Source organism: Priapulus caudatus, unplaced genomic scaffold (genome assembly GCF_000485595.1).
Source record: "Priapulus caudatus unplaced genomic scaffold, Priapulus_caudatus-5.0.1 Scaffold524, whole genome shotgun sequence".
NCBI classification, from domain to species: domain Eukaryota; kingdom Metazoa; phylum Priapulida; class Priapulimorpha; order Priapulimorphida; family Priapulidae; genus Priapulus; species Priapulus caudatus.
The window spans coordinates 1-58,574 of NW_014577585.1; the positions used below are offsets into that span (position 1 = coordinate 1).

Sequence of the window (58,574 nt, forward strand, 5' to 3'; positions counted from 1 at the left end):
TATATTCGTTACGCGGAGAAACCGCCCGGGGCCGCGCGGCGAGACCACCGGGTCGTATGGGACAGATTTCGTATACGAACGATCAAAGGTGATTGGTCCAAGCGCAAGTCATAGTTGGGGCGAGGGAGTGTAGGCTCAGGGGTGACGATGCGTGTACCCCGCGCATGCACGTGCGTGACCCTGTACGTGCTGTCCGTGCGTGACGTGCGTGATGCGTGTACGCCGGTACGTGCGTGTACGCCACGTCAACGTCGTGGTACGCCGGTGTACATCGTGACCCACACACAAAAATTCAACACACAACACACACGACCACACACACACACACAAGGAAACGCTACGTGCGGCACACACGCACGCGTCCATCACACATGCCGGGCCCACCGGGCGCGACACACGCAACCAGACACAGCCACGCAGAGGAGCGGCCACGTGCGCAATCAGCGCACGGCACGCACGATAACAAACACAACACATGACACGCACGTACATAGAAAACACATGCGCGCCGAAAACAACGACACACGCACACACAATTACGCACGCTGCGCAGCGAGCAGGACGCAGCCACCCCACGAAGCGCACACACACACACAACACAGCGGCCAACGTACACGGAGCCAGACACGACACACACACCGACGCACGCAGCGCCACAACACAAGCAACAAGACACCGGTTGCAGCGACGCACCACAACACAACCAACGGAAAAAGCACACGCAGCAGATACACACATGACCATGGCACACGCCGCACCCCCAAACAGCCGACATCACCCCGACGGCAAGAAAGGCCAAACCGACGTGGCGGGCGACGGGCACGCGTCGCGGGCATGGTGACACACAACACAACTCACGTACGCAGCACAGACACACAGAAGCGCGGGCGCTCATCAGCGGATGCAGCACCCGTCACGTTAGACGCAACAAACGCACACACCACACACAATGACACCAGCATCCACCAGCCACAACGTGCACCACGACACATCCACCACGAGCACGAGCACAACACACGACCACACAGAGCCCGCAAAAAACGCAAGCTCGCGCACAGATAGCATCAATATGATGTTCGTACGAAAGCACCGTCTAGAAAAAAGCTAAAGTCCATTTCGTTAGAAATCAAAATCAGTGGAACTTGGCGCCCCTGGGCGCGCCGGGGAGGGCCGGCCGGCGCCGCCGCGGGGGTGGGGGGAGGTATTTCCTGCTATTTTATATTGTGAAATATCATAATGTCATGAATCTGTATTCTATATCTGTCCAATATGAGGTTGAATCCAAACTATCAGGTGGTTGGTGAGATCGCAGGAGTCATAGACAGGCTGTTGTCGGTACTGTTCATTTATAACGAAAGAGTCACAAGACTAAACTAACTAGTAGAGGAGAGTGTAAAGTGGCCCACTCGTCGGTATACGTAGTCTGCTGGCCTGTGTGTTATTATAACTTATTAAATTATGTGTCACTCTAAACTGGGTGCTGTAATATGAGTGTACACCACCCGTATCACTCACACTGTATTGCTCTCACCGAGTAACTCACATGTATTCACGCTCACCGATGTACACTCACTGTATTCAATCATCTGTTACACTATCGACTGTATTCGTCACTTGTTTATATTTAGCCTCATCTGACATATTCAGAGCGCTGTAGAACGCATGAGGTGCGTTCGTGCGGTGGTCCGTCTTCCGTCCGTCAACAGTTGGGACATTGTAAATTAAAACGGCTCGAATACGAATTCGAATTTTGGGACGGTGGGGGGGTAATATCGAAAAGAGTTGATATCGAAGCTGGTAAAAGCTCAAAGGTCAAGAGGTGTAAAAAGGGAACATTTCATCCTTAATTTAAGGTCATAGGGAGGAAATCAGAATTGCGGCACAATGCTAAACGCTTGACCTAGGCTCGTGATAGGTCCGTGGTATAGCATCATGGTTAGAAAAATGCCATCACTGTGCCAAATTGCAGTCACCGGCCAAAGGTCATGGGGCACAGGGCAGATTTTAGACAATTCTGAAGTACATGGTCTACGAGCGATGAAAACTTTATGTTTCAGCATGGACCTAAATTTTTTTTCTTTATTGGAAAGACATAAATGTACTTTCGCATGACATGCAAGAGTAAGTGATCGATAACATTTTTGAACTCAAGAGAGGGTTAAAACATGGATTTGTTGACTGTTAACAAAGATGAACTGCTTATGCTATGTGATGTGAGGCTACAGTTGACGTTCAATTGCAAATAGACAGGGACCCAGGGGTCTAGCCTAGCTGGAAAAGAAACCAATTTCATGCATATCGCAATGATTCGTGTACATACCATCTAAGGAATGTAAATCTGGCGGCAGCCGCTGTGGGTGTGGATCCAAAGTGGGTCATGTTGAAAGCACCCAAAATGAGCTAGAATTACTGGAGAGAAAACCCCATAACCCTATTGAAAATTTATGCTATGGTCCCAGGGTAGGTATCGTGAAGGACTGCAAATAATTCAGTGTGGTGTATCCCACGCCCGCCAAGCCCAAAGAGGTAGATTAGCTGAGAGAACCCATGAAAACTATTGAAAATGTCGGCATGTCCATGTATAGGAATGGACACTGCAGAATTAGTGGATGGTGGCTGCCGCAGAGCTAAAAAGAAAGCGTTACTGCCAAAATGAGCTAGATTACTGGAAAGGACCTTTGGACCCATTAGAAATGTCCGGCATAGCTCAGTATCGTGAATGCCACTGCATAATAATTCAGTGTGGTGTATCGCAGACGCCCCAATTGCTCCCACCCCAAAATTGAGGCTAGATGCTTGAAAGACCTTTGGAAATCTCCCCGACCCCCCCACTGGAAAAATGTTCGCTTAGTCGCAGTATCGGAATGGCCACTGCCAGAATAATATCAGTTGTTGGTGTGCCACAGAGCCCTAACGCCCACCCGGGCTCATATATAGATAGATTCAGGCTGCAGAAGTAATATATCTATTATACTTGCTGATTACTAGGATAGGAAACACTGAATCATGTCAGCCTTGCTTCTCTACTTCTTCTTTTCATGTTGTTACATCTGCAGACTAAGAATCTTTCAACAAATCTCGAACTGACACAACAATTGATATTGATGACAAACCAAAATTAAAATTTCCATCAATAAAGCACTTCTTACTAACACTTTCATTCTCATAATACAGTGTAATATAGTGGCTATATAACGTATACGATGTATAGTCGCACTGCAGCGACCCCACTTGATGGGGACTAATAATCGAGAAGGAAAAACAGAGAAGTGTCTTCAAAATCTCATGCGGACAAGGAAAATCAACCTGAACAGTTTCTTCTCAATGGAAGCCATACAGCAAAATAAATAAAAATAAAAAATTATCACCGGTCATTATAACAAGTATTAACACAAAAGGTATATTCATTTACTATAAATGAAACATCATATGGCATACATTTACGAGACATTCCAAATCAACATTATAGCACGTCCCGATAGCAAATCCAAGTATTAAACATTTTTTATTCCTTCATTTCCAGTTCAGTACTCAAGTATATCAAAATCCTAAATTTATAATAATCAGCTATCAAATTTTAGTTCAAGCCATCAGTCTTATGTCATTTATATATTTGCTTTCTTAATTTACCACTTGCAGACCACCAGAAAATGAAAGTACAATTGGCTAATTAAAGGTTCTCACCATGTAATATAGAGCTGTCTCTTTACTTCTCTATTCTTAATCTCTCTCTCTCTTATCTCTCTCTCATCATCTCTCTCTATCTCTCTTTCTCTCTCTCTCATCTGTCTCTCGCTCTCTATCTCTCTCTCGCTCTGTTGTGTGTGTGGTGCGTGCGTGACGTGCGTGCGTGGGTGCGTGCGTCGCGTGCTGCTTGCGTGCGTGGTTGGGTAGCGTTGTGTGTGTACCGCGGGCGCGTGTGTGTATCCTCTGCTTCCTCTCTATGCATCTCTCTATCTCTGCTCTCTCTCTCTCTTCTCTCTCTCTTCGTCTCCTCTCTTCTTCTCTCCTGCTCGCGTCGTCGCGTGCGTGCGTGCGTGCGTGATTATTGATAAACTTGCACGCGACCATCAGAGGGCAACTGGCTTTTTGCTATTAGAGCCCCCTGCCACGCCGCCCCCTCTCCGCACTTTCCCCGACACCACCACCCTACTACGCTCGAACTCGACGCATATCCATGATAAGCATGCTTTAATATTGCGAAGTCATTAAAGTCTACAACAGCTGTTCATCTTTATTACTGTACCTACGGTATAAGCACCAAGCCTAGCTTCATTGATATTAGACTGTAATTAGTAGTAATAAGGGTTTCTGGTCTAATAGCCGTACCGGTTTATTTTACCGCCTAGCGCGCAATTTGTTACCGGCTATCAATTTGAAGAAACTCGCACAAGGCGGTAGAATCTAACTAACGAAAAATTCGTATGAAGCCATTACCATCAAACCTAGGCTATTGTGGTCACATTCAGAATTTTTTTTCCGGGGTGCGATGCCCGGACCTTCATAGCAGGGACTCGCGCCTTCGCCGCTCGCCTACGTCCGTGCCGAAAAACAGTATTACCTGGTCTATTCATTGTCAACTTACCGCTTTTGTCAAAGTTACAAGATAGAGCAGTTGATAATCTCTCATATTAAACAATTTGCAATTTTAATGAGAAAAGCATGAATTTTCATAGACATAAGTTTATAATTACCATGAGGTTTCTATTTTCAAGAATAGTGGAGGAAGTAAAGATTTGACGGGTCAGAAGGCGGGCGAAGAGGGTAAATCAAATTCCGCTAAGGTCCACGGGTCTTAATAGTTCAACGTTGCTTATTTTGAGAACAGAACAGCGTAGAAAAAACATTTAAGGTGTCGATCCACTAAATTGGGGATGACCATATTATTTGTGATCTTTGAGATCGCCAGAGATCTCCAAGACATGCATTTCGGCCTAAGGTAAGTTAAAATTGACCAAAAAATAAGAAATCAGTTGAATTGAAATAACACACAGAGTGTCATTCAAATGATTTAAGATTCCCATATATTTGAATGATCATTTCAAGTTGCCAGCACTTGTACCGCTGGCCAGATTGTCCTGTCTTGTGCTGACCAACCACTGGTATGCTCTTGGCTAAGGAGTGCCATAAGATCTGGCAGCCACTCACGAGAGGACAAATTGTGATCAGGTCGGCCGTGGGTCTACACACCGAGATGGCACGATTTAAGTAGCTGGGAGACTGGCTGGAAGACATCGGATCTGACGAACGCCTGGTAGCCAAAGCGACATTGGCGAATTCCGGAAACAGAGAAATTTGTGATACATGCCAGGGCATGTCATGCCAAGACACCATGTACACCAGTCATCAGCTGAAGCCTATTTACAGTCTCAACAGCTTACAATGAAGACTGCACATCCGATAATACTAATGCCATTACGTAGATAGTCATTCTTTAGGAAGTGGTGCCTACACCAGTGTCCACTATTAGACTACTGGCTAAGGCCATGTCATTGTGCTCCTTGCTGCGGGTCATCAGGTCATGTGTGGGAAGTAATGTGCTATCTGTACGTGGAATCCGTGACGCAGGTCAATGGCCCTGTTGTTGCCGCTAGATCGACACGGCATACTGCCAGGGGTTCCCGTACACATCGTCAGGTAACGACGTCTGCTGGAAAAACACCCAGATGTCCTAAGGCAGAATTCAAGTCGGGAATTGTGTGGTGCGCAAAACCCAGCACAAGTTCTGCTATGAGCAGCTTGACCAGCTCCATGAGTAAAACAATGCAATGATGATAGGATTCTGGTGGGCTATAGTCGCTGACAGGCAATCCAGAAGCACCAGAACGCTGGATGTAGCAGGGCCAGGAAATTGCGCAGGCATTACTACAGGAAGTTTTGAGGAACATGCTTATAAAGCAACAGGGTGAGAACTGTTGAACTGGACACACCTCACCATGACCAGCAACCTGAGAGCTGCAGCCAGCATTCCTGAAAGGAGGTTAAGGCACCTTTAGATGAAACAGTGCTGCAAAGGAGATGGGATATCACATTTTAGAACACAGCAAACCTACTAGCCATTGAACAAGGGACATCATGGACACCCCAAGTGGCTAAAATGGTGAGAAGGATTGAGACGGTTTGTGGAGAGATACGACACTACGGCTCGGAGACAGAAAAGGTGTAAGAACAGTGATCCACAGACGACACAGTCTTGCCACTTTGCAGTAGCGACCGGCATAGATTGGAAGTGCAAAACAGAGGCACAGCCTCGCAGCACGGAGAGAGTGACTGCTGCGTCTCTTTCGTAGCTGTAAAATCTCCTTGTGAAACTCGAGAGGAGACATCGACATTGATCTTGCTCGCCATGGAAGACATTGCAGCCCGCAGCTGTGGGCGAGACGTGACGAAAATGCGGGTGGTGTGGCGGGGGTTGAAAGGCGAGGTCACTCGCTGCCTGGAATGCAGATCGGCTCGAAATATATTAGTGTGACGCTGTGTGCAACAAGTTTTGATAGTGAGCTGTGGTTCAAATACACTAAATCTGGGACATCGAAAGGACATTTAAAGAGTATACAGAAGAGGTGTTATGCAACCATACATCTCGGAGTGCACTCGAGATAAGGCAGCCGACATAGACCTTGATTGGGATGTATACCTACTGCAGCCGAAAGCCTACTCAGGAACGAATAGGGAAAAGGGCATCAGAAAACAGAGTGTGCTCCTTCTACTGTGATGCCAAAGACGGAAGGACAAGCTTCGAGAAACAAAACGAATTGTTGCTTTCCTGTCACGAGGGGGGGGCTGGGTCGACATTTCATGCTAGCAATCCACGTAAGGACACGTATGCAACAGTTGGAAGTGTGGGTCCGTGTCTCCTCTGCCGAGACATCGATACCCTCCGCCCACTGTCGCCGGGGCGGGCGAGTGTGGAGAGCACGGGTGACACTTGTCTACTCTGCGCAGAATGCTGTGCAAAAAGGGGTGTAAGAAGGATGACATAGCGCGTACCGAGTTGATACTGATAGTGGTGAACTGGCTGTGGGTTAAGTTCAGCAAGATAGCTCTTGATGAGCTGTGGGTTGCCCTTTGGTGTTGGTCAGTTTTTCGGACTAGTAGCTTTCTACGTAAATGTTGCCAATCCAATAAATTAAACACAGTGTCCTACTCGTCGCCAGTCTGCTTAGGCGTGTACTAGTCGGACTGTGAAACTTGTATCTGCAATTCGCTGGAAGGAAAGAAGAATGACTGGAAGACATTGAAGACTTTTCAGAGGTGAATGAACGCTTAAGTGAACTCCTTATGGCATGCGCGAGTGAGGTCAGTGGAAGGATAATGATTTATTGGGCTAAGAAGCGTTTGTGGTGCTGCTGTATGACCGAAACCATGAGACAACGGAAGTGAATGATGCCAAGAACAGCTCTTCACACAGAAGTGCTAGACTCTATAGACATTCCATCAAGGGACACGCGGGCCACCCAGTGCAACATCCAGCGCTGGTATTGTAGCAGGCAAGCCATTAGAGACCAGGCATTGGTCATGATTGGCAGAGAATTCCAGAACCATCTGACTGTGGGCTGGACAAAGAGAAACTGGTGGACAGCTCTTTGACCACTCTCCTAAAAGCAGCAAAATCGTGCTGAATTGATCCATTGTCGGTACGAGAAAGCGTGCATGGAGCTGCATGTTCCAAAGCGCTATGTGCTGTGCTGTTGTGCTGTGTGCGTGCTTGTGTGTGACTGTGTGTGTGTGTTCTGAGTTCTGTTTTGACCATTACATAAATATTATAAAAATTAGGATATTCGACTTTTGACGTAATTCGAACCTTGGACCTTAACCACTCAATGCATGATCCTTGAGTTCTGAATCTCAAAACGCATACCAAATGAAATGGATGCCATCCCAATGTTAGTTGAATTGGGACAGCCGTTAAACCTTTTTGTCTATACTGTTTGGTTTCAAAATTAAGAGTTTTGCAAACATTAGACCCCGGGTGGACTGGCGGCACTCTTGGATTTTGACTGTCTCTCACGGTCCTCATGAGGTCAAATCTGATTTCCCTCACAATCTTGAAAATAAACATCATGGGATATATGATCTAGGGAGTGGTAGAGAATTTTACATGCTTGTTCTCATATAAGCACAATTGTTAGTGGTCTAATGCTGCGCTAAGAACGTGCTCCTAGATATATGCCTGAGCGCGAATGCGTGATGGAAGGGTGGCTCTTCATTCGTATATGCAGTGAGTTTTAGCATCAGGGAGAGGACCTGACGTCACGGGTGAGCGCGTGTCGGCTCTGCGGACTTGTTTATTATGTACGCGTTTTGCTGTATTTTTCTAGTTCATTAATCGCATTTACTATTTGCTATTCGCCGGGGGGGCTAATTAAGGCAAATATTTCCATGCATGTTATTTTAACAGTACAAATTTCATAACAACAAATAGTTTTTACAACAATAAAAAAATTTTTTTAATAGGGTTAGGGTAACAATGCACCATAAAACAGGAGTTTCAGGCACGCGATTTGTATCACCAATGGGATTTGGGAGGTATGCAGAATGCAGAAGGTTGCTGAAATGATGTGTACGCAACTGCGTATCTGCATATCTGCGCCTAACAAATGTGTCACTACGCACGACTGAAATTTTACGTTCATAACCGTAGCAACACACCTCAGATGAGCCCAGTCGCTCTGCTGCTCTTGTTTTACTTATGTTATGTCTCATCTATATTTTGTCTCATCAGCTGTTAGGCTACTTTCACCTATATTTTGTCTCATTACCTGTGTGTTTACTTTCGCCTATATTTTTTCTCATTACCTGTTTGTCTACTCACACCTGGATTTTGTCTCATCACCTGTTTGTGTATACTCTCACCTATATTTAGCCTTACAACCTGTTTGTCTACTCGCACCTGTGTCTTATCTCAGCACTAGTGTGTATACTCTCACCCATGTTTTACTCTCGCCTGTATGGCATCTCAATATGCGTGTGCGTTCACCTCTATGCGCTCTCCCCTGTGCTCTGTACTTACCGCTGTCGTCTGCTGCAGGGTGATGTACTTGCTTGGTTACATTCCCAACGACAACCGGCTCTACCTGGGAGACAAGGAGTTGAATGTGAGCAGCTTCTCTCTGCTGCTCTCCGTGCTCGAGTACCAGACGGCTGTCATGCGGCGCGACTTTGAGACGGCCGACAAGGTCCTGCCCACCATTCCCAAGGAGCAGCGTACGCGGGTCGCACACTTCCTGGAGAAGCAGGTGGGTTGCCGACAGAGCGCGTCTATCCCTGGATGGCCGGCGCATGTCGTCGTGAACGTGCACCAACGGCTAGATGAGGGAGAACGCTAGTGCCAGGTTGCCGGAGCGAAAAACCACGCGAAAAACGCCTCGATGATCGTATTCATGTCGTACATGACAAAATGATATCCATGGATGTTTTGTTAGCTCATCTGACGTAGTCAGATGCAGCTTGTAGAATCGCATGATCGTCCGTCCGTCCGGCCGTGCGTGCGTCAACAGTTGGGCACAAATCTTAACCGCTTGACGTACGGTCACGATATTCGGGACGTTGGGGGGATCGTTAAAACGAGTTGGGATGTCGAAGCTGGGGGGTCAAAGGTCAAAGGTCAAGAGGTGTAAAAGAAGGGGGAACATTGACTCCTTAACTTAAGGTATAGGGAGGAAATGCAGAATTGCGGCACAAATCTAAACGGCTCGACCTAGGCTCGTGATAGTCGGTGTATAGCATCATGGTAGGACAAAGAACTATCACTGTGCGAAATTGAGTTCAGCAGGTCAAAGGTCAAATGGGCACAGGCAGATTTAGACATTTCTGAGGACATGGTCTGACGAGCGATTGAAAAATACTTTTTGTTTCAGGCGTGACCTAGCATTTTTATGGCTTTGTTGAAAGGACATGATATGTACTTTCCGCGCTGACTGCAACAGTAAGGTCGGATAACCTTTTGACCCTCATGAGGAGGGTTAAACATGGATTTGTTTTCTCACTGCGTTGTGCGAGGTACCTGTGGCGCCTGCTGGCAAAGCTCGCCATTTTACAGTGAATCCACACATAACTCTTACTTGCAACACGCTTACTATAGGAGAAATGACATACTTATAATATAAGATTCTGTGTGTACATTGATGAAAGTAGTTTGGATTACAGTCAACTAGGCACTCAAAATAATACGCCAGGAAGTGAGGCTGCCGGATTTCCAGACTTAATTTTCTCACTCAAAATTTCTGGACGGCCAATATAGACGCAAGGTTGTACGTTCTTTAAGGCTTATTCGGTTGGCACGCTAATCACTGGCCTAGCCTGTACTGAAATTAGTTTAGAGATATTTGCTATCGTATTGCTGTAAATTGTAATCTTGCACGAGCTGCTCTGCCTCTGGTTGTATCAACCATGAAGCTATTTTTAACGAACCAGATGTGCCTCGCAAGGGGTTTAATGTACCTTATTACCTGACACCATAGAACGCACGTTATGTATAGTAATAATATAGTAATTATTCGCTCCTGCTTTTTGCAATCCGTCGTCACACTGACAGCTGCTATTGCTGCAATGCTTTTGCTGACCGATGCAATGATGCCTTTGATAGCGGCCCGCCATCTATCGGAATTTTATTACACTAGTTTGAAGTGTTGTTTTTTTGGGTTAGAAATGAACGTATGTATAGGACGTCTTGCTATGCACAAATGAATTTATCAGCAGAACACCAGACACCAGATGAGCCCTGTCGCTCTGCGGCACTTGTTTAGTTTAACACAATCGCGCGTGTGTGCAAATGTGCAGATGCACAATCTATGCTTGCATGTGCATGCTATGGTGGTTGGCAGGCATATAGGAATATTAAGAGTACGATAACAACAACTGTGTTATCATCTTCCTCTTGGTATTTATATAATCTGCCTGAACTTAACTGCTAGTGGCGTTATTGCAGCGGCTGCTACTATTGTTGCTGTAGGGTTTCAGGTCTCAGGCTCTGGCAGTGTCGTGTGATCCGGAACATCGATTCGAACTCTCACTGCAGCTTGGCGAGCTCAAGATAGCATACACCCTCGCACAGGAGGCCCAGGTATGTAATGATGACCTGACGAGCCATTAGGACATAATGACATAATTGATATGTCATTGATAACCCTAACCCTAACCTGTATTATAACGGTCAAGGCAAATACCAAGTTTTCTTACCAGACAGGTGCCCCTTCTGTGGAGGTTGTTTCATTGTATGACTGCCACTCAATGGAAATGCCAAGTGTCCTTTGTAGACAGAACTCTTGCAGGGCGCGACAAACCCGCTTGCCTCCGTGCCCGGGGCAACCAAAATTCGCCCCCAGGCAAGTAGCTTGAAATTGCACTTGCCGGTTTGGGCAAGCAAGTTTTTTTTTATTGAATGTCTAGAAATAATGATATTTTTCTGTTTCCACCCGTCCCTTGCATTGTTTTGCACAGACATAAGCTGCGTTGCTGCGACGAGATTTGAATGAAAAAAACAATGCGAATGAAACAATCGGTGCATACAGTCATATACACAACATGCACACAGCAACATGTAAACCCGGCCCCCAAGCCAGGCATGGTCGTTACGTGATCAGCTACCTCAAATGCAAACTCCACGACAGATGGCGCTCTTGCTCTGGCTCAATTCACCACTGCCACAAGTAGATTTCCATTACAATTTGTAACGCTTTTTTACTACAAGTTTTACAGCAGCCACGTTACTCGTATCCTATGTAATAAGATTTGTACTAATAAAAGTTGCAAATATATTAAATCCAATCATTATTTTATGAAAAATTTGATAAAATAGTGATACGAAATAGTGCGCGTATTGTGCGCCCATTTACTACTTTCAAATCATTACGCTGTTTACTAAACTAAGTTCACGTGTTTATTTTATATTTATCATGAATTTTTCGGATGCTTGCCAATATACCTAATTCTCGAATATTGTCTTTGATAAATTTTTGCGTATTCAGCTTAAAACATCTAAATTTGTCCACCAACAAACATGCAAAACATAGAAATTTCTTATTTTTTGTTCGGCGGCGACTTCGCGGCCATTGGATTGCCATTCGCTGGATTTTCCCAGAGCTCCGCCCACTTTAAAAATAGTACCAGCCTTGTGGCAGTGGTATCCTGAGTTGTACGAAGGGGGCACTGCATGCAGTTTGCCTCAAATGTTTGCCCCTCTATTGCAGCCTGTGAACGAGGATTATCTTTGCTGAAGTACACAAAAACAGATACACTGTATCAGGTGTAGAAATTAACTTTTGAACAAGGGAGTCCAACAGACTCCCTGCCCTCAACAGGAGGGAGTCTGCAGTCTGAAGTTCAAAACTAAAGCATAACAACAATAACGCATGTGCTTATTTTGAAGATTTATGCGATGCACGCGTGCCACATTTTCTTTGGATATTTGCTGCAAAAATACCGTAATTCCGCGAGGCTGTGCTCTGGAACGAACTAGTTAGTATAGCAGAATTTTCACACGGACTCCTGCATATGTCAAATCAGGGAGTCCGACAGTAAATCAGGGAGTATTTGACTCCGGACTCCCGTTAATTTTGCACTGCGCTGTCAGTCTATTATATCTGCATGCATGCACTGCTATATTCTCTGCGCATACGATCCAGCCCCAAATAGATTTGAACATATTTTATTAATTTATTGTGAGAGTGTGGTGGGTTTTTAGCTCATCTGACATAGTCAGATGCAGCTTGTAGAATCGCTTGATCGTCCGTCCGTCCGTGCGTCCGTCCGGTCGTCCGTCCGTCCGTCAACAGTTGGGCACAAATCTTAACCGCTCGACGTACGGTCACGATATTCGGCACATTGGGGGGGGATCGTCGAAACAGGCGAGTTGTGGCTGTCTTGAGCTGGGGGGAGCGCGAGAGGTCAAAGGTCAGACGGTGTCTGTAGAAGACAGGGGAACAGTTCACCACTTAACTTAAAGGGTTGGGAGGAGGGAATCAGAAATTTGCGGGCACAAATTACACGGCTCGACCGTAGGCTCGATGATGAGTCTGGTGTATAGCAGTCAGATGGTAGGAAAAGCCAGTCACTTGTTGCGCGAAAGTTGGAGGTCAGCAGGTCAAGGTCCAACTGGGAACAGGGCACGATTTTAGACATTTTCCTTGAGGGACATGGGTCTGACGGAGCGGATGAAAAACTTTTTTGTGGTTCAGCGGTGACCCAGCGCATTTTTATGCTTTATTGAAATGGACCATGAAGGTGTCCGCTTCCGTGCATGATTTTGCCATGCGAAGAAGTAAGGTGTCGGGATAACCTTTTGACCGCTCAAGAGGAGGGTTCAAACGCTGCGTTTGTATGACTTGTGTTCGAACTAAAAGGAGGAGGGTGGTGCTTGCCTAATTAGAGCCCCTCCCCCACCCTCCGCCCTTCGCGCCTCCCCTATCACGACCCCTCGTCACCCCCTCCCCACCGCCTTCCCCTCCCTGCCCTCTCCCCCACCCTATCCCCCCACCCCGTTTTATTTTAGCACCCTGCGATTGCTAAAACAGGTTTGACTGTGTATAAATCTGGAAGATTCCATAAAAAAGTCCATGTCACTCCGAAGAATTTCTGATTTCGTAAAATGTTTTTAGACTCGGCAAATAAGTCAATGGTTTTCAGTCTGAACAGAAGTGGAAGCAGCTGGCAGAGTTGGCCACCTCCAAGTGCCAGTTCCAGCTGGCACAGGAGTGTCTCCACCACGCTGAGGACTACGGCGGGCTGCTTCTGCTAGCAACCTCTGCTGGCAACGCGGACATGGTCGAGAAGCTGGGGCAGACCTCGCAGGCTACCGGCAAAAACAACGTTGCCTTCCTGTCTTACTTCCTGCTTGGAGAGTGAGTAGTAAGAACAATGTCGAAAGTGATGTGCGAGAACACTGTAGGAACGTTGTGGGAATGTGGTAGTTTTGTTGTGTACTTAGTAAGCAATAAGAACACTGGTGTGCGATAAAAGGAACACACAGAGTCCATAAATGGTTGTTAGTCATTCTGCGCATTATAGGCAAAACGACGACTGAAGTAATTTTTAAGGTAGGCCTATTTTTAAGAAATACCTTCTGAGTAAAAAATTCAATTTTAATAGAAATTTAAATTAACCTTATTAAAAAATACTAGCCTTCATTGTATGCTATTGTGTTGTGCATTTGAATCACATTACGTTGCACAGTTTTAATTGCAATCTCTGCTTGCAGAAAGGAAAAATGTCTGGAGGTGCTTATCAACACTGATAGACTTCCAGAGGCTGCCTTCTTTGCGAGATCATATCTGCCAAGCCAGGTGTCACGGTATGTAGATGCTCACATAAGCCGCGTTCACACGTAGCAAGAAATTCGGTATTTAGCGTTCATACGAGGCAACATGGGCGGTCCAAGAAATAGGAATCTAAATAGATTCGGTATTTGTTGAAATACGCGGCTTCCCAGATGTCGAAGTATTTGCCGTGCTTGAGAGATTCCGAATCTCTTGGACCGCGTATTTCTCTCGTGTGAATGCTAAATACTGAATTTCTGAAGCCGCGTATTTTATAGAATGTCCGCGCTCGACAGTTCCAGTGTAACGCGAGTGGAACTGTTGAGCGCGGACCAGTCTAAATATTAAATCGGCAGTTGGTGCACATTGCATTGTTTAATTCGCATTGTTCGCTTGATTGTTTGCTTGGACGCATGGTTTTTTTTCAGTGTACTAAAGCAGCTCGCAGCTCGCAAATACGGCATTTTTGGAGCCGCGAATCAGCGTGTGAATGCTCGGTCGCGAATTTGTCTCAGATTCGGTATCTCGCAAATACCGTATTTCATAAATACGGAGTCTCGTGTGAACGCAGCTATACTCTCCTCCTACATGCACGGTGCCCTGCTTTTTACTGCACACCGATAGATGACGTGATTAGTTTAGTTGGATACATGAGTAAAATGTTGCTAGAGCAACTACTGTATTATTGCCTTTAAATATAGTAAAAATGTACAGTTATTCTTGTAAGTTTACGAATGCACCCATGCTGGATGGAAGTGATCACTAACAACCCTGTAATCATTTAGCCATGATAAATCGCACGTGTTAATGTATATCAATATTGGATTCATATCTCTTATTACTGGGCGGGAGTTGATGTGTAGAGAAAGTTAATGCATTGATACTTGATACTGAAACATCCTAGTATGTGCCTGACCGCCTAGATGCGTCGGTATCACTTGCAGGGTGCTGCAACAGTGGAAGGAATCGCTGAGCAAGACTAACAAGAAGTCGGCAGAGTCGTTGGCTGACCCCGCCGAATACGAGAACCTCTTTCTAGGTCTGCGAGAAGCCGTCCTGACGGAGCAGTTCTTGGAGCGGGAGCAGCAGGGCAGTCGGCCGGCGTGTGCCTACCCACTTGTGACCGTACGTGTGCGAATTCATTCCGCCGACTTGTCATGCTGGAAGAACTTGATGTCAATGTTGATGTCCCGATTTTGCCACCATATTGAGTTGACCATTTTCTTATCTCTGTTGTTTACCGGCCAGGTCCCACCTCTCTATGATCTGTCCTCGGCTTGCATTTGGTGTGTGCTTCTTCCATCTTATACACGCACGCTCGCACACATATACGATACAGATAGCTCACAATGTGATCTGTATCATTCACTATACATACACCTTTCACCATATGATACGCATTGCGAACTGCGATATTTTCAAGAGAAACTTCCTAGCAAACTATACTCTCAACCGGGACTGTACCGATCATGTGAACGCTTGTAAATCAGCCTCGTGGAGTGCTAAGTAAACAACTGCTATTTAATTGTGAATTTGCTTTTTTTTAATTTTTAGCTCAGCTGACGAAGTCAGATGCAGCTTGTAGAATCTCATGATTGTCCGTCCGTCCGTGCGTCCGTCAACAGTTGAGCACAAATCTTAACCGCTCGACGTACGGTCTTGATATTTGGGACGTCGGGGGGGATCGCGAAAAGGACTCGGGATGTCGAATTTGGGGGGTCAAGGGTCAAAGGTCAAGATGTGTCAATGGAGGGGGAATATTTCTTCCTTAACTTAAGGTATAGGAGGAAATACGGAATTGCGGCACAAATCTCAACGGCTTGACCTACGCTCTTAATATTCGATGTATAGTCAGGGATGAGATTCTTCCGCGGATCCGCGGAAATCCGCGGATTTGACAGTCCCAGGGGTCGATTTTGTGAAACGTCTAAATTCGTTGAGAAAATTGGGAGGGGGGTAACAATGTAACAATTTAAATTATATACCCTCAACAGCACCTGACTGTAGACTGTAGAGTGTAGACAGTAGGCTGACAGCGAAGTATACAGTGTATCTGTTTTTGCGTACCAGAAAGGAAAATCCTCGTCACAGGAGCTGCAGTTAGAGGGGCAAACTTTGAGGTGCTGATCACGTAACGACCATGCCTGCGCCTGGGGGCTCTTTACATCGTTGCTGTGATGCATGTATCTGTGGCATAGGACATTATGCACTGATTGTTACATTCGCATGTGTGTTTTTTCATTTCAAATTGCGTCGCAGCAAGGCAGCTTATGTTCTGCAGTAAAACACATGCAAGCGGACGAGTGGAAACAGAAAAATATCTATTAGTCTAGACATTTAATAAAAATTTGTCCCTATTTCAGCCCGCTGATTTCTCCATTATATAAGTTTCGTTTGTTCTTTTGACAACTTGAAGAAGGCTGATTCAAGAGTCTTCCATGTATAATGTGTTCAGAATAGCTAGAATGCAGCCAAATTGCACATTCTTTTAAAAAATTACGCGGGTTAGGCATGGCCCCGGACCCCCCTAGCATGGCCGATGCTATTACGTCCTCGCATGCTCGCTCCTCTGTTTGCTAATTAAAATTTCAGCTGAAAATTAAATATCCATCTATCCCATGTATAGTGTGATGGGAAGGGCAAACGGCCATCACCAGACGCGAAATTGGAGGTCCACAGGCAAAGGGCAGTGGAAAGTCATGTACTTAGACATTTTTCTGAGGACATGGTCTAACGCGACCGGAAAGTGCCAAACTTTTTTGTCTGTTAGCCGCTGACCTACCGTTTTTATCACTTTATTTGAAAGGACCATGAATCTACTTTCACAGCTGACGTGCGAGAGGTAAGTGTCTCGCTTGTGATAACTTTTTTGCCCTCATAGAGCGAGGGTTAAACCATGGATTTGTTGACTGTTTTAACAAATGACTGAACTGACTTTTGCTATTAGAGCCCTCTCCACCCGCCACCTACCCCCACCCTCCCCCTAACAAAACACCCACCCTTCCCCCACCACCACCACTACGCCTTCAGCGCTTCGAACAGAGTATTATCTACATTCTAATAGCCAATGCGATCTAGACTACTGGCTCAGAATAAACATTGTATAAGGCTTAAACAAGATCAACAATCCAGTATGGATATCATTTTGTCATGTACGACGAATTTAAATACGATTGCACATCGCAATGAGCGAGGCAGAGTAATATCATCGTGAAAGCTTCTATGGAGGAATTAAGGAAGGGCAAGCCAGGCTACAAGCAGCCAACATGATATTGCTATGTCAAGGGCTGGCCGAGCTCTGCAAGCAATCAAGGCAGCTGACCAGCAGAAACTAGGTTATTTATTCAGAAATGCTCATGCCACTGCTAAACGGAGCAGACCGTTGACTGATTATACCTGGATGATGGATCACACAACTGGACAAGGCCAAAGGCCTAGAAATAGGCGAAACCTACATTAATGACAAAGCTGGCCTTAAGTTTATCGAATGCATTGCTGATTGTACGCGTCACGAAATGGATGAAAAAATAAACGATGCTAGCTTTTTCAGCTTTATCATGGACGGGTCAACAGACATAGCTGGTGATGAGCAGGAAAGCATATTATATGTTAGATATGTCCACAAAGGAAAAGCAACAGAGATGTGAATGTGTTTTAATGTTTCAATATTTTTTTGGTCCAGTAACATATCATTCGGTCTGGTAAAAATCTATTTTTTACTGGACCGAATGTCCAGTAAAGGATTTTGTCTTTTGGCGAGGACTGCATTAAAGTTACACAGCTTTATCTTTATTACTGTACTACCAGTAGGTATAGCAAAGCCTATCATAGATTTTAGATCTGTATTAGTAGTATCCTAGATATATGCTCTGAGCGCGAACGCGGTAGCAGGAGGGCGCACTTGATTCTGTTGCCAGTGAGTTTATCAGAAGAATACCTGGCTACAGTACACGTCAGTTGAGCGCTGTCGCTCTGCGGCACTTGTTAGATAAAACTATGCTAATAAAATAGATGTATTTTATTCAGTATCAATACATGTATCATAAATGGTTGATATTTCTATTTCAATACATCGATATATAAAAAGAATTGTCCCACTCCTAATACTTACATACATACGTATATATCGTTATATTTTACAATATGTTATTTTTATGGGTTTCGTGCAGGCAAACCCAGATAGAAATCCCATCCAGGAGATGTTAGAAGCTCAAGCAAATGGAGAGTTCTCTCCACAGAAGCCTGGAGTCGGTGATGCAGAAGATGATGAAAACACACCTGTAAGTGTTGGTTCACACCACCTTTTCTCAACAGATGGCAGCATGTCATAGCAGTGGGCTAGGTGGAGATTCATGATCTCGGTTATTCTGGGAATAACCTAGTACACATACTTGGCACATGTACCTGAATGTGATATAAAATGGTGGGGATGAAATCGCAATTGACTCTTTTTTATTGTTGAAATTATTAATTATTACCTCCGCCCAACGGAGTTGGAGGAGGTTATGTGATCGCTCTCGTGTGTTCGTGAGTTCGCGCGATCGATATTAGCGCGTCGAGTCAGCGAGCCAGCCAGCCAGCGCAGCGAGCCAGCGAGCGTGTACATGTGAGCGAGCAGCAAGCCAGCAAGCCAGCGTCTACATGTCAGTACGCTGGCGTATATCCTGGGTTATTCGTGTGTTCGTCAGTCCTATGGCGTATGGCGTATGTTGCCGGCAGAGGTATGCACTCTCCGTGAGTGCACTCTGTCTAGTTTGTTAATGTGTTGCTGGTCGCACATAATATTGCCAGTTCCACACTGGCTATATTTTTTCATAATAATTCAGTTGGTGTGATTTTGCTTATGGATAAAATTGCTGAGAAGCTTAAGAATACTGATTTCGTCTGTGTCATTTGGTTATCCCATGGTACTGTTATATCCATTCTCAATGCCACGATATGTGAGCATAGTTGTCGAAAATGACTAGTGTGGTCACTCCTCTGACAATTCTGTGGTCGCATATCGGTTCCGGATTTCCTGGAGAGGTCTGTGAGGGATATCCTTTCGCTCGAGGACCACGTGGACAACCCGAGACAGCCCACGAGGGCACATGAAGCGACTCATTCGATCCTCGCAAGCCCAAAAAAATTTCCGCGGGCTGCGTGCCGCAAGGGAGTTGTGCGCTCGTGACCCGTTTTCCATTACGCTGCACAGCGCAGCGCGCGACTTTACGAGCATCGCCGGCATTGGCCCGGCAACCGCGCGATGCCCCTCTCGGTGCTCTGCAGCGTGGCGCGCATCGGCCGCCGCGGCGATTTCTCATCACGACGCAGCGATTCCCGCGGGGCTAATTGCGCTCTCGAGTTCTCTGCCTCCTCATCTTCCTCATCATCCGCAGAGAAGTCGGCGGCCGCGCAGGTGTCGGCGATAGATCACGGGCCGTTGGCGCCGTGTGTTTGGGTGCGAGGCGCGTCACGCCACTTAGAAGGTGTGTGGTGTGGGGGTGGGTGAGGCCCGTGCAATCGTGGGGATCGCGCCGCGATGCGTTGCTCGTTTGTTTTCGTGTGGAATTTTCTATGTTTATAGATTAATCTGAAGAGACAAGAGGACAAGAGCACAGCTGCTTTGCCTGCCAGAGGAAGTTATTAATCAACATTATAATATGGCTGTTGTTCAGTATTGATAGATTTGGTTGGTATTAGACTTGGAACGTTGGGATGGCCGTGTCTACCATTATCCTCCCTTCAAGCGATTTGAAATGTCAGCACGTGTGGTAGACATGAAAAAATTTGCCTCAGGTTAGATTTTTCTTCTCGAGGGTCCTGCACTGAAGATGCCCCTGACGCCCCCCCTCCCAAGTAAATAAGGTCCTGCGGAACTGTAATCATGGAAAACACTGGAAAAGTAGTTGCTCTCGCGCATTAGTGTGATTGCGCAGACAGTTGTTGCGGAAGTCGTATAAAGGAGGCGTAACAGTGTCGTAAAGTGAAAGCCTCCCTGCAGTGTCTAGACGTTACTGTGCCCCCCCCCCCCGGACCGCCCCGTCCTTGTGCAAACCGAAGGTTTCTATATATATAAAGTTGTTCAGCCGAATTGGTGTGTTCGCGCATAACTAGATATCTCTGCAGCCTAGAGGAAAACTAAATATATTTTCAGAATCAGCACGTCTTGGAGGTGGTTCTTAAAATTTCAAAAAAGTTAAAAAGTTAAAAATTTATAAAAATTCTATTCATCAATAGATGGCGTACAGATTAACATTATACACCACGTACGTGTGAATCCATGGTGTATAACCGTAACGGCCCAGTAGCCGAATGCATAAAGCATCGGACTCCTAAACTATTGATTCTGGGTTCGAATCCCACATCGGGAAATCCTTTGTTTCTTTACGTTTGGACTGTTTAGTATGTACTTATTGTACTTATGCCGTATTCACCATTAATTTCCAAATTTAATTTTTTTACTACATTTAAACGTTTAGAAAAAATCCAGAATAAAATATGGTAGATGATAATGATAGCGCAAACTGACGGGAACACTTCACGGAAGCCTATGTAGGTTACATATCAAATATTATATTTTCTATATAATTTCATTTTATTATTTATAATTTTTGACTTTTTTATTTTAATGACATCTTTTGATTTCTTATTACTTTTTACTGTTGGGATGGGATGGGATGGCATAGCATGCGATGGGATGGGATGGGATGGCATGGCATGGGATGGCATGGGATAGGATGGGATGGGATGGGATGGAATGCGGTGCGATGGGATGGGATGGCATGGCATGGGATGGCACTGAATGTGATGAGATGGGACAGGATGGGATGGGATATGGGATGGAATGCGGTGCGATGGGATGGGATGGCATGGCATGGGATGCGAGGAGATGGCATGCGATGGGATGGGATGGGATATGGGATGGGATGGGATGCGGTGCGATAGGATGGCATGGCATTGAATGGGATGGATGGATGGATGTATGGATGGATGCATGGATGGATAGATAGTTCGATTTTTTGGGGTATTTTCCTTTCAACCAAGCGGTGACCAACTGAGTAACGCCACTGATTTCCCCGGGCAACACTGGGTATCCCGCTAGTGAGTTAATATATGCAGCGGCACGCTCGCCCTACTGGCCATTTTTACAAGACAGGGATAAATCATACAAGAATCACCTGGTAATTCGACTACTCTCAGTTCGTGGGCAACAGTGACTGACTTTACACAGCGTTTGCTGGTAAGCATGTCATGGTAGCATCGTTGAAAAAATTTGGGATTTAAAAGCGCACGAAAAACTATAATAAAACTTAAATAACCCTAATTACTTTAATGACTACGCCCACCGAATGCCAATCACGATGTTTACTCGGTGACGTGGCCCTCCCAAATCCCATTGGTTGATACAAATCACGTGCCTCAAACTCCTCAATGACGTCACAGTGTTGTCATATTCAAGGCGCATCCATAATACACAAACCCAATGATCCTGAATAGCCTTACGCGTAGAGCTCAGACGTCACGGCTGAAATGTCGGTGGATCGAATCCCTGCGCCTACAGTTTTTACACGAGCGGCTGCGGCCTGCATGCCTACAGTCTACACAAACTGCATGCGCATGATTTGAAAGTAGTAAATCGGCGCACTATTTCGTATCACTATTTTATCACATTTTTAGCTCATCTGACATAGTCCGATGCAGCTTGTAGAGTCGCATGAGCGTGCGTCCGTCCGGCCGTGCGTGCGTCAACAGTTGCGCACAAATCTTAACCGCTCGACGTACGGTCATGATATTTGAGACGTTGGGGGGGATCGTCAAAACGAGTTGGGATGTCGAAGCTGGGGGTCAAAATGTCAAAAGGTCAAGAGGTGTAAAAAAGGGGAACATTCCCTTCTTAACTTAAGGTATAGGGAGAAATGCAGAATTGCGGCACAAATCTAAACGGCTCGACCTAGGCCTCGTGATAGTCGGTGTATAGCATCATGGTAGGAAAGCCATCACTGTGTCGAAATTGGAGGCCACAGGTCAAAAATTCAATGGGCACAGGGCAGATTTTAGACATTTTCTGAGGACATGGTCTGACGGAGCGATTGAAAAACTTTTTTGTTTCAGCGGTGACCTACCATTTTTATGGCTTTATTGAAAGGACCATGAAATGTACTTACCGCTGACATGCAAAAAGTAAGTGTCGGATAACCTTTTGACCCTCAAGAGGAGGGTTAAACATGCATTTGTTTACTGTTAGAAAGAATTTGACTGCCGGGTTTGCTAGTAGAATCTATACATGCCTGGATGTATGAGGCTATAGTCCAGGAGCACGAACCTTGATATTTCGTTTGTTCAACCATCACTAACATCTAAGGTTTGACTTGACAGGATGGTCGAATAGACCCCCTAGAACACCCCAGGTAGTATGTAGTCTCAAATTGTGGTATCAGTTTTGTGCTAGAAGCCATTTTATAGACAAAGGTGGGTGACGCGACACTGTTAAAAAATGTGGGGTATAAATAACATAACAACTCATATCTTTGCTAATAATCAACCAATTTTAATGATTTTGGTACCAATGGGTCCGTCTTAGAAATTGCTACCATAAAAAAATGTCGAAATTGCTACCATAAGAGGTCACCTAAGAGGTCACGTGACGGGCATTTTTCCTTAAACTGCAGTAACGATTGCCAAATATTAATAAAATGTTGCTACATGAGTTTGCTTATGTTTATTTTACACTAGGGTGACCATATGAGGAGTCCAGTAAATATAAACTATTCATCTTGAAGGGCTAACCCATGGCAGCAAATAGAATAGTGAATGAAATAGTGACAATTTTACGTCAGTTATATGAAATGTTATAGTTCTCAGCACTAAAGTATTTGACACACTTATTATATGTGCATCACTTCTTGTTTGAGTCTGTTTAATCTGTAATGTGTTTATAATTTAACAATACAATTTCAATATTATATTCATCGTCATATATCATAGTCAACACTAACTGGTTAGAGTATGAACTGTCACTGTCAACTTATGTACAGCCTTTAAATGTAATCATCTTCATCGTCCTCGTAATCCACATTATGACCATCTACTGGGTTTTGTAGCATGGTGTTTGGGTTCTGGCAGCTTTCATCGGCCATGCAAGCACAGGCTTCAGCGCATGCAAGTCCATTTGTCCTACAGGAGCAATCTGCACGACGACAGGCTGACTTCTTACAGCGACATGCCGTAAGCTCTACCAGTCCACGTGGTGCTGGCTCCTTTGTTATCAGCACAGGTTGCAGAGCACCATCTCAAATGCTCCAGCCATGTTGCAGTCGTGTTGGCAAGTCCTGTCTGGCATCCAGTGCCCTCCTCCATACAACAGTTTGGTAGTTTGAATGCTTTAGGTGTTGAAGGAGGCTGTCTGAAGTCGGCGGCAACACCTCATTCTTCTGGCCTCTCTGACAGAAAACCCAGTACCTTCGGCTTTGCTGCCAGCTTTTGTGGTTTTTGTGTATACACTGCGTACAAACGCTTCACATCCAGAGATAGTGTCTTCACTCATTGTGGTGTCTTTGCCCAGCTGAGACACACTCTCCTGGTGCAGCTTACTAGCACACATTGTGTTGAGGGCTTTCTTCTTGCCGATTCCACACAGTAAACTGTTAGAGTCGCATCCGGTCAGTGCATGGAATGCTGGCAATGCATCACAGAGCTGTGGACCCAACTCGGCAGCCAAATTGTGCATGGGGATGTACGTCAGCTTGTCCTTAACCCCAGTGCAGAACCATAGTTGTTGGCAGGCGAGACTGTTGAAGTGAGTGGCACACAGTACAGCTACATCTGTGTCTGGGGATTGGATGATGATCTTTTTGTGGTCATGCGATGCATGTTTCGCATGCAGCAATAGCCTAGTGTCTGCTTCCTCGTGGTCTGATCTGAGAGGTGCTAGCTCCTCACAGTGTCCTTTGATAACTAGAACCGCCTTCTGACCATCTCTGAAACCACCAGCAAGGACAATTTGCTGGCCGAGTTGCAGCTTAACTTGTGCCATGTGACACCACGTTTCCGACAGGAAGGCACACAGATTGGTCTTGTTTTGTGGATTGGCAATGTATTTCGGCCACTGCTTGGGAATTGGTGTTGCTGGGCTCTGGATTTTGATCTCTAGGGCAGTGGATGCTCCCCGTTTGGCACGCTCTCCAGCTTTGGTTGACATGCTCCTGTACTGGTCCATGATCACATCAACTCGCATGCATCCCTGCTTGGACGCGAGCTATCCAAAGGTTAACACACCACCAGACTTTAACATCTGTACAGAAGCCATACCATCAATCAGATGTGCAGTTGTCATCCCTTGCATCGGTGCTGTTCCCTGAACATCCACCCTGGTCTCCATCTTCAAGAGAAGCACATTCTTTGTGGTTTTCCTGAGATTGCCATCCGAGTGTACAAGGGAATAGGGCACTGTCGAGAGTTCATAGCTCAGGACCTCTTTCATGTTGATGTCCCTAGACTTTGCAGAAATCACAAGACGGCCAAGTAAGTCACGATCAGCAGCAACAGTGTTGTTTTGTCGTCAGCTGTCTTGATTTTCTTCTTCTTTGCCAATGTGGTGAAGGTCTTGATCTTGAGATTGGGTAAGGAATTCCAAAAGAGCACCTCATTGGTGTTGAGCCTTTCCTCCACAAATGTTGTCATCTGTGCTGTGCCTAACTCATAGCAGCTCAGTAGGCGTCTTGTAACATCTTGTGGCATTACCACTCCTGTGGCAATGTTGATAAGGGGTAAGGGGTCATCACTGTCATTGTCCACTTCATCAAGATAGAATGTGTCTGTTATGAGGCCTGATGTGATGGTGGACAACAGCTTGTTGACAACTCCCTCATCTCTCTTCCGTCTGTCTGGGGCTGCCTCCTTGTGTGTTCCCACTCGATCAGAATCTTGCAGGCCACATATCTCCTTCATTGCTGTTTTAATAACAGCTCGTTCGTGGCTGGTTAAGAACCAGCGTTCCAGTGCTCCGGGTTTTTGACTGATGCCGATGATGCCACCCTTGGTCTTTGAGTCCAGGTTGATGGATTGCTCCAAGGCCATATCAGTCCACACCTGAACAAACGGCTGACTAGACCTGCTGACAGCATGGTTTCCATTGACTAACTCTTTGTGAATGGCAGGATGTGTCTCCAACAGCTGGTTCATGTCGGTGATGTAGACAGGTAGCCATCGGGAATAGTTTGGCCTGTCCATGGCGAAGAAGTGGGGTGTCATGGCAAAAGTTGCTGACAGGTGGAGATACCAGTCACTGGTCCTCTCTGCCCTGATGAACTGGAGAAGCAGCTGGACCATATCAACATAGTCATCCCAGAAAGCAAACAGGTGAGATTTGCTGCGAGCCTCATTCTTGAATGTGGTGAACTGCTGTTCCAGCTCTACCATGTTCTGCGTCAGCTTGTCTAAGTTTTCCTTGACATCTTTGCCTTCCTGGACAGCTTCTCTACATGCCCTGGTGTACTCTGCCACTGCTTCCTTATCTACACCACCACCATCATTGTCTGACAGCCACTTGATGAAGGCTTGCCACTGGAGACGGAATATGGCTTCCATGATCAGTTGATGTGCACGAACTCCTCGGTTGTAGGACTTGCCCTTTAGAAGCAGTGAGGCGGTGCCACTACCATACACTCCCGATTCGATAAGTAGATCCTCTATTCCCGATCCGTCATATTTCTTTCTCAGGAGGGATAGGTAGTTTATGGCTACATGGAAGCCTTCCATGCGAATGACCATGTTGACAAACTCTTCTGGTAGGCGCTATTGTATTTCTTTGGCTTTGACATAGATGGCGAGGTCGAACGTTATGACGCTGTCTTCCTGGCCAAGGCTCGCCATCATGGCCTCCACATTCTTCATGACAGTGTACACTGTATTGGATTCTGTTGGGGATCCATCTATCATTGGGCAGTAACCAACACTGGTGAGGGTTGGTATACATGAATGAACCATGGCATTGAATCCACTCCAGCTGGGTGCAGTCTGCGGATCTGCAGACATTGGTGTGAGTTCCACCTCAAACAGCTTTGTTGGACGGAGTCGGACCAATGCCCGTGCAGGATATCACACTCAATCAGCTATAACAGTGCTACAAAAATCGCATTTATAGCACCCAGAGTGAAATAAATATATCATCACATGGTTTTATGTGCTCACTCGTTCGTGTTATTGAACTCGCATCTAAAACTGATATCCATGCCAAATCATGTGATAATCTATTTATATAGAGTGGTGGTATATTTTGAGTAGTGGTATAACCAACACTTATGGTTATAGCAACATGTGCTATCCATCCCAGTCAGTGGCTCATGTTGGAACATTTATTCATTTTGTATGTTTTACCTTTTTTATGTTTTACCTTTTTTATGTTTTTCCACTGACCTGTAGTGACTTTCTAAGGCGGTTAACATTATAGTTGTGTTAATACAGTATACTAGCAAATTTCAATAAGCATCTATTGGTATCAAAACTTTTAAATTTGGTAGAATATTGGCAAAGATATTTAGCAGTTTGTTACCCCCAAGTTACCCCTACCAAGAAATTTGAATGGTCATAATGTCACGGATTTCATTCACTATTCCATTTGCTGCCATGGGTTAGCCGTTCAAGATGAATAGTTTATATTTACTGGACTCCTTATATGGTCACCCTAGGGTAAAATAAACATAAGCAAACTTATGTAGCAACATTTTATTTATATTTGGCAATCATTACTGCAGTTTAAGGAAAAATGCCCGTCACATGACCTTTTGACATGTAGTGACCTCTAGTGACCTCTTAAGTGACCTCTTAAGTAGGTTAACATTTTTTTCTGGTAGCAATTTCTAAGACCGACCCATTGGTACCAAAATCATTAAAATTGGTTGATTATTAGCAAAGATATGAGTTGTTATGTTATTTATACCCCACATTTTTTAACGGTGTCGCGTCACCCACGCTTGTCTATAAAATGGCTTCTAGCACAAAACTGATACCACAATTTGAGACTACATACTACCTGGGGGTGTTCCAGGGGGTCTATTCGACCATCCTGTCAAGTCAAACCTTAGATGTAGTGACTGTTGAACCAATTCCATTTTTAGAGGTTGTACAGGAATTTGCTCCTGGACTACTACAATGTCACAGTGAAATTTCAAAAGCTAAATTTGGTTGAAGAAGGTTTATGCTCCTTAAATCGTATAATTTCTATGGCATTCTGTACTGGTCAGTTGTGTTTACATGTTAACGTTATGCCAGCTGCCAGTTGGCCACTGCCCAGTGCATGTGGCTGTGATAGTATGTGTGTAGGTTTTTGCCTGCGTTCATCTAGTTACAGGTGGCAGCATATCACACTCTATTTGAGCGCTGTAGGCTTGCGGTAGGTAAATGGATGGAGTGCTTACCTATTCTGTCTTGCAGAGAGTGGAGTTGTTGCTATACTACGTACGATGTGAGCTTTCTATCTTTAATTTAAGACATCTCAAAACGCACGTGCCATCTCGTGGCAAACTTTTCATAACGATTCCAAAACGAACACTTTCTTCGAGAAGGTTGCCTGATACCATCAGTGTTCGAAATACAGGCTTATCCGTGCTTGTTCGTACCTTGTCCATTTCCCGGAGGACAAGTAGATCGTCGGTAGCTTGTCCGCCCGACAAGCAGACTTTTAGGAGCAATTTTTCATGAATTTTCTACCGATCGCTGGCCGCTGCTGGAAAACCCGAGTTAACATAAGTATAGAACATGGCCTGCCGGAGGGCCACACCAATTAACATATAGTATAAACATTTATGTAAGTTAAGTATAAAAACGTTACCGCCTTGCTAGCTCCAACGAACGGTCTTGCTAGAGTTAGAATATCCATCAGACAATCAGTCTGATAGACAATCAGGCTCGCACAGCTCCGTCCGGCAGCGCTACCGGCTCGAGAAAGAGAGAAATCGAGAGAGAGGGAGAGAGAAGAGCGAGGGGAGAGAGAGTGGAGAAGAGAGAGAAGAGGGAAGAGAGAGAGAGAGAGAGGCGAGGAAGAGAGAGCAAGTGATAGAGAGAGGGAGAGAGAGAGAGAGAGAGAGAGAGAGAGAGAAAGAGAGAGAGCGCAACGAAAGAGTGCGAGAGAAAGAGAGAGAGAGGGGGAAGAGAGAGAAAGAAGAGAAAAAACAAAAGAGAGAAAGAGAGAGACCAACCGAGGGAGAGTGAGTGGCGAGCGATGCGAGAAGAGAGGGAGAGAGAGCATGAAAGGGAAGAGAGAGTGAGAGAGAGAGCGAGAAAGAAGAGAGAGGATAGTAGTGAGAAGGAAGAGAGAGAGAGCGAGAGAAGAGAGAGAGAGAGAGAAGAGAGAGAGCGCGCGAAAAGATTAGAGAGAAAGAGAGAGAGAGAGAGCGCGGGAGGAGAGAGAAACAGAGGAGAAAGACAAGAACAAAGAAGAGAGAGACAACGAGGGAGAGTGAGTGTGAGCGAGCGAGAGAGAGAGCGTGAAGGGAAGAGAGAGCAAGAGAGAGAGAGAGAGAGAGCAAGAGAGAGAGAGATAGGGAGAGCAAGAGAGAGAGAGAGAGAGTGTGATCGAGCAAGAGAGAGAGGGAGAGAGAGAGAGAGTGTGTGATCGAGCGAGCGAGAGAGAGAGGGAGAGAGAGAGCGCGAAGGCAAGAGAGAGCGAAAGAGAAAGAATGAGAGAGACAACGAGGGAGAGCGAACGCGGCGATGGGAGGGTGCTCTTGATTCGTTTGCCAGTGAGTTTAGCATCAGAACACCTGCCGTCAGGTGAGTGCTGTCGTTCTGCGGCTCTTGTTCATAAGATAATGGTTATTTTTTTTAATCTTTGCAACTTTTATTAGTCCAAATCTTATTACATAGGATACGACTAACGTGGCCGCTGTAAAACAGGAGTATGATATTATTTACAACAATTTCTTTCTGACATGTCCGTGACGAATGCCCCTGCCCTATGGGGGCCAATATCACGTCAGTCAGCGCAGTCTACACTGCTCCACCATCCACACCTTCACTCGGCGAGCCTCGCTACACTGGAGACGCGAGTGGTATTGTATTGTTAGTCTGTGACAAAGCCGTCGTACACACACACCACACGGTCATGGGTAATACTGTATAAGCTGTATATTTCGCGGTCGTTGAATTTCTCTTCCGTTTCGCGTCATTGACGGAGCAGTTCAGTGATTCTCGTGCTTGGACGTGCCTCAAACTCCTCAATGATGTCACAGTGTTGTCATATTCAAGGCACATCCATAATCCACAAACCCAATGATCCATAATAGCCGAACGCGTAGAGTACGAACGTCACGGCTGAAAGGTCCTTGGATCGAATCCCATCTGTTTTTTTAATTATTTTCCTGTTTTCTGTATTTTTCTATCTTTATTCATTTAACTTTTTTTCCCAATTAACGCAAATATTTACATGATTTATTTACAACAATTTAATAACAACAAATAATTTTTACAACAATTATTATTTTATTTTTTTAAATAGGGTTAGGGTTAGGGTCACGTATTTTCACAAGCACGTGATTTGTAACAACCAATGGGATTTGGGAGGTATGCAGGCCCTAGCTGCGTGTGTATAACTAAGCCGTATATTTCGCCATCGTTGAATTTCTCTTCCGTTTCGCGTGATTGACGGAGCAGTTCTTCAGTGATTCTCATGCAATTAGACCTGCGTGATGGCGTGTGTATATGTTTGGTAGTGAATTAGACCCGCTAAAATTCGAGACTGTTTGCTGGCAGCAATTGATCCGTGCGCCGGCCTTTTGATTTGGCACATGGATCAATAGCTGCCAGCGCGTGATACTTTCGTAGGACGTTGCCGCGGTCGCGTGCGCCTTGCCGCGGAACTGCGCGCAAGATCCGCGCTCAGCGGGCAGGATCAACACCTCTCAGGCGACGCTTCTCTGGTATCCGGTCTCTCATCTGGCTGTGTTTTCCTAGAAGTTGTTTCGAGGGTTCGAGAGGTAATGAGCATAAAGCAAATGGCTGCCTCCTACAGGGAAAAAACTGAAGCTGTGTTTAACGTCGCCATTGCGCGCAGCATCGTGTGGCAAGTTGGCCATGCGATATCCGTGTCCTCGATTAAAACAGACTGCACACGCACACGCTTACACACGCGTGCGCACACACGCACACGCACACGCACGCACACGCACACACACACACACACACACACACACACACACACATACACACATGCACGTACGCACGCACGCACGCACGCACACATACCTATAATAAGTATCTCATGATGAATCTAAATATGATTAATATCACAATACTGTTCTGTGGCAACTAAATTTCAATCGAATATAATGGTCATTGTTCACTTACAGGTCGAAATATTATTTGGCACCAGTTTTTCCCAGGTAGGACAGGAAAATGAGTATAGAAACCATGATGAAATATGAATGATGGCATGACCGTAGCAGTGCATGTTTCCATCGTAAACAGTGCAGCCGCTATTAATACTCTGTAGGAAGAATGGCAGGTGTGATATCTTCTGTGATTGATGATTTGTGGCGTGGTCATTGGCTATGTTGGAAACAGTTACTATGAGTTTAACTGCACTGGTTTGAATCTACGATTATGTGCCTGCCATAATCGTACTGCCGCCTCTCATTTCCTCTTTTTACCTTAAATTTGCAACCGATACGAGCACCGACTCGGGAACCCATTACCGTTTTGTATTTAGTCAGAAAGTAGTGAAACAGCATTTCTCATACCCTGTTGCGTTTCTTAGAAACATCTTCTGTATAATAAAATAATTCAATCTTCACTACGTGCTGTCGGCTGAACAACCGCAAAACAAAAATCCTGGCTTCTTGCCTGTTTTACGCAGCGTCGCCACTTATAAGGGCCTGTTGCTATAAAACGTGACCTTGGATAAGTGTAAATGATTTCAGGGTTGTTACAAGACGCAGGAATATAATTGAACACATCGCCATAGCCGAATTGTTTCGCAAGGGTCAGATGTGGGTGGAAGCGTTCCCTCCCTCCACGGTAATCGAATTTGCCCGTTTTACTAACGCTGCCACCATTTATGAATCAGACCCATGTCGTCATGCTTCCCGTACACAATTTCCTGTTGTCGCAAAGGAAAAACTTCAGGAAATCGTGGCCAGTAATTGAAATTTTGAGCGTTGACGGAATACCGGTTATTAATATTCCAGGAATGTTGGTTTGCCGCTGTGCGCAAATGCACTTATATTAAGAAACTTTGGTACGTGAGCAGGCTACTGAGTTGATGGGGGTTATTTAATAAACAGTGCTAATAGTTTGCAGCAATTAGCAGGTATTATTTATTTAATATATTAATTAATTAGTGAAATAAATTAAATTACATGCAATTTTAAATATAAAATGCATTTCACCTGTTTTAATTAAATTAAATTTATTTTATTATATTTTATAAATTTTATATAATTATTTTTATATTGTAAAAGCCACTAATATATATATATATATATATATATATATATGTGTGTACCTAGTGTCTTCCGTGCGTGTTGTATCTTCTCTAAGATTCAGCTCAGGTAATTAGATTCATCCTGAGTGTGCAGTCACTCAGCTTTATACCGTCGTACTGCTGGAGGCATTTGTGCACGGGTTTGGTTTGGATAGGCCAGTGGTAGTGGTGGTGAAAGGTCATCAGAGGTCGCGTGTGGGATGAGCGCCCGTGGGACAGCAGGCGGTGGACAGCAGACCGGACTGTTTAGTCTCCGGCACTGTCAGCGCACTGTCAGACCACAGTCCGCTGGGGGTCACCGGATACTTAAAGTAGCCAGATTCCCCTCACCAGTCTCCCGTACGGCGTGTGTGAAAAGAGGGAGGCAGAGAAATCGAAAGAGATAGAGGGGTGGGGGAGATAGAGAGCGAGAAAGGGAGGGTAGATAAGATGGAGAGAGTGGGGAAGAGAAGATGGAGAGAGAAAGAGACAGGGGTAGAGTCGTTATGTATCTTTTATATTGCCTAATGATTTTTAAGCATAGTCTGTACGTGGACTCACACAGACTAGCCGAGAAGAAACTGAGAAACTGAAATATTGCAGCTTCACTCATACGCTGTTTCTCAGAGAGAGAGATGATGAGAGAGAGAGATGAGGGAGAGAGAAAGAGAGAGAGAGAGAGAGAGCAGAGAGAGAGCAGAGAAGAAGAGAGAGAGAAGAGACAGAAGAGAGAGAAGAGAGAGGGAGGGAGAGGGAGGAGGGTGGGGAGGGAGGCGAGGGAGGGAGGGAGGGAGGGAGGAGGGAGGGAGGGAAGAGAGAGAGAAGAGAGAGAGAGAGAAGAGAGAGAGAGAGAGAGAGAGAGAGAGAGAGAGAGAGAGAGAAGAGAGAGAGAGAGAGAGAGAGAGAGAAGAGAGAGAGAGAGAGAGAGCAGAGAGAGAGTAGAGAGAGAGAGAGAGAGAAGAGAAGTGTGATCGACAAGAGAGAGAGGGAGAGAGAAGAGAGAGTGTGATCGAGCCGATCCGAGAGAGAGAGCTGAGAGAGAGAGCGCGAAGGCAGAGAAGCGAAGAGAAAGAATGAGAGAGACAACGAGGAGAGGCGAACCGCCGAGGGAGCGGGCTCTATTCGTTTGCCAGTGAGTTTAGTCATCAGAACACCGGCCGTCAGGTGAGTGCTGTCGTGCTGGGCTCTTGCTCATAAAGATAATGGTTGTTTTTTTAATCTTTGCAACTTTTATTAATCCAATCTTATTACATAGGATACGACTAAACGTGCCGTGTAAAAACAGGAGTAGATATTATCATACAGAGAGAGAGAGAAGAGAGAAGAGAGAGAGAGAGAGAGAGGAGAAGAGAGAGAGAGAGAGAGAGAGAGAGAGAGAGAGAGAAGAGAGAGGAGAAGAGAGAAGAGGAGAGAGATGAGAGAGAGAGAGAGAGAGAGAGAAGAACAGAGAGAAACAGGAGACATAACTAGAGGCGGAGAGAGCAGATAGAGATAGAAGAGACAGAGAGAGAGAGAGAGAGAGAGAGAGAGAGAGAGAGAGAGAGAGAGAGCGAGCATGGCAAGAGAGCGAGTGAGCGACCGAGGAGAGAGAACGTGTTGTTGATAGATATTATTGATGGTGTTTCCCATGGCGGGAAGAAATGACACACACCCGAGGTATCGAGGGTGGGTTTTGTCACCTCACGATGACGGCAGGCGGCTGTAATAAGCATGGCGGCACACATAATCCGTCTGCAGCGGTGCGTGAGAACGCGCGCTTGGTTACTTACACGCAGTTAACCCTCGTAATCACCTAGCGATTTCCCCGGATATCGAGTGGATGCCTGGATGGCATTACCCGTATGTCGCCTCGATATCTCAACCGAACAAGCGATTTCTACCATTGGCGGGGTTTTACTCGGATGCCGTTACGCACAGTACTGGCGCCTTTTTCTGGTCACTTTGGTTACAACTGAGACACGGCGTGACGCGGTCTTCCTGGCGTGGTAGAGTAGCGGTTGAATATATTCCCTATATTCTGTAACGAGCTTCCCGATAATTTTTTTTTTTACTGGAGAGTATTAGCCTTGCGTAATGGCCGATACGTAACCTGTACTCCTCGTACACCGGGTAAAGAGTTATACACGTACTTGTTATAATCGGGTAGTATGTTTCGCAGATGATGGGGAGGAGTTGAATACATTATAGCCTCCTATATTTGAAGGTAGGGCCGCAGAGAATGTAACGCTCGCATGATGGGAGAGGTGTAATGTATATTCCATGTTTGGTGGCATAGATGTTGGGTATATATATATATATATATTGTGTAATAGTTGGGATTGAAGGAAAGAGTGTATTGGAATGGAGTATGTTTATATAGTGTGGTAGAATACAATATCTCCTTTACGTGATGGAGAAGTGTTAAAGTATATTCCTGGTGTCATACAGAGGGCTATAGAGTATGTTATTGTATCCCATCTGCCGTACACAACCAGTAAGCGATATTTATATATATAATAAAAGTCTCCTGTCCCCGGTTGCTGAGAAAGAAAAGCGACAGCGCTGGTAGGAGGGAGGGAGAGTGCTGATGCTATCTGCTTAGAGGTCAAACTGGCTGGCACGTTAGCCGCTGGGTGGAGATCGGATGTCCCCCCCCCCCGTCTCTGCAGTAGATAGCCATCTATTACTGCCCACTTACGCAGCGGAGAGCAGCCGCGCGCAAACACACAGCGGGTCTTCTGGTGAGCTTTGTTTACAGCCGGCTAGCAGCAGGAGTTGGCTTCCGTGCGAGGAAAGAGTTGGACACCCTGTAGGGTGGTAGACAAACAGTCATTACCTCGTGAACACAGCGGCTGGACGGGGAGGGACAGTAGGCGTGACCCACTCTTGAGAGAGGGCGCTGGTGCTGCTGCTGCTGACCTGCCGCTGTTCGCAGTGACGTGTGACCGCGGTGGAGGCCGTGAGGTGTTTATGATGTGTGTGCGGTTGCTGTGGTTTATGACACAACTATTTGTCCCAAGTGGTAATTGTAATGGCAAAACACATGAGAGCCAGAGGATGAGCCACGAAGGAGACAGAGGAGGAAGGGAGTGATGGAATCATGGAAGCATATGTAGGGTGGGATAGTATATGTAGGGGGGGGGAGTAGGGATAGATAGGGGTGGGGAGGATTGTAGCAAATATTTGTCGCGCTTATTCATGATATCAAGAGTGAGTAAAAACAAATGCATTTTTATTCCCTCCATCGCGGTGACACCACGCGCGGGCTTTAATTTCCGAAAATGTTAAATAATGTTTAATGTGATCGTCTAACTTCAAGAAATAATATTCCTAACTATTACTAAAGGCAGAGCAATAAAATCTAACTATCAGCATGTATTTACATGCCAGTGTGTAACACTGTGTATGTGCGTACGTACGTACGTGCGTACGTGCGTGCGTGCGTGTGTATGTGTCCGTGTGTCTGTGCACGTTCTATTATACTCTTTATACTGCCCTGAACTACTAAGCTTCCCTTTCTGCTGCAATGATCCCCAGCCAGGTTTCGTCTGTGTGCTGGACACTTACCTCACAGGAGTCCCAGTCTCCTCGAGCCTGCACACCCATCACTCATCGGCGTGGATTGTATTTGCGTGATCACTCTCCTAGCATTAATTCCACCCTTTTTGCCATTCCAAAAGTTTGTACATGTAGTGTTACACGTAGCGCTATTTTATTGTTTACCGTGGCATTGCATGTAGCATTGCTTTAGTAGTATTTTTTGTTAATCATAATATAACGTTGCTTGTATCTTATATGTATTACATGTTATGATGTATATTGTGTAGTATATGTATTAGTATTATTTTAATTTTGATTTAAGCGTAGCGTTGTTTTTGCTTGTAACGTAACTTGTGGGAGCACGCGTGTATCGTTTATGGATGGATGGTAGATGCGTAGGCTACGTATGGATGTTTAGCTCGGTGACCCAGAATCTGTGCTCCCCCTCCCCCTCCTTTCCTGCTGTTCCTTGCTGGCGCGCGCCGCATCGACTCGCGTTTATTTATCTTCCCGCTCGCTCTCCAGACGGTGCCTGGTCCGGCTCGGCCGAGCCAGGAGGAAAAGTGTTGCGTTTCTGTTGGTAAACTCGCGCCCCCGGCCGGTCGCCAAACACCCCCGCGCTCGCTCGCGACTCCTCGCGCGCTGCCGCTGCGAATGTTTGTGGGGAGGGTACGCAATGTTGACGCTGCCGTGCGCGACCGTTTACAAACACGCCGAGCCGGGGCCAAATCCTCGAATCGAGGCGGTTAGGCCGTCATAGTTTAGTCGGCGGTCTTGTGCGTGTGTCCCCGAGGGGACGCGTGTATTAGCACCGGTGCCAGCGGTGTGCTGGCGGCGCCCGCAGTCTGATGGTGGCCGGGGAAGGGAAAGGTTGAGAGGAGGGTTTGATGTGCCTGGTTCGCAGGCGACGCGACAGGTTAGAGCAGTCGAGGGAAGCAAGGGATTAGGCGCTCTTGACTCTTGTTTAGGGGGATAATCGGGGATAAGCGCGTGGGTTGACTTCTCACGCTTGACCTAGCTGCTGCCCCTAAACGTCGGGCGTGTGGTGTGTGTGTGTGTGTGTGTGTGTGTGTGTGCGTGCGTGCGTGCGTGCATGCGTGCGTGTGCGTGTAAGTGTGTGCATGCGTGCGTGCGTGCGTGCGTGCTTGTGCGTGTGTGTACCTGTGATGTGTGTGCATACATGCGTGCGTTCGCGCGTGCGTGCGTGCGTGTGTCTGTGATATATATGTGTGTGTGTGTGTGCGTGCGTGTGTCCGTGGTCTGTGATGTGTGTGTGTGTGTGTGTATGTGTGCGTGTGTGCGTGCATGTGTTTGTGAGTGCATGCGTGCGTGCATGCTTCTGTGTGTGTGCGCGCGTGCGTGTGTGGGTATGGATGGGTGGGGTGTAAGGTGTAGGTATGAACGAATGTGGAACACTTTACTGTTGACCATTTTGACGACATTTATTTTTGTACACATTTTTCAGAGCACACAAATACCACATAAGGAGCCAACGCCACCACTGAATGCAGCCGAGGCCACACCTTCGCAACACCGGCCAGCAGTGCCCCCTAGTGAGGAGGACAAAGTTGCTGAGATGGAAAGAGAATTGGAGCTGGACTTGGAAAACCTTCAAGTTGATGATAATATAAACACAGAAGTGAGCGTTCTTCGATCAGTTCAGCTTAGCGCAGACTTGCGACTTTTGGTTGCTGCTGCAACCTGCAACCCATGCGATTTCGGAGCGATTTCGGAGCGATTGGGAACGACGAGTTGCTGCAAATCAAACCAGTTTGATTTCTTGCGACTCGTTGCAAGCAACCAGAATCGCTACAAGTTGCAGTTGCACGTTCCGGCAGACATAGCGATTTCACAGCAATTTTGACTGCGATTCTAGAATCGCAGCCGAGGTGCATGAAAAAGTCGCAAGTCTGCGCTAGGCTTTCAGGGGGGTCGAAGTAACGCAAGACCTAGTTTCAAGCGCAAATCGATAATTCCTCTTGGATAAGTCCTTTCTTGGATGAACAATGAGCGTGGGGTGGCGATGCATTCCTGGACTGGTAGTCATGCTGTCCAAGCTGGCAGCTATCAACGGTTACATCGTGTCTTCGTTAAACACGGTTTTTGGTTACCGCAGGAAGTTTTCAATCCGCAGTGCTCGAGCTCACATCGTTTGTTTATCAAGGCGCAATCACTTCTTCTGGGCTTGGTGTGTTAAAGAACGGGCGACAGAGGGGAAGCAAGGGGCAAAAAGCACAGCGAATATAGACTCGGGGTGTTATATATAGAGGGCGCGCACAGGTACGAGTGAAATCTGTTGCATTTGGGATCAGTTGCTAGAGCTGCATACGTGGTGCGTTGAAAACGCGTGGATTTCGTATTTTTCACACAGCACAGGGAGTTGGCACGTACATCGCACTGGTCCACTCGCCCTGCCGTTGCCTCCACCCAACCTTCCTCCCCCTCCCCCCACCATGAGCAGAAATGGTCGTCTCCCATGAGGCCCTTGACAGGAAGAGCTCTCTAGTGATGTTGGAAAGCTTGAATGTTTGTTTATGGAAAAAGCCGAGCGCTGCTTTTTTACGGGCCGTTCCTCTCTGGCGAGTGTTTCATGATAGATCGGATTTTGATGTGATACTTGCGCACAAATATTGACAGGCGCTTAAGTATCTGTTTGGCCTAATTAGAGCAAACACACTGGCAGCCGAAACTCGGAGGCCCCGGAGTCTAAAATAACTACAGATGTCATCAGCCGTTCTCTCGCGAAGGCTCTTGAAAATTGCGAGAGTTGGTTGGCGCCCTCCCCTGCCTGCCTGCCTGCTTGCCTGTCCGCTTGCAGGGAACGAAGTAGGACACGAAGAGGTTTCATCTCGCCATGTAAGGTCCCTTTCCCGTGCGTTGGCATGCGGCTAGCATAAAGCGGCGGCACCTTCGATACATAACACCAGTTGATTGGTGTGGTTGTGGGGAAGCTCCTACCCTGTATATTTCGGCGAGCAAAACGAGGAAGGCGTTCATGATCAGGTTTAGGGGTTTATTTCCTCATTAGATACACCTGATGCTAGCCTTCCGTTATGGCTCGCAAAGAAAACAATAAATAAAACTCACAAAGAAACGCGATTGTCTATATCTACGTTAAGCCTAGCGCACACACCCGAGCAAAACACGCTGAACGTGGAGCAAAACGTGTTTCGCTCGATGTTCGGGGCAGTGTGCGGATTCCCGAAACAAAAAACATTGCTCAGCTGAGCGTGTTTCGCTGAACAAGCAATGTTTGATTCGCGGAACGTGTTTTTGCCTGAGCATACGTTTTGCTCGGGTGTGTGCGTCAATCGTTCTGCTACACAGCGAAACGCCACAGACGGTCTCCAATCAATATCCTTAAAAATATCACATGACACACAAAATATGGATGTCCATTGGATGGCTATTTTTGATGTCATGTGACAGCAGTGTTTCTGTATGTTTTGCTCAGCTGTGTGCTGTGTCGGGTGGATTGTGTGCACTTGCTCGCCGAGTAGAACGCGAAACGCTGGAAAACAAAATTTCCCGTTTTGCTCGGGTGTGTGCGCTAGGGTTTAGGCAGTATGAGAGAAACTCTACCTGGCCCACTCGCCCGCTGGCTTGCTAGCCTGATAAGCATCGAACGCAATCCGTTCTTAAGCCTAGCGCACACACCCGAGCAAAACGGAAAATTTTGTTTTCCAGCGTTTAGCGTTCTGCTCGGCGAGCAAGCGCACACACTCCCCCCGACACAGCACACAGCTGAGCAAAACATACAGAAACACTGTCACATGACATCAAAAATAGCCATCCAATGGACATCCAATTTTGTGTGTCATGTAATATTTTTAAGGATATTGATTGGAGACCGTCTGTGGTGTTTCGCTGTGTAGCAGAACGCTTTAACGCACACACCCGAGCAAAACGTATGCTCAGGCAAAAACACGTTCCGCGAATCAAACATTGCTTGTTCAGCGAAACACGCTCAGCTGAGCAATGTTTTTTGTTTCGGGAATCCGCACACAGCCACGAACATTGAGCGAAACACGTTTTGCTCCACGTTCAGGGTGTTTTGCTCGGGTGTGTGCGCTAGGCTTTACGACTTGACGGTGCAATTAACAGATACTGATATGTGCGAAAACGCGGCTCGTTTATTTCATGAATGAGCTTCTTAAAGTCCGTGAGGTTGCCTTCAGCTGTGAACGCGTTTGCTGCACGTTCAGGCGACGACGGAGTTATGTTCGCGCGTTTCAGTCTCGTGGGAGATGTGCTTTGCACAAATGAGGTCATGAATCGCGAATTGTTTCTTATTGTAGCCCCGAAGGCGGCAGAAGCGAGGCGACCGTAAGGCAAGCCGGCTCATTTGCGGCGCCTGTTGAATTTCGATTTCTCGGTTTTGATACATTCCCATGATATGCATCGCTGATGATATACGCTTAGTGACGCGCCGTATCGAGTCACTAATTGATTCCGATGTCGTGGCGCCCACCTACGGACGGAGGCCAGCGGCTATCTGCGGGATCGGAACTAGTTTTTATTTGCACTCCATGGTGCAGTACATGGTGCAGTACGTCTCCGCTCGTCACAGGTTCACATAGACAAAAGACCCCCTCCCCCTTTCTCAAACTGTTAACAGCCATCTTGTTAATTTATGCAGCGTATAATATAAGGACTTTTCATGATATAAGGACTTCTCGCGTCTACCATTCGAAGGAAGGTCTTCATCATAAACTCACCCGCTTTCGTATCATCCCTTGCTCTATCCTATAATGATAAAAAAAAAATCTTGTGAGCTGGCAGTGATAAAGAAGATATTTTCCACATATCTCTCTCTTCCTTTAGGTGGTGCAGCTTTCGGGGGCCTACATTATTTTGTAAGCACTGAGATTACCAGTGAAAACAAGCAAGGGATGCTCATGATGGCTCGTGTCTGTTTTTGGAAGTGGCCTAGTTCGTCTCGGCGAGGGGAGAACGAACGGATCTCACACACGGCGGGGGGAGGGGGTCGTGCTGCTCGGGCGGGAGGGAGAGGAGGGTGGGTGCGGCAATGCGAGAGGGGAAGTATCGCGGGCTGCATCGTTGCCGAGCAGCTACCAAAATATTGCAACATCTGCGCGGCGGAGCGCGGCGAAGCATCTTCTCTCTCCACGCGAGTAAATAAACAGCGTCCAAAACTCTTGAAATAAAAAATATTTACTCTGCGCTCGGGTTAGGCTGCTGTTTTTCCATGTAAGCTTGTCATAATAGTGCCAAGTGGGCACACACTGCTGCCGAGCCGTATTATCACGGATCTGATTGCCTCGGCAATGAGTCGACTCCCTGCGCATCACTCCTCCTCCTAGTGATGTACTTAATCAGCGCGCACGCACGCCGGACCGTCAGCGCAGCCGGTTGCCATGACACCTGCGTGATGGCAGCAGGAGCAGCGCGAGTGTGTCCAGTGATTGTTTGCCTGTTTGCTGTTTTCACATTGCGTAATCGTTGGTGGGTGTGTGTGTGTGTGCGTGTGCGTGTGCGTGTGCGTGTGCGTGCGCGTGCGCATGTGCGTGTGTGTGTTCGTGTGCGTGTGTGTGCACGCGCGCGTGCGTGTTTGTGTGTGTGTGTATATAGGTGTTAATATGTGTTCACGTGTGAAGTTTGTTTAATTTCCTCTCTTATTTTCCAGGATATAAATTTGGATGAAGATTTGTTGGCTGATGAATGAGGAACCACCTAGTGGCAGAGATCAAAACTACTGGTGCCACGAGTATGTGTTTGACGCATAAGAAGACATTCAGCTAAATCACATGAAATAATACACACTACTTCCAGCGGCTAACAGCAGGAGATGTCAAATTCGACTGTTGCGGTTTGAAACAGCCATTTTGTTTCACCTTGGAAAATATTAAACGTGTTGGTACTGTCGTTTTTTTGCATGATCATGAAGTGCTTATTACACAATTGGTGTAAATTCCGTTTGGTATATGCCGTTCATATTAACACTTGATTTTTCCAATTTTATTGCAACTTTTTGGAGCTAATATCTTAAAGCTATCGAGTTATTATTGTGCAAGTGTACAAAGCTTACATTAATTTTATTGGACACGTAGTCCATTAAAATGGCTCTCCGCTGTCATGTGATAGGTAGCCTATCTCGCTCTGTTGCAGTTGTTCATCCCAAGGTTCAATGCATAGACTAAGGATGACTTGTAAATAATTTCATGCTTGCTTCTGGTTGTCGCATTGCGGTGGTATCACAGAAGAGGCCTATTACTTCTATTGTGGCGGGGAGGGGGAAGGTGAAATGCTATACTTCTAATCGGCCGCTAACATACATTCGTCCGTCAGCCAAGATGTTCATTCATGATCACTGATGTATTCGTCAAACGGTCGCAGGGATGTCTGTACATATCCCGGCACAACTGATGGGTATCCATGACAACGTTCCCATCAGCACACTGAAGAGTCGCTTGGCAGTCATCCATGCTGAACCTTGACCTCAGTGCATGGAAATATACGCTGGCTTCTGCATTTGTAGCGGTATCTTATGATAAAGGACGGCAGTCTACCATCTGAGTTTGTTCGCGGAGTGTGCTGTTGCGTGAGTGCTGGTTTCCTGTTGATTAAATGGCCAAACGTGCTCCCATGAAGCGGAAGCAGCGTAGTTCGTTGCGGCGGGATGAACGCTCCGTATTGTTGTGCAAACGACCATGTTTAATGTTTTCCTCTGCGTGCATGTCATACACCCTGTTTCACACCGGTGACTCACGATTCGTTCGTTCGTTCTGTCACGTGTGAGTGTAATGTTTGGTTTCCGGTGTCGGTGGTGATTGTTGATCGTGGACGGTTTGTCAGCGGGCCGAGGCATCGAAAGCCGCGGACGTAAAAAATATATATATATAGGATATTACTGAGCCTATGATTTATTCACATTATTATGGTTCTGGTTGTTTCGTTTATACAGAAACATCCGTGTGACATTGCCTGAATAAACTGTTTTCAGGAAACCCTTGTTTCGTTTATGCGACTTCTTCTCTCGTTCTAATCTTATAGAGCTGCAGTACGTGAATGAATGTTGGGCTTAGTTAGGAGTTGTCCATGCTGTCTTTATATGAAAAGATATAATGACAAGTGCTATCAATTTATATGGATCCTCACATAAATGCGTTTTATGCAGGTGCATGCAGAGAGATAGAGGTATTGGGAAATTAGTTAGATGTTGACCTATTTGGGGAGAGAAAGCGTAATAGTTCTTGGTTTCGTTAGCCAACAGTCATACCCCATTTATACTGGGGGTTATCCCGCTTCACCCGGGATAAACCCCAGTATAAAATGTCGAAAAACACTTAGCCCGAGCTAAAGTTATTCTACCCTAGGAGGTGGTTCAGGTCCGCTTCAGACCCGAGCTAACGTCAGTATAAAAGGTATCTCGACTTTAGCTCGCTCTATATTGCACGTCACGATCATCGCTCTCTGTCTAACGCTAAACCGGCGGCGTCCCCGAAGTCGGCGAGTAGGAAACGGGCTCTACTCCTCCGCAAATCCCTTCGGTGAGAGTCGTCCATAGCTAGCAGCAATTGCAGACAATGTCCATTGTTGGCTGGTAGCACCTCAAAGATCAACATAATGTCCATAGACTCCGTTGTCAAACGATATCCAATTAAACGCAGATCGAGATAATATTACGAGAAGCATGTAGCATTCTAGCTACCGGTATTAGAATGGTTAAAATTTCGCGCGGAACTGCTAGGTACTGTAAAAGCGTATTGATAAAACAAGTGTTGTTGACGTGAGGTTACCATGACAATTACGCCGGTCTCGCACGCAAAATGGCAGTATAAAACGACTTATCCCGAGCTAAAGTTATCCCGCTTCAGAAGCGGCTTCAATTCGTGCGCAGTATAAAACGACTTATCCCGAGCTAAAGTTATCCCGCTTCAGAAGCGGCTTCAATTCGTGCGCAGTATAAAACGACTTATCCCGAGCTAAAGTTATACCGCTTCAGAAGCGGGCTAAAGTCGTGCGCAGTATAAAAGCGGCATCAGAGACAGACAGAGACGGACGCACGCACGCACACACGGAGTGATACAGATACACAGAGAGCGAGGGGGGGGAGAGATAGAGCGTTAAAGAGCGGGTAAAGAGGGAGAGAGAGCTATATATATATATAGAGAGAGAGAGAGAGAGAGAGAGAGAGAGAGAGAGAGAGAGAGCGCGCGAGTGGTAAAGAGAGTGCGCGAGAGAGCGGAAAATTGGGAATTAAATCGTCATGTCTCTTCCATATAAATATATTTTCTAGCTAGCTTGTCTGAGCGTTCATGTGTAAGAAAGTTAGCGAACAGACACTGGCTGCTGGAAAAATTGAGATAATGTTGCTTCAATGATACGCTGTTGTTTGGTGTGTTTTCGCGCGAAGCTGCTGTCAATAGAGCGTGTGAAGAGGGCTGAAGCGCACATCCCAACATAAAAACCGTAAAACAAATAAATTTGAAGGTGAGAGAAATTCCGGAAAATGACCCGGTATACGCCCTTATCGAGATAAAACACTAGAACATAAACTTAGGGATATGAACAACGCAGAAGGAAACGTGGTGTCCGAGTATAAACAAGATCACAAATATCCAGGAGTTACTACTAACATGACTAATCAAGGCGGGTGTTATTTGTTGTGTAATGTTACCTGAAAACAATGCGGTGTTTACCAGCGGGTTTCGTGCAAATTATATTCCAGTATACCCGTGGTAATCTAGGATTTTGTTTTCCACTTTCCCTGAAACAGTAAAAAAATTATGCAATGTGCTTAAATTAGCTTCCCATGCAGCTAGGTCAACCGAAATGTTCAAAGCATCCGACAGAAATACCAGCACACCTCTTTGTGCCTTTGAGAAGTCTTTCACCTAGACGGACAGCTATTCGCAGGGAAATCTTTGCACATAAATCACATGGAGGTCCAGACATGCGGTGCGAATTGTATTCGATTTTACGAGTTTAATGGCTTTTTGCACCTCGTTAAAAGTGGATCCTTGACAGTTTTTAGAGGGGAATTGCTTCCCGCAGGAAGCCAGTGAGTCGTATTTTAGGAGCTGAACCACTGGGAGCAGTCGGTTACCGCATTCGTTTGACCTCGACGCCCATATTTAATCAACACTAAGTAATACAATGTTATACATTGTATCATTACACACTGTTGTGTTTGAGTAATTGGCAAAACACTACAAAGTGGCAAGAAGGGGCACGGTCCGAGTGGGCGAGTATAGCTGCGGTCGATTTTAATTGGCTGTCATTCATTGTACCTCATGGTGAGAGCAAAAACGGGATCAGCGTGGCTAGAGAAATTGGTGCCTAACCTCTGACTAATTTTCCTTCTAAATCTAGGCAACGTAACCAGGTCACGACTTGTCGATGCTGATAACAGATTTGAGAGGGTGATCTGAAAGAAAATTGCGTAATGGTTTCCGTGCCTAATTACTTTTAATTAGCTTCGAGCCGACGAGAGAGCGTGAGAGATTGTGTGGGAATACGTAAGAAACGTAACATTGAAAACGTGAGGGAGCAAACGTACCCGCGTATATGCGTTCAAGAAGATTACTACCTATACATAGTTATATCGCATGCCATGTGCCGTTTACATATATAATGAAACTATATGGAAATGGAATTATGAAAAAATAAATGGAATTATATTCTCGCTGGTAACATCAGGAATGTAGCCGACATCCTCGCGGCTTGTTGTCTGTTTGTTTGTTGCTTGGCGACGGCCGGTCAAACGGATATTGTTGTAAATGTTGCGACTAGTATGTCATTTCCAGTCTATCAGCCGTCGTGCGCACTATACACTACAGCGCTCGCTAGTGCTGTAACAATAATTCCTGTTTGTTTATTGTTTATTCCACACTTAAAACCATTTCAAACAAATATACCGGCGATCATGTGCGGTCAAGATATCACGCGAGAGCCCGCGGAAAACACAGCAGGCCTACTGCTGATAGGGTCTATGTCCCCCAGGCAGGGGCGTAGCTACGGGGGGGCCTGGGGGGGCACGTTGGCCCCCCACAAATTTTTTCTGTGGCCCGCCAGGTCCCCCCACCTTAAAAATTCATGGCTTGATCAAAAAAAATTTGAAGTAAAAACAATGCGCTTAGAACAGTAAAAATAAAAGAACGTTTGGATATATTGTGCCCCCCATGAAAATGTAAGGCCGCCCCGCAGTGCCGCCCCGCTGAAGAAAATCGCTAGCTACGGGCCATGCTCCAGGGTACTGCCGGAACGTAGCTGGGTTACGGTCCGGTATAGACCGGAACGTAGCTCTGTAGATTAAATACTAACTATGCTAATATGCCGACCGTACCTCGCCTACTCCATAACGAGTCTAGGGAGTTTGCGCTGACGCTGACTCCCTAAGCCTAACCCATAACCCTAATCGTGAACCCTAACGTAACCCGTAACGATTCAGCTCCCGATAGTTACCAGGGGTCGTTCGCGCTATACCGGACCGTACCGGGTACGTTCCGGCAGTACCCGGGGGACATAGACGCGCGTATGCAGCCAGTACGCCTAGCTAGACCAGTTTACAAAACTTTCGCATCTAGTTTGATGGAAACATTAATACGCACGAAGAAGTGACCTCTATAAGAGAAGCCTACGAGCTTGTGTAGACTGCTAGGCGTACTCCTACCATCACCCCACACATCTATTTACTTTCTCGCTCTCTTCCTACTAGCTCTCTCTCTCCTCACTATATATCTATTGGGGATGTATCTGGGGATCTATCCTGATTTATCTATTCTATCTAACTTATGCCATCTATCTGATCGATCTATCAATCTATATTATCGATTTTTGTGTTTCTGGAACGGGCGTTCTTCTGTGCTATAATAATATATATATATATATTGTAATATCTATATACTATATTATATTATTAATAGTATATATAGTATATAATATATATATATATATACATTATATATTCTTTATTTATCTATAATTGTCTCGTATTATTTTCGCGTCCTTTCTCTCTGTTTTCGTTGCGATTGTTCTCTCAGAGTGACCTTAATTGACACTGCGTCAGTGATGTAAGAGGACTAAGGTTGCGCCATGGTAGCGGGGTGGCGGGCGCAGAAGCTGGCACCAGCAATTACAGAATTCCACGACAACAAATGCAAATACCGGGCAACACAAATGGCAATCCCGGGAAACACAAATGCAAATCCGCACACAATATGCAGAAGCAGTCACAACACAAATGCAAACGTCAGGCTAACACAAATGCAAAATCCTCACGAACCACAATGGCAACGCACAAAGGGCAATGCAAACGCCAGCAAGCACAAGCAAGACTCACAACAGGGAATTCGGGTGGTTGCGGCTCGCGCCCCCGGCGGGGCCGCTACAGCCAAGCAAATGCAAACGCCGCCACAACACAAATGGGCAAAAGTTGGCCTGCGCCGCGCCCGCGCCTGATACTGTTTGTATGGGCCGCGATTGCATCAGGAGTAAGATTAATCCAGGGATTCTTACTCGGCTATCACTACTCTGATTGTTATACAGTCTGTTAACGCCGCGCTCACGCCGCTCCGCACACACGCTATCACGCTAGTAGTGGCCCGGTAGAGAATGGCTGGTAGAGGAGGAAGGGGGAGAATGCTGTGGAGAAGAGGAGGGGGAGAAGTCGGGTGGAGAGGGGAGGAAGGGGGAGAAGCTGGTGGAGGAGGAGGAGGGGAGAAGGGGGAGAAGCTGGTGGGAGGAGGAGGGGGAGAAGGAGAAGGCTGGTTAGAGAAGGAGGAGGGGGAGAAGCTGGTGGAGGAAGGACGGAGGGGGAGAAAGCTGGTGTGAGAAGGAAGGAGGGGAGAAGCGGGTGGAACGAGGGAAGGAGGGGAGAAGCTGGTGGAGGAAGGAGGGGGGGAGAAGGGAGAAGCTGGTGGAGGAAGAGGAGGGAGAGCTGGTGGGGGTCGGAGGAAGGGGCGAAGGGAGAAAGCTGGTAGAGAAGGGAGGAGGGGGAGAGAGCTGGTGGGGAGAAGGAGGAGGGGGAGAAGCTGGCTGGAGAAGGAGGAGGGGGGAGGGAGCGGGTGAGAGGGAGGAAGGGGAGAAGCTGGTGGAGAAGGAGGAGGGGGAGAAGGGAGAAGCTGGTGGGAGGAGAGAGGAGGGAGAGAGCTGGTGGGAGGAGAGGTAGGGGAGAAAGCTGGTGGAGGAGAGGAAGGGGAGCAGGCTGGTGGAGGAAGGGGAGAATGGGGAGGGAGAAGCCTGGTGAAGAGGGAGAAGCTGGTAGTAGGAAGAGAGGAGGGGGAGAAAGGGAAGCTGTGGAGGGGCAGGAGGGGAGAAAGGGAGAAGCTGGTGAGAGAAGAATGGGGGGGAGAAGCTGGTGGAGAAGGAGGAGGGGGAGAAGGGGAGAAGCTTGGGTAGAGAAGGAGGGGGTAGGGGTGAGAAGGGAGATAGCGCTGGGTAGAGGAAGGATGTAGGGGGAGAAGCTGGTGGGAAGAAGGAGGAGGGGAGAAGCTGGTGGAGGAAGGAGGAGGGGGAGAAGGGAGAAGCTGGATGCGGGAGGAGGGAGGCCGTAGAAGCTGGTGGAGGGAGGGGGAGAAGGGGAAAAGGGCTGGGTGGAGAATGATAGGGAGTGGAGAAGCTGAGTGGAGGAGGAGGAGGGGAGGGGAAGCTGGTGAGGAGGAGGAGGGGGAGAAGGGGAGATAGCTGGTAACAGACGAGGAGGGGGAGAAGCTGTGGAGGGAGGAGGAGGGGGTTAGAGGCTGGTGGAAAAGGAGAAGGGAGAAGCTGGTGAAGAGGGGAGAAGCACTCTCCCCTGCCTCCTTCTGCTAGCCAGCGTGTTCTCCCTTCTCCCGCTGGCCATCCTCCACCGAGCTTTCTCTGCTTCTCCCGCTCCTCCTCCTGCCACCAGCTTCTTCCCTCCTCTTCGCTCCACCAGCTTTCTCGCGCATTCTCCCGCTGCCTCGCTTTCTCGGCACGCAGCCCTTCTCGCCCGCTACCGTTACTCCACCGTAGCTTCTCCGCCCTCCTCCTTCTTTACCGCTTCTCGCCTTCTCCCTCGCTCCTCCTGCGGCACCAGCTTTCTCCCTTGCTTCGGCCCCCTCGCTCGCTTCCTCGCTACGGCAGCTTCTGTCCCTTGGCCTCCCGGCCTCCTCCTTCCACCAGCGTTTCCTCCTTCTCCCCGCTCCTCCTCTCTCCACTGCAGCTTCTGCTTGCTTTCTCTACGCACCCAGCTTCTTGGTCTTCTCCCCCTCCTCCTTGCTCCACGCAGCTTCTCCCCCTCTCTTCTCCAGCCGCTCTCTCGCGCCCTCCTCCTTTCGTTACCAGCTTCTCCGTTCTCCGCGCTCCTCTCTCGCTCCACCAGCTTCTCCTTCTCCCGCTCCCTCCTTCTCTGCAGCCTCTCCTTCTCCCCCTCCTCCTGTCTCGCCACCAGCTTCTCCCCCTCCTGCGCTTCTCACCGAGGCTTCTGCCGCCTTTCCATGCCTGTCTCTACCGAGCGTGTCGTGCCGTTCTCCGCTGCTCCTCCTCCGCTCCACCGAAGCTTCTCCCTTGCTCGCCCCTCCTCGCTTCTCGGGTCCAGCTCTCCGGCTTCTCCGCCCTCCTCTGCGCTCCACCAGCTTCGGCCTTCTCTGCCGCCCTCGCTCCTTCTCTTACCAGCTGTTCTCCCGTTCTCCCCGCTCCTCCTTCTCCACGCAGCTCTCTCCGCTCCTCCTTCTCTCCACCAGCTGTCTGCCCCCTGGCCTCGCTTCTCTAAGCGCAGCTTCTCCTTTCTCCCCCTCCTCCTCCTCCAGCCATGCTTCTCCCTTCTCCCCTCCTCCTTCCTGCTTAGCCGAGCTTCTCCTTCTCCCCCTCCTCCCTTCTCCGAGCTTCTGCCCTCGCTGCCTTCGTCTGAGCTTCTTGCGCCTTTGCTTCGCCCCTCCTGCTCCTCCACCAGCTTCTCCCTTCTTCCCCTCCTCTTTCTCCTACGCAGCTTCTCCCTGCTTACGAGCAAGGCTTCTCCCTTCTTCTCCCCAGCGCTTCCCTTCCTCCTCTCTCGCAGCCGAGCTTCTCCCCCCCTCCTCGCTCCTCCACAAGCCTTCTTCCCTGCCTCTTTGCGCTTCCACGTCGAGCTTCTCCCTTCTCCCCTTCCTCGCTTCCTGCCACCAGGCTTTCTCTCCTTCCTCGCGGCTCTCACCCGCTTCTCCCCTCCTCCTTTCCACGCACTTCTCGCCCCTCGCCTCCTCTACCGCTTCTCTAACCGGCATATTAGGGCGTGATAGCGTGGTGTGCGGAGGGGGAGGGGGCTTAACCAGCTGTAGTAAATCAGGAGTAGCGTGATAGGAAGTAAGATATCCTGATTGATCTCGCTGCCTGATACAAGTGGCGCCCAGTACCAAACAGTAACAGGCGGGCGCGGGCAGGGGCAGTTTTGCCATTTGGTGGTTGTGGGGGGGTTTGCGCATTTGCGGTTGATGGAGTTTGCGTGTGTTGTGGCGTTTGCTTTGCGTTGTGGCGTTTTGCTTGTGTTGTGGCGGTTTGGCATTTGTGTTGTGAGATTGCATTTGTGTTGTGACGGTTTTGGCATTTGTGTTGTGGTGATTTTGCTATTTGTGTTTGTGACGTTTGGCATTTGATGTTGCGCGGATTTGCATTTGTGTTTGCGGGATTGCATTTGTGTGTGGGATTTGCATTTGCTGGTGAGCCTGTACTGGCGCCAAGCCGGCGGTTACATGGGGCGTCGTCCGTCGTACGTCCGTCCGTCCGTCCGTCCGTCCGTCAACATTTGGCTACGATCAACGATAACTTGAGAAGCGTTTAACCCACATGGTTCAAATTGCATACAGTTGTTACTCCTATGGGAGTGATGTGAACGTCCTATTTTGGAGCACATCAGTTCACCTACTTTCGAGCCACGCCCACTTTTTGGCAAAAATGGAAATGACCATAAGTCAGTTCAGGTTTAACGGATTTTGCTCATTTTTGCTATGTGAATGAATAAGGACTGGCCCTAATTTTTTTTTAATTATGCAAATTTGGTAGATTTTGGCAATTTCACTATGAATTTCAGTGTCTGCCTACGGTCAACGATAATTCAAGAAGCGTTTGACCAACATATTTCAAATTGCATACAGTTGTTACTCCTATGGGAGCGGTTTGAACATCCTATTTTGGAGCACGCCAGTCGACCTACTTTTGAGCCACGCCTACTTTTTGGCAAAAAAGAAAATGGCCATCTAGATTCATTCGATTTTGTTAAATTTTGGTATGTGAATGTCTAAGGCTAGCCCCAAAACAGTTGATACTTCTATGGGAGAGATGACAACGTCCTATTACGTTTATTTCGTCTAACTGGTTAACAACTTTACAATCATACCTATATATACGCAGGTATACGTGTAATATATAGCGTTTTAGATTCTTCGTTAAAGTAATTTGACTGGAATATTTTATTGCTTTTAGAATGGCAATCACATAGGCGTAGCGCCATCTCTCGCCCAGATTTCAGACTTTCAGATCTGAAACATTTATTTTCGCATCAAAAATTACGCATATATTATTATCAAGAGTATATAATGGGAGATATGCTATATAATGGGAGTTCCCCCATATATACTCTTGCTTTATATATCCCCCATCCCTCTTCTATCTCACCCAAAGTGAGCTACAGTGTCATTGACACTTTCATTCTTATAAGTTCTCTCTCGCTCAGAGAGATAGAGAACGCGGGTGTGAAAACGGTGAGCGTGAAACTGACAGGTAGGTTGGGTGGGCGTGTGGTTAGTGGTTATACAGAACAAAGAGAACGCAAGAAGAGACTAATAAATGATAACTGAAGATGCATACACGTCAAGAGTGCATAATAGAGACGTGTGCCCGCTGACAGGCAGGCAGGCACAAGCGCACACTCACGTACGCACGCACCAAGACCGAGAGAGGGGTGGAAGGATGAGGAAGGGATGGAAGTATAAGCGCGCTTGTCTGCCTATATCAAAATAAAGCCCCATAAATCGACTTACATATATTATGTTGTAGTATGTACTGACGTTTGCTTTTGCAACTGACAAGCATTGTAACGCATACCAAACAATATCAACAGAGAATTTGACGATCGCTTTGCAGAGTGTAATTATCCAACCTACTTTACTTCACTCCACACATCATATTTAACCTACCTATCATATAGATCAGTAGCTATAATTAGGCGATGCTGTCGGCGCTGCTATCGTAGAGGAATTGGGTGTGTACGTCCACTGCTGGTGGGAGGTACACATGAGAATACTGATGGATGTAGGAGAGGGAGGCTGCGGCCTTCCTGCCTGCCTCACTAGCACTATAGAGTCGCTAGCTCGCACTATTATTCTTTGCCGGTGCGAGTTTATCAACATGGTTTTCATTTAGCAAATGGGTAACGGCAATACCGTCAACAGGAGCGCCGCCCAAAGGTAAACAGGGTGCCGGGCCCCGTGGCGCACGCTCCGCACGACTTCCTACTGTTTGTTTAGAATGAATTAGAGCAAAATTTGAAAACCAAAACGATCCGTTAATTGCGCGTCGCCGCTGCCTGGCCGCGCGCCGGAGCCGCTGTTTGCGCACGTGGGATGACACGAAAGATCAAAGCTGGCGAGATTCAAGATGGCCGCCGACCGGACGGTTGCGGCGAGCGTGGCGCTGACCGGCGTGGCGCTTAAGCGGCGAAAACCGCGCGATTATAGTAGCAATGATGAATCCAGTGCATGAACGTATATCTTCCACAAATAGACCACCTATACGTGGCCGATACCGCCGCTTATGGGAAGATATATTTATATAGCATAGGCCTATATAGTGCCATTTTAACCATACTTCTTTGGCATGCAAAATTTTTATTGTAAGGAATTTGAAATAATATGCTCGGGCTTTATTCTCAACCATTCGATGACCTACGAATCTCATATAGTAAGGTGGAACCATCATTAAGTCGATATAATCTACTAATGTATCGTGCCTCTAACTTACTTATCGTTCCGTGTTGTTTGAATTATCGCAGCGGCTGCAACTATGCGAGAAGTGATCTCTGAATAATAGCATGGCGACATGAATGCTCCTGTGGGACTGTGGTCGCCTTCCTGTAGACATCGTGAGCTGTAACTGCATGCGTTTTTCAGCTGGGTAGCTTCTCGTGTTGTGTTTTCCCTTTCATCGCCGCGGTGATTTTATTGCAGCTAGCGGCAGTTATGAAAGGAGCGCATCCAGCATAACCGGCAGCTGCTACTGATCTGCTTCTGCTGCTGCTGCTGCTGATGATGATGATGATAATGATGATGATGCTGATGATGATGATGCTGATGTTGATTGTTATGTTGCTGTTGTTGCTGCTGCTGCTGCAGCTGCTACCGCCGCAGCCGCCGCCGTTGCTGCTGATGCTGTTGTTGTTGTTTTTATTGTTGTTGCTGTTGATATTGTTGTTGTTGTTGTTGTCGTCGTCGTTGTTGTTGTTGTTGTTGTTGTTGTTGTTGTTGTTGTTGTTGTTATTGCCGTTGTTGTCGTTCCTGCTTTTGATACTGCTGTAGATGATGATGACGATAATGATGGAGGAGAAAGAGGAAGAAGAGGAGGAGGAGGAGGAGCAGGCGGAGGAGGAGGAGGAAGAGGAGGAGGAGCAGGAGGAGCAGGAGGAGCAGGTGGAGCAGGAGGAGGATGAGACGTAGGAGAGGAGAACGTCGTTAAATCTGCTTCTCCCTGTTCTACTCCTGATGATATTCTGCCACTGATTTTGTTGATGTTGCAGTTTTGATGGTGCTAATGATGTTTATGTTTTGGCGAGAATATATACTCGTAATTGCAAGGGTGTACGTGTTTGTTGGCAAGTTGGAGTCATCGGCGTTTTTTTAATTGCGTGCCCACGCTTTTAATAGAAGCACAATCAATCAATCGATTGATGAGGAGTATCTGCAGTTATTCGATTATGAAGCCAATATGGGCCTAGCAATCCGTGGATACACGGCCTATTAATAAATACGCCTGATAATTGACGCTGCGGCCCTATTGCGGCCCAAGACTCTTTTGCGCCTTTCTCTAATAGGGTCCTTTGTTGATTTGCCTTGCGGGATTCCAACTTAACGCGAAAATGCGAAATATATAATTGGCGAGCGTTCGCGCGCTGCTGCCAACACATGGCGCGCAGCTTTTCCGCCTCCTTATTTATATGTTAGCGAGCATAATGACAGCGGTATTAGATGCGCATAGGCAGCTCAGCGTTGACATCACACCCAGTCTCCCGGCGACCACTGGCGCCGTTGCCGCGGCCACAGCGGCGGGAGGCGCGAAGACCAGCGGTCTCCATAATGAAAACCAAATTTCGCAGATCGCGTTTCGCGCAAATAATGTTTATATTTACAGGCAATTTGCTGTAAATTAAGCGAGGGTTGCGACGATGGAGTAAATTTGGGCGGCGATGTGGACAAATGCTGTTTGTTTGCGCATCGATTAGGCAGCGCTCTGCGCCCGCCAGAAACGAGGGTTTACTCCATTACAGAGCGGCCATCTTGCGTGCGAGCCCAATCTCGATTTAGCGTCGGCCTTAGAGGGGAAATGAGAAAAGCGGCTATCGATAATTCAAACCAACGTCTTCGAGTCGGCAGGGCCACGGTATTTTCGCAGCGATAAATTGGGAAAGTGAATTGTCCACGGCCGGTGTATATAGCCTGGCCGCGGATATTTATGTCTGTCTTACATAATAGGGGTCGCTGATACCACCAGTGCGACCCTTCAACACACGTGCACTCCCGTATCTTTTCCATGCGGTGTGTGTGCGGGAGGGGAGCAAGGCATACTAGCCCACACATTTCTATAGAGACGTCTATGAACGTGTGTCTGCGTGTACTATCACGTTTCCAAAAGGGCAGCAAACATCCTTCTCGCGTTGCGGGCCCCAGAGCGAATAATATAACACTTGCGTAACGACAACCCCCTATAGAAGGCTATATACGCAACGAGACGGAGAACGTGTGAGTTTAGGCAGGTTAGCAGACTGTGTTCATTGTGCCTCCATAGGCAATACATCCCCAGACAGCAGGGCCTATAATATTATATATATATATATATATATATATATATAATATATATATATAATATATGTGTATATATATATATATATTATATATATGCAGGTTGGCCAGTCGATTTATGCAAATAGCGCAGCTCTCTCTCTTTCTCACGTGCGCGAAAATACACCCGAAATTATTATCCAATTAGAGCGGATTTCAAAAGCCGGCTTAAAATAAACAGCTGGTGGTTGACGCAATGTTGTGAAAATATTGTTGCGATATTTCGGCTCGCAATGTTTGTGATCAGATTGCAGCAAAAGAGATCGCCGCCATGAGCCAAACAGCCGCATGTAACTGTAGTGTGTCACAGCTACGGGTTTACACAGCCGCATGTTACTGTAGTGTTTCACAGCTACGAGTTTTACACAGCCGCATGTTACTGTAGTGTTTCACAGCTATGGGTTTTATACAACCACGTATAAATGTAGCGTGTCAGTACAGCTACGGGTTTTACACAGCCGCATCTAACTGTAATATCTCACAGCTACGGTTTTTACACAGCCACGTGTAACTGTAGCGTGTCATAGCTACGGGTTTTACACAGGCGCATGTAACTGTAGTGTGTCACAGCTACGGGTTTTACACAGCCGCATCTAACTGTAATATCTCACAGCTACGGTTTTTACACAGCCACGTGTAACTGTAGCGTGTCACAGCTACGGGTTTTACACAGGCGCATGTAACTGTAGTGTGTCACAGCTACGAGTTTTACACAGGCGCATGTAACTGTAGTATGTCACAGCTAGTTTTTATATAACCCACGTAAAATGTAGCGTTGTCACAGCTACCGGGTATTTACACAGCCGGCATTCTAACTGTAATAGTCTCACAGTACGTTTTTACACAGCCACGTGTAACTGTAGCGTGTCATAGCTACGGTTTTACACAACAGCGTCATAAATGTACGTGTCATAGCTACGCGGTTTTTTGTGTTTACACAGCCGCAATGCTCACTGTATATCTTTAGCACGTCTACGATTTTTTCACACAGCCCACGTGCAACTGTAGCGTGTCACAGCTACGGGTTTTACACAGCCGCCAATGTAGTGTAGTGTGTCTGCGCGTATTCGGGCGTTTTACACAATCACGTGTAAATGGTAGTTGTGTCAACAGCTACGGTTATTACACAGCCAGTGTAACTGCAATGTGTCAGCTACTATAGCCTTACACATCCGTGTGAACCTTTGTCGTAGCAACTACCGGGACGTCTCCGATAGCTTTCTATAGCCTTCAGCGTACAACAATTGACGGTGGCACTACGCCGCGCGAAAGCTGTAGTAATAATATGGAACTACGGCGGTCGAAGAGAGTAGTAAAAGATAGCCGAGCTGTCATAGAGTACGGCGAGTGGCTACTGTACTGACTATTTAAATGTACAGAACTCCTCAATTAATTCCCCACCATATCATTTTAATTACATATAGTGTATGTTTAGTAATATTATTAGTAATAAAATACTACAGGCTATAGTAAATAATGAATGTTAGAAATATGACGTCCGGCATAAACATAAACTCGTAATAATCTTCACAGCATAATAGATGTAAAGCCATAGTAAGCATAATTACTAAAAAATACAATTTGCGAATATGATATATTTGCAGATATAATACGTAACTAAATGGTGTAGAACAGTGGTGATTAAATACTGGTATATTGTAATTTGTGATAAATATTACCACGCTATGTTTACACACGTCTACTAAAGTATATGCTGACAAATATAACATCATAGTAATATAACAGTGCATGATGAAGTATAATACATAACACATAACACATGTAATTTTAACGCGTTCGAGGTAAAAGTTACTTAATTTAATTAAACTGTAACTGTCGTTTTAATAACCGTATTATGATATATATTTGTAATATATATTGTATTGTAATTTATGTACATCATTGCTCATGACGTATAGTCAACATAACATGCCGTATATAACGATCGCGTAAGCTATACATGTAGCAAACTATAGTTGGAGTGGTAAGGCGTATACAACTGTCGGGTTAACAGTATAACCGTAGAAATACACTAACCATGAATATAAGAGCATGAAGATTATAACGCATGATGCATATATATTATATATACTATATATATGATACACGGCGTGGCGTTACAATTATACGGTGTGTAACTATGACAACGCTGTGTAAAATAAACACACGTGATAAATATTAGCGCGTAATAAACAGAATGGCATATGCCGTAGATTAATAACACGTGGAAACGTATTTTGGTGATATTACATGTTATAATATGACAAGTTATGAATAAATATATACATGTGGCTATCACACGATACAATTAAAAATATCGAAGAGCGTGGTAAATATACCCGCGTGCGTGGCATAATACACCCGGTAACCGCTAAATATTATTAAATTTAATTAATAATACAATTAGATGTGATACAGTTATATAAATATGTCATGAATAAATGCATAATATGCAAAACAAGATAATAATCGCACGGTGTGTTTTTCCTTTTTTGTGTAAATGTTACCAATTTTGGTTTCAAATAAATTTTAACATCAGGTTTATATATTAGCCGCATTATCTCCGATCAGGAGTGAAATTATATAATGGATCATACACAGAGCCAAGGCGTGCAATTAACCAATCAAATTATAATATACATATAGTTAGTATAGATAGAGAGAGAGAGAGAGAGGAAGAGAAGCGAAGAGAGAGAGAAGAGAGAAGAGAGACGAGGAGAGCAGAAGAGAGGAAAATATATGAATAGGATAGATAGCATAGATATAGAGTAGATGATAGATAGCATAGATAGGATAGATACATAGATAAGATAGATAGATAGACAGACAGACAGACAGGCACGCGGACACGACGTCAGACAGACAGACAGACCAGACAGACAGACAGCACAGACAGAGACAGCACCACTAGACCGACAGACCAGACAGCACGAGCCACGCACGCACCACGCACGCACGGCACGCAGCGTACATCACTACATACATATACATACATACATACATACATTACATACAGAGCATACATAGCATACATACTACGATGACATACAATACACTACATACTACATACAACACACATACACACGACACACACCACACACACACACACAGCACACAACACACAGCACACGGCACACACACATACATACATACAGTACTATACAGTACATACCATACATACATACATACATACATACATATACGATACATACATACACACATACATACATACATACCATCATTACTACATACATACATACTCATACCATACATACATACATACCATACATACAATACATACATACATAAGTATACATGACATCATCAGTGACATGGCATCATGCATGGCATGCAAATGGCGTGCATATATACATGCTAGAGGGCCACGAAAAACAGAAAGATAATGCCATCTGTGCGATAATTCTATGATTTGCGGTAGGAATTTAGAGGCGACTGTTATTATTTACGTTACGCTTAGATGGACAGGCGGGGACATGTGTAAGCTGTATTTCCGATGCGTGCCAGCTATATACTCCTGCTCCAGCTACAGGTGCCGAACGCGTTAGACGCGAGATGCGCACTGAAAAACAAGTACACTGCAAGTGTGTTATGACAGTTTCTCCTGTTGGTTGATATTTGATTGGGGAAGTTTTGATGCTTTCGGCTAAATATTTTGTATACGCAATCTCTGTATTATTGTAAATAACTGTCAGGCAACGGCTATGGCGCCCGCAATCAGTGCCTCTATAAGAAACAACTAAACTACATGTACACACGCGCGCGCGACGAGCTTGCTTGTTCAACGCGGCAAGGCGTGCAACTGGGCGGTTTTTCCGATAGCGGCAGTAAAGTACAGTAACCAATAAAAAAACTTCTGAGGTTTTGGCGGCTGCTGCTCCACAGAGATTCCCTAATTACCGGATATAGTAAATACAAGCTTCCCTATTTCTTCTATCTCTTTATCGCGCGCGGGCACAATAGTATCAAGAGCGTATTAAGAAGGTTAATACGCTAATACGCTAATACGCTAATACGCTAATACGCTAATACGCTAATACGCTAATACGCTAAGAAGGTTAATACGCTAATACGTAATAAGAAGGTTACCTTCTTAATACGCTCTTGATAGTATACGTGTATATCTGTGTGAACTGAGAAGATTCTATCCGATGTGATGGCCCGGCCTCCCGTCATTCATGGTGTCTGCTGCTGATTTATCATCGGTCGGTATTTATAGTCTGCAATCATAATAATCTCTTTCACTCTCTCGGTCTCTGGCTCCGGCTCTTGCTGCCCCCGTCTCTCCTCTCTCTCTCTCTCTCTCTCTCTCTCTCTCTCTCTCTCTCTCTCTCTCTC

At 46.3% G+C, this 58,574-nt stretch overlaps 1 protein-coding gene across 1 annotated transcript; it reads left to right on the top strand.

Moving 5' to 3' along the window:
• Positions 1 to 1,384: 1,384 nt before the first annotated feature.
• LOC106811285 (coatomer subunit beta'-like) lies at positions 1,385 to 42,179 on the top strand. Its single transcript, XM_014814852.1, has 9 exons — positions 1,385 to 1,412; positions 9,032 to 9,239; positions 10,955 to 11,065; positions 13,627 to 13,841; positions 14,198 to 14,290; positions 15,200 to 15,380; positions 18,425 to 18,535; positions 36,677 to 36,850; positions 40,859 to 42,179. The coding sequence occupies exons 2-9, from the start codon at positions 9,036 to 9,038 to the stop codon at positions 40,895 to 40,897; spliced, it is 1,128 nt and encodes a 375-aa protein (XP_014670338.1). The 5' UTR covers positions 1,385 to 1,412; positions 9,032 to 9,035; the 3' UTR covers positions 40,898 to 42,179.
• The last annotated feature ends 16,395 nt before the right edge of the window (positions 42,180 to 58,574 follow it).

Coding starts and splice junctions, on each gene's coding strand:
- LOC106811285 (XM_014814852.1), top strand. CDS start 9,036: ATGTACTTGCTTGGTTACATTCCCAACGACAACCGGCTCTACCTGGGA. Junction 15,381..18,424: donor GTGCCTACCCACTTGTGACC/GTACGTGTGCGA, acceptor GGTTTCGTGCAG/GCAAACCCAGATAGAAATCC. Junction 36,851..40,858: donor ATGATAATATAAACACAGAA/GTGAGCGTTCTT, acceptor CTTATTTTCCAG/GATATAAATTTGGATGAAGA.